We start from the raw sequence: 72,089 nt of genomic DNA, 5'->3' as shown, positions 1-72,089 counted from the left end.
CATTGAAAGAGCGGACCTATGCCGGCCAACTCCATTGTGTTCTGTGTCCTCCATCTTGAGTGGCTATGTCCCGACATGGCCCCCTTTCCAGGAAAACCCCAGAAACCTCAGACCATGCCTCCTCCCCTTGAGTAACCTCCCTCTCACCTGTTCAAACTTCCCAATCAAAACATGCCCAGCAACCTGCCTAACAGGACTCCAACCCTTCCCCAGCCAATCGGCTGAGGCCATGAACCTTCCCCAGCCAATCGGCTAAGGCCAGAGCCATTACCTCACCAACTGCCCCCAGACCCCTATAAAACCTTTGTGCTTTTGAAACTCACTGGCTCTGTCTGGCATCTCACTGCTGAGTCGTGTAGGTAGGGGATTGAGCTCGAGCTAGCTCGAATAAAGGCTCTTTGCTTTTGCATCGGACTCGGCTCCCTGGTGGTCTTTGGGGATTGCGAATTCTGGGCATAACAACATGATAACTACAGTCAACCTTATTGTATGGTATATTTTAAAGCTGTTAAGAGAGTAAACCCTAAGAGTTCTTACCACAAGAAGAAAACCACATTTTTTTTCTTTTCATTTAAAAAAATATACATTTGCTTTCAGTAAGGAGAGAGATTTGATATACAACAATTATTTGTTCATAACAATTTGGTAACACCTTTGGGTCAAAATTATGAATGCTTCCTACATGTGAAAGTAACTGAAGATCCTTGATCAAATTTAAATTTATGAGGAATGGAAAGGTTGTTGGGTTTTTTTTTGTTTGTTTGTTTGTTTGTTTGTTTTTGCTTTTTTGTTTTGTTTTGTTTTGTTTTGTTTTTTGGTTATTTTTGTTTTGTGTGTGTGCATGTGTGTGAAGGAAGTAGGTATATTCAAAGTCATTGCATTACTTTGTTATGGGGGTGTTGTAACTGAGTACCAAAAACTGAGTATCCTGAATAACAAAAATTTATCTTCTTACTATTATGGAGTCTTGAAGTCTGAGATATAGGCATTGTCAGGGTTGATGTCAGGTGAGGGAGAATCTGTTTTACTTCTCTCTTCTAGTTTTTTTGTGGCTTGCTGGCAATCTGTGGTATTCCTTGGCTTGTTAGTGTCTACCTCATCTTCCCATGGCATTTCCCTTTGTGTGTATCTCTGTTTCTAAATTTCCCCTTTTTATAAAAACACGAGTCTTTTTTTTTAATTTATCTGTTCACCTTTGAAGGAGAGAGAGAGAGAGCATAAACATGAAGGGGAGGGGAAGAGAGAGAAAGAGAATCCCAAGCAGGTTCTGTATTGTCACTGCAGAACCTAATGTGCAGCATGATCACAAGAACCATGAGGTCATGATCTGACCTGAAATCAAGAGTCAGATGCTTAACTGACTAAGCCACCCAGGAGCCCCAAGAATACCAGTCTTATTGGTGTTTTATAAGAGCCTATTTTATTCCAGTATGACCTCATCTTAACTAATTACCTCTGCAATGATCTTATTTCCAGATAAGGTCACATTTGGAGGTACTGGGGGTTAGGATATGAATTTTAGGTGGACACAATTCAACCTATAGCAGGCATGAATAAACAACAGGCAAAATTTTGATTTTGTTTTTCATTTTAAACCTAGGCCTGGGATACCTGGGTGGCTCAGTCAGTTTATCGTCCGACTTTTGATTTTGGCTCAGGTCATGATCCCAGGTTTGTGGGATTGAGCCTCATGTCCAGTTCCATGTTGTTGAACGCTGAGTGTGGAGTGTGCTTTGGGATCCTCTCTCTCTCTCCCTTTGCCTCTGTCCCCCGTTTTATTTCTCTCTCGAATAAAAATATAAAATAAAATAATAAAATAAAATAAAATAAAATAAAATAAAATGTAAAATAAATAAAATGTAAAATAAATAAAATAAAACAAGCCAAGGCCTATGGTATCTTTAGAAGTGAATTCCTTTGAAAGTAGTACAGTTCCCATCTTTCTTTACTTCTAGTTAGCCCTATATGCCAGTAACCACACCCATAGTGTCTTCTGAACATAATTCTCAAGCCTGATTTATGTCTTTGATTTCATCTCTAAGAATCTCTTTTAACTTAATGAAGTCTACCGTGAGATCCAGCTTAGTGGAAAGGCCACTCTCTTCATCTGATCTTTGCAGTAACACTTAGTTTTAATAGACTCTGTGGTTCAAAGACTTTAAACTTTCATTTCATACTTTCTGGGGATAGAAACTGGCAGCTTTTTAAATCTTTCAGGGCCCCAACTGTCTCAATTCTATTTATTTTGCTTGCAAACCAGCTAATCCTTTTTCTGAGTTTATTTATTTCTGATGACATGTTATTAAAATCAGCTAGTCATAACCAACATACACTACTATTATGATACTTTTCACACATTTTACCTTAAGCTGGTAGACATGTAATCTATCTTCTTCCAAGTTATTGCACACTAGAGTTTTTCCAAACGTTTGGCTAACAAGGCTCTCCTGTGCATCAGTTTCTTTTGACCTTTACTTTCCATTTAGTAGCCAATGTTCTTATTTGGTAGTACTGAACTCTGAGTTATGTCATATTTGTCAAGATAGGCTAAATGCTATAACAAAAATCAATCTGGCATTAAGACTTGCTTTGACCAATGAATGTCATGGAAATTACTTTGTATGAGTGCATACCCCAGACTTTGAGTTCTTGAGTTCCATTTCTCACTTTCCAGAGCTCTGAGATCATCAGGCTGCAAAGAAACCCTGTCAATTCTGCCAGCCAATGAGAGGCCACATTGAGGAAAACTGAGGCACCCCAACAGATAGCAAGCAGCAAGACTTTAGACATGTGAGGCCTGGACAGCATGAAACTCCCACCACTGCCTGTGTGCCAGCTGAGTGAAGCTGCATTAATGAGCCCCAGTGGGACAAGCAGAACCAAGCTGAAAATCCACAAAATTTGAAAAATATAATTGCTGTTTTTAAACACTAAGTCTGGGACAGTTTTCTATTTATGATAGAACACTAGACTATATTTGAACTTGATAAATTGAGATTAAGTGTTGTAAACTCTAGGCAACCCCTAAAGGAGAGTAAGAATATGTAACTGCCAAGCGGAGAAGACAGTCTCAGTACACCAAATTAACACGTAGTATACCTCACAAACTGTCCTCTTCCCCCCAATGAAACCTTTTTTTAAACAATATTTATGTAAATTTAATTTTTAAGATTTTAAATATCATTGGCCTGCTACAACCAATAAACTCTTTAATTGAATTGTGCTTCTTTCACTACTGTGAAGATTCATTCCAAATTCTAAAGTGAGTTACTATCAGAAAAATCAGGAAATGATGGAATTTGCACAATTCCCTGCTAGCCTTTATTTTTAGGAGACATATTGTATTTGATGAATAACCTATAGGCTTTCTGGGGTTTTGATTTTTTCAACATCTACTTTGTATTAGTTATAACTATAGAAGATCATAAGAGTGGGATGATAAAACTTGGAATCTCAGGAAATATAAGGAAAATGTATGAATAGACTTTCAAATTAATATGCTGCTCCCTGGAGCTAATGGATGATGAGGTAAAATAGAGAAGTTTAAAGATATTTCCTATTCATACATTTTTTATAGAGAAAAGAAAAAATGACAACCCCATTATGCTGATAATTGACTATGAAGAAGTAGAAAAAAAACTTTAAAATTGATCCACCAGGCCCTCTTTCCATTTTCATTGGATTGCCTAAAATTTCATCTCATCTTGTTTAAGGGAAGGGTTGGAAAAGTGATATAATTATGTGTAGTGAACCTTTCTTTACTGGCATCTTCCGGGGCATAAAATATTAACTTTTCCCCCACTGGTTTTTGTTTTTGTTTTTGACAGCCTTTGCGAGGTAATAAGACTTTAGAGCTCTCTGAATTTGGTAATTTTTAGGGAGGTGGGAAAGTATCTTTGTGTGATTTTGAAGAAAGTAGTTACAGAAGAATATTTGGATTTGACAGGTAAGGAAATTACACTAAAGTACCCTGACTTTAGTTGGATTTTTTTTTTTTATAAACATGGGCATATACCGTATACCCAAATGCTTTCCATATCCCTCTTCTTTGGCTTATTCACAAGAATATTGAAGGTAAAATATTTTAAAAATCTTGACTAATAATCACTATGATGTTTATTATAGAAAATAGCCCAACATAAAGATGAACTTCCTGGTTTCAAACTACAGATACACAGTAAAGTGAACTGGAAATGTGTACAACCGCATATACAAAAATGTAATGCAAATACTCTTTACGTATGATTTGGACAACAGTTTCCTTAATTAGTTATATTTTGTGTTTAGATATAATAAAATGTTTGCACTATTGATACAGTAAAAATGGAAAAATATTTAACAGACTTCCAGGACAAAGTAACTGCTACTATCATCAATTCATTTGAATTTCAGGAAAATATATAATCTTAGATTAGGAAATGTAGTTTAAAGTTTTTTTTTAATTTTTTAAAGATTTTTTTAATGTTTACTTATTTTTGAGAGAGAGAGAGAGAGAGCATACACACACACATACACACACACACACAAACACACGCATGCACACAAGTGGGGAAGGGGAAGAGAGAGAGAGAGAAAGAGAGAGAAAGAGACAGAATCCAAAGCTGGCTCCAGGCTCTGAGCTATCAGCACAGAGCCCGACAATGGGCTCAAAGCCACAAACCATGAGATCGTGACCTGAGCCGAAGTCTGACACTCAACTGACTGAGCCATCCAGGCACCCATAGAAATGTAATTTAAATCATCTCTTCTGATCCCTATATTTCAAAAGTATGCAATCCTAGTTGGAGAGATTAAGTGACCTACTCCAGACCAGAAGGTCTTTCTTTTTCCACCAAATATGTACTCTCATTTTCAGGAATGACTGGAGGCAGAAAAAGCAATGTGTTGGAAGTTTGGAAAACAACACATAGATCAAGCTTCCATGTGACAGATTTCCTAACAGCTGTGATGTTTGCTAAGGAAATTCTGCTGGGAGCCCCAGATACTGAATTCAAAGTAAGTCACACAACCCATTCAAACAACAATCTAAATATGAATAATTTGCTCTGGAGAATAAGGCCTAGAAGAGAAATTCACTCTAGCCTGCAATTCTCAATAGTACATTGATGCATATTCCATTCATGAGGGAAATTTGATTTATTGACTTATGTACCTTGATATTATGTTATTCTTTCAGCAGATAGCACTTATTCCCGAGAGAATTCAAAAATAAAAATCATTAAGAACGCGCTAATTAATTACTGTTGGAATTAAAGAGCTTCATTATCCCTAATTTATGTTCATTTGACCTAAGTTCCCGGTTTTTTACAGGTACATTGAAAATTAAAACTTAGAGATTTCCAGCTCTTGATTACATTAAAATAAAAACTCACTTAATTTGCGATATTTTGTTTAAATGGTAAATCTTGACTTGATTTGAATAAATAACCTCATTTATTATTAGAGCCTATTTTCTTCTACCTTTTATTTTGTGAGTTTGATGGGTCCTTCTTTTTATTGTTTATCGAAATGCTAAAGGAATTTTCAAGCTGGCATCCCACAAACATTTTCTGTCTCAAACATTCCCATCTAAAACGTGTGGCTTACCCATCAGGCATGCCAAAATCTTTTCTTTGCATTTTCTCTTTGAACATTTCTCTTATTGTTTTTAAGAAAAGAGAAACTAGGGGCGCCTGGGTGGCTCAGTCGGTTGAGCGTCCGACTTCGGCTCAGGTCACGATCTCACAGTCCGTGAGTTCGAGCCCCGCATCGGGCTCTGGGTGATGGCTCAGAGCCTGGAGCCTGCTTCCGATTCTGTGTCTCCTTCTCTCTCTGCCCCTCCCCCATTCGTGCTCTGTCTCTCTCTGTCTCAAAAATAAATAAAAAATGTTAAAAAAAAATTTAAAAAAAAAAGAAAAGAGAAACTATATTATTCATCTCTACCAACTTGGTATTATTTGAAATACATTCATTTCTTTAGCAAGTGTTTACTGAGCAACCAATAGCTAGCCACAGGCATACATATGAACAGATAGGTGTTGTGATATCTAACATGATCTGACCTTAGATTCGTTCTCAGGAATCATTTTTTACCACTCCTTCTCACTTACTTCAGACACACTTGTCTTATTTCTTAATCTCTCCAAGCATCAAATTCATCTGCTCAGAGAGACCTTCTCTGAGGACTCTGGAATCATATCCACCTCCATCATTCTCTGTCCCCTTACCCTGCAGTTTGTATCACTGACTTACATTTATGTACTTATTTCCCCTTCCTTTCTACAATGTAAAGTCCACAAAGGAGAAAAGTTCCCTGTTATGTCTATTTCTACATAAGCAATAATTAGAATGATGACAGGCATAGAAATGAAAACATTTGATAAATTGCTGTTGCATAAATGTAAGGGTCAATGGGTCAGGAAAAACCTTATATTTAATTAAAGTAAGGAAAACAAGGAGTTAGGCGAGGAGGCAAAGAGGGAAGATAAATTATAAAGAGTAGAGGCAACAAAACTATTCCTTAACTTTTGCACACAAAAATGATCCTCACCAAATGTCTCCAATTTGTAAATATTTGTAAATGACAATGCCAGAAACAGAAAAAGGGCATTATCTTCCTCAACTACTAACCAAATTTCACAGATAACAATATTTGAATAATTTTAATATAGATATATATACATATATAATATAGATATAGATACCTGTATAATATTAAATAATATAATATAGATATATAATATCTATTATTATAGATATTATCAATAACATATTATTAATATATAAACATTAATATTATTCATTAATATTAATATAGTAATAAATAATAGTGATATAAATATTAATATATAATCAATATATTTATAATATATAAATATTAATATATTAAGATAGACTTATTGAGATAATTCTCTCAAGAACATAATTATCACAACACTTTAATGAAACACATATATCCATATTATACATTTCTAAGGTCATTAGTAACATGAGACTATTTTATGCAAAGTATGAACTGAAAATTCATGGAGCAACATAGGTCCATAATTGCTTATCCTCATTGCAAAATTCAAAAAGTTATGCACATCTAAATCTTATTAGTTTTCTTTGTTTGTTTAGATGATACCAAAACTCATTTGGGGAACTGACATGTACATATGTGAGGCTGTTGTGTGAACATTCATATTTTTTACTTCAAAAATTTTAATGTGTTCAATTGTGTGGTGTTGCAAAGGGAATGCTACATAATGTATAGTTAAAAACATTTATTTCTTCCTAAATTTGGATAAAATTCTGAATTTTGGTTTCAAGGGTGTCAAATAAAAGTTGTGGACCAGTAGAAGCATAAAATAAAAATGAAAATCTCCAAATTTTGACTTTCCCAATACAATTAAAAAGAAAACTAAATTGTTTTCTGTAGTATGACACATTAAGATCATATAAAATAGAGGGTAAAAGCACTACAGCAGAAAGATGAAATTGAAAGCTAATAGGACATAAATTTTAAAATGTGTATTAAGAGGAATGGCTAGTAAATGTATAAAACATTTAACTGTACCAATAATTAGAATTAAAATGATTCTGTATTTTACCATTAATTTATCAAATTAACACAGATTTTCAATTTTACTTTTTATTAATTTTTTAGATTTATTTATTTATTTTGAGAGACAGAAACAGCATGAGAGCAGGAGAAGGGCAGAGAGGGGGAGAGAGAGAACTTCAAGCAGGCTCCATACTGTTAGCACAGAGCTCCACATGGGGCTTGAACTCACGAAACCATGAGATCATGACCTGAGCTGAAACTGAGAGTTAAACGCTTAACTGACTGAGCTACTCACATGTCCCTAGATTTTCAATTTTAAACATAGGCAGTAGGCAACCTTAAATTGGTACTAAAAGGGTAGATTCGTACAGCATTTCTGGAAAATGTTTTGGGAATATATATATCAAGAGCCTTAAAAATGTTCATCTCCCCTCTTTATTTGAAGCGGTAACACACTTTCAAAATGAACTAAGATATTCATCAACAACTCAGTTGAAGACTTAGGCACAAAGGAAGACTCTTCAATGTTGTATATAACAAAAAAAATAAAAAATGACATATGCATATAATAAGGAATTTGTTAAATGTGCTATAGTATAATCATATATAATATATATTAAAATTTATATTAATTTAAAAATACAAGTGACAAAACTTCATATATAGAAATAATTGTGAAATAGGGGCACCTGGGTGGCTGGATCGGTTGAGCTTCTGACTCTTGATTTTGGGTCAGGTCATGAACCCAAGATCATGGAACATTGAGCCCTGCATTGTGCTCCATGCTAAGTGTAGAGCCTGCTTGAGATTCTCTCTCCCCCTCTCTCTGCCCCTCCCTGTTTGCTTGCATGAGTTCACATACACACACACTCTCTCTCACTCAAAGTAAATTAATTTTTTAAAATTAGGTTGCATTGTGTATTGAAAATTAAATTACATTAGCAATTTTATATAGTCCACTTTAATATATAGATAAAAAAAAAAGACTACAAGAAGATACACCAAAAATGCTATTAGTGGTGATCTCTACAGGTAGAATTTGGAGTATATTCACTTATCATTCGTGTTTTCAGTAGTTTCAAGTTAATGAAGTAAGCACACTATTACTGTTTCTTTTTTTAAAATTTTTTTTTCAACGTTTATTTATTTTTGGGACAGAGAGAGACAGAGCATGAACGGGGGAGGGGCAGAGAGAGAGGGAGACACAGAATCGGAAACAGGCTCCAGGCTCTGAGCCATCAGCCCAGAGCCCGACGCGGGGCTCGAACTCGCGGACTGCAAGATCGTGACCTGGCTGAAGTTGGACGCTTAACCGACTGCGCCACCCAGGCGCCCCACACTATTACTGTTTCAAGCCAAATGTTATCTCAAGAAAAGATTTTTTTTAAGTCTGACATTTAACTATACTTAATAAGCTTGTAGACAAGATTGTGTTTAACAAGTAGCTTATTTCCTCTTAAATATTTTCCACATAATTAGAATAATTAATAGACAAATGACATTATTTTGTTTATTGTTTCATAAGCTTCTGGGAGACACTCATAAGTGAGACCAGTTTCATTAAATTGCTTGTCATTCATCTTTCATACCAAAGAGTCAGCATTTAAAAAATATATATGTAAAAGATGATTTTAAGAAAAAACTACATTGACTTAAGTGAATTAAAAATTGACTTATTAATTGCCATTTAAATTAATCCTTAGGAGTTTTTAGTTACTGCTTTATAATCAGTTTAACTCAAAGTGATCTTAGACATTATGTCTAACAGCCTTAAAGATATAGCAATAATACATTATTTATAAGTAGCAATATAATTAATAATAATTAATATGTGCATAATACTACCTTCCATACATCTTTAGTGCTTACTCTGTGTCAGGTGTTGTTCTAAGAACTAAAAATTCAAAGGTTAACAAGACAGGTCCTTGCATCTCTCGAACAGAAATACAGAGGAGACCACAGAATGGTCATATAGACCATTAATAAGATAATTGTAATTATATAATGAGGGTTCTAAAGAAAATGAACAAAAATTGAGATAGAGAATAATGGCAGCTACTTTAGATAAGGTGTGAACAAAGGACTTCTCTGAAATGACATTTAAGACAGTTAATTTATGGGGCACCTGGGTGGCTAGGTTGGACTCTTGATTTAGGCTTAGGTCATGATTTCAATGTCAGGAGACCAAGCCCTGCATAGGGCATGTGCTGGGTGTGGGGCCTGCTTAGGATTCTCTCTTCTTCTCTCTCTCTCCCTCTACCCCATCTCAAAAAAAAAAAAAAAAAAGGCGGGGGGGGGGGAGGGAGGGAGAGTTAATTTGACACCCAGAATCAAGAAGCAGTTTTCAACATGGTGTGTTACTTAGCAACTAAATTGGGGTTACAGTTTTAGCTTCTTGATTCAAATTAATTTCTATTTTAAAATAAAATTATTTAAATTTTCCGTTATCGTAACTTAGAGTGGACAATATCAGAGAATATCCGATGAAAAGGCTGTCATCAATTCATTAATACAAAAGTACCAAAATTCAGGGAAAGAAAATGTAACTAATTCTAGTTAATCTCTCTCGTAAGTAGAGAACTGGAGAAGTCTGCGGAGTGCTGTTCGTAGTGCAGTTGCTAAGGTGTTTCAGACTCAGGGCTGAAAGTTTGATGCTTGTCTGATGAAATGAAAATTCCTTTGGTAATATTAGCACATTTATTCTATATTTCAATTTAGGCTACTTTTTATTTTTTGGATTTCAAATAATGTTACTAGGCCCTTAATATCAGAAATTCTCTTGATATAAAGTTCAAAAAGCTAAACATTTGGTGCCATTATCTTGAAACTAGAAATGTATGAGTTTCATTTGGATTTTCTGTAGGCATTTTCTTTCCTTTTCTTTCTTTTTTTTTTTAACAAGAGCGCAACAAAGAAATTGTGAAAGGAAAGATTATGAAAGGAATATTTCTATTGTCATGTATTTCCCTTTATTGCTCTTCTTTTAGCAATACCTCTCCCTGTACCTCCTTTGCCTTCCCTTTTTTTAAACCAATTATATTAAAGGCAATTCAATAGGATGGCTTTAAGCTAGGCAGGTTAGGTTAAAAAAAAAAAAAGTATTATCTTCCTGTAGTAGCTGTGCACTCTGTATGGTTGTATTTTCACCATAAATTCTCAAGGATGATCTTCCATAATGCCCATCATGACCATTAACACACTAGGTGTAGAGTAATTGAGAGAAATCGGAAAGATAACAAAAGATTGGCTGAAACACAAAACCTTCATTTCATCCTATCAGGAAAAATAGTACCCTCAGGAAATTCAAAGCCATACACCAAGGCAGAGTTGTCTACATTTGTAGCACACCTCCTTATTGTCTCAGTGGGCAGATCAGTTATTTTAATTTTTTTCAAAGGAGAGAAGAAACACAGACTGGAGAATAAGTTTTGGAATATGAATAACAGCACCAAAATAAAGCCATACATATTTAAGATGACTTATATTAGTAATGCTTGCTCATATACATTGTATATAACACTAATGCAAGACTGATTTTTTTTCCTCATGAGTCCTACACTCCCAGAGTGGGAATATTGCCTCATTAAATTATTTGAAGTTTGTCAAATCCCATATAGAATGCCATCATAACCAAAAGTAGTATCTCTGTGCTGGGAAGAAGTGAAGGGTTGCATTACTGTGATTCATTCTTAGAAGTCGGTAATGCACAGAGATGCATCATGCATACATCTGTTAGAAAGGTGGAATTACTCCACACAGAATAAAGAACCTTTTTGAAGAGGAGCGTAATGTAATGCACACCGAACTTTATAGCTAGGTGGCTAGAGTTAAAACTTGGCTGACGTTCCCATTACCAACTTTGTTTTTCTGGAACTTGTAACTCAGCTCTAACCAATAAACCCAGCAAAAAAAAAAAAAAAATCTGTATCTAGGAAACTTCAGAAAAGGTACAAATTTAAATACATTCAGATAAACAAAAGACCGGTTCTCAAATAGAAATTAATCCATAGTTTAATTGTTTGCTTAGGAGACAGTAGGTCAAATAAAAACTGATGGCTTTGATTCCAAAGCTGAATAGATTAATGACTCCAACTCTGCTTATGGTTTCTTTCTAGTTAGTTTACCAGCATACCAAGAAACAGAGTAAAGGATGTAGCTAGGAAAAACAGACATGAGTTGTCGCAGCTTCCCAAAACCTCCGTATGGCAGTACATTTAAGTTTGGTAGTCAATGCAATCTGAGCAGTGAAATACCTTTCAAGCCAGAGGAATTCAGGGCTGAGAAGTCAGGTGAAAGATGGAAGTTGGGACTGAAACCTTCATCTTCTAACACAGCACTCTCCAATACAGTAGGCTCTAGCCACAAGCCACATGTGGCTAATTAACATTCAAATAGATTAAAACTAAATTAAATTAAAGATTTATCTCCTCTATTTGACTAATTGCATTTCAAGTGCTCAATAGTTATAATTGGTTAGTGGACCACTTGGCAATAGATAGGACATTCTCATCATTGCAGAAAGTTCTATGGAGCAGTACTGGTCTAACATAAGGCAGTTCTTGCTATGCCACAGTGATGTGCTCCTGTGTTCTGTTTCTTACTGGGCCATTTGGTCTTCAGTGGGTCTGTCCAGTGCCTACCATAGAGGTTTGTAAAGATATAATACTGATGAGTATATCAACTCTGAGCATATTGTTTAATTTTTTTGTGTGGGCAGCACATCCCTTTCTTCTCTTTGTGAATTGGATGACAGAGTCATTCTACTAATGATCCAGAACAATAGCATCAGTGAGACTTGAGAGAGTGGTAAACATTAGGAAGAGCCAGCAGGGGGAGTGAGAAAAAGATGATTCAAAAACATGCAGAAAAAAGTTCTGAATATCTCAGGGGTTCAAAAAGATAGATATAGATCATTTATTTTACATGACGTAGCTTAATTTCTGATATAAAAAGGCCATATATTATGGGTATTACACTTTATTTGGCATTAGCCTTCTGATTCTATGGATTTCGCAAAAATAAATTCTGCCCATTATCCAGAATCTTACATTTTTAAGAACATCTGAATTATGTTTATGAGCTGTAGCATAGAAAATGCATTATAGAGGACATTAAGTATGTAGATTGTGATAGAGCAAATAATAGCTCCTCCACAAATGTTCATGCCCTAATCCCTGAATCCTGTGAATATGTTGTAACAAATGACAAAAAGTGATTTTGCAGATACAATTAATGTTACAGACCAAAAAGAGGTTTTATACTGAATTATATGAGTGGGTCCAGTCTAACCAAGTAAGCCCTTAAAAGCAGAGAAATTTCTGCAGCTAGAGGTAGAAGTAATCCAACAGAAAAGATAAGCAGGAGGATGAGACAGAGGGAAGGTCAGAGAGAACAAAAGTGTGAGAAGGACATGATGGATCATTATTAGCTTTGAAGATAGAAAAAGAGGGCCATAAATCGAGAATGGAAGGTGACATTTAGAAGCTGAAAACAACCCATGGCCAACATCCAGCAAGGAAATAGGCATCTGGGTCCTATAAGCATAGGGAACTGAATTTTGTCAACAATCTGAATAAGTCTGGAAGTGGATTCTCCCATAGAGTTCAGATAAGTGCCCAAACTGGTCAATATCTTATTTTTAGCTTCATGGGACCATAAGCTATGTACCTAAACAGACGTAGTGGATTTCAGTTCCATAGAATTGTGATACAATAAATGCATGTTGTTTTAGGCTGCTGAGCTTAATTTCTCAAAGCAACAAATGAAAATTAATACATGTTGTATGAAAGCATGGAGTCCACCAATCTTGTTTCTCGTGAGCCCCCTAAGCATGACAATCTTCCCAGTTCATTAAGAATGAAGACTGGAGAAAAGTGTAGAATTCTCCTGTTTTTTAGTTGTCCACCTTCTCATTTGTAAATCCTTCACCTTCTATAACCACTTTCTATTCTCACCAAACTTGAAGGATTTGATTCTTATATTTCATCTCTTTTTCAAACGTAACCATGTTCACAATGAGCAAGTTGATTTTTCCTAATATTTTACAGGATGATGAGAGTTTTCTACCATACCCAATTTTAATCATCCCCCACCCACCAGTCTTTCTCCAGCCATATCGCCAACCTCATTCTCTTTCTTTGACCTCCAGGACACACTACTCATCCTCCCTGGATCCAGGATTTCCTACTCTTATATCTGTCCACACATACCTCTGTCTCTTCTTTCTAAATTGGAGCTATTCGTCTGTTTCACTTTTTATTTTTAGAATAGCATATTGTAAGAGATACTGAAGGACTAGACACTGAAGAACTGAGAATTTTTCTTCGTGGCCTATGTCCTTGTTCTCCATAGATTTTTCTTCCCACCCCCTCTTAAACATGAGTTAACCTCTAACTATTTTTCTCCACATTGATAAAATGGAGATTGCATCCAAATTGGCTATAAATCCATAAGCACATTTCCTCTATTCTTGAATCTTTCATAAGTCCCCTCCTGGTAAAGCCCTGTAAATGCTTTTTCCTTTAAATACCATATGATTTCACCCCTATGTGGAATTTAAGATACAAAACAGATGAGCATAGGGGAAGGGAAAGAAAAGCAAAATAAAATAAAAACAGAGAGGGAGGCAAACCATAAGAGACTCTCAACTATAGAGAATAAACTGAGGGCTGCTGGAGGGGAGGTTGGTGGGGGGATGCGCTAAATGGGTGATGGACTTTAAAGAGGACACTTAGTTGTGATGGGCACCGGGTAAGTGTATGTAAGTGATGAATCACTAAATTCTACTTCTGGAACGAAAGTCATACTGTATGTTAACTAACTTGAATTTAAATAAAATCCTGGAAGAAAAAAAATAACAATAATAAAATAATAAAAAGAAAATTAACAAACAAAGCCATTCAGTCCTTCTTCTCCATGTTAGAAACACTCTTTTGAAGCTTTAACATGCCTGGCATTAGTTTCATCAGAGTTTTAAGTTCTACATAGATGAGTATGAAGCAGGTCTCAAGATGTCTCATGCCTGAACACTTTAGATAAGTCCTGGGACTGGAAGTGAAAAGTATAGGGAACAAGTATGAGGTTATGCATTGTATGATGATGTCTGCATGAAGTTCATCAAGGCCTATAGAGATTGTATTGCCAGTAATGGTTATTATAGAAAAGTGGCCATGGACTTTGAAGATGGTGAATCCAATAGAAGTTGATATGATGTTTATATGTTTGCTACAGGTTTATATACAGAGTAATTTCTTATTAAAGTTTCATGTCTGTGTTTCAGAGAACAGGATTTCTATGCTGTAACTACTTTCGTTATCTGCCCACTCATATAATTTATAATTCTAAATTTTGTTTAGGTTCTGAAAAGAAACCTGTGGAAAATAACACAATTCTTAGTTCACATAATAAATTGATTAGAATAAGGCTCAGGTCAGATTTGTACAATATTTCAGTATAGCCATCTGAATAATTTTAATTATGTGGGATGTTTGTTGCATAATCAAATTAGTTATGACAATTAATATTAAGAATCATGGACCAACTTGAGAGGGTATGTAATAGTCTCTTCTGATTTAATGGCCAGATATAGATCTGACACTTATCATAATGATTTTTATATCATGTCCTCTACCTCTTGACTCTGTCCTACTGCATTTGAATTGATAATGCCATTACCTATTCTAAGTTATCTATGTGTGAACATATAACTTATCATTCAAACTGGGACTTTTTTTTTGAGAATAAAAGGAGGCACTCTTTATAATTAGCCTAAGCCAATAGACATAAATCAGTATGATACCAGGTACCCCAGAATACATGGACACCTGACTGCTTACACATTCATTCAGAATCATGAACAAAACCTTCTATTTGACAGGCTTAATAGGCAAAAGTTCTGAGATTAATTTAACAACTAAAAATGAGCAATATCATTAATTTACATTAAAAAATAAATTCCTTGCCAACATAAGAAAGTGGCAGAAAGTGCAGTGATCAAAAGTGATCAAAGTGCAACTATACTGTCAAAAGCTCTTCTTATAGTCAAAATATTATTGAAGGGTAGAGGAACAGGTTGTTAGTGGTAGTCCAACAAAGAAATTGGAATTAGGTGACATTCCTTATCAGGCAATGATATTTAATTTAATGAAACATACAATGGGGACTATAGGTATAGCAATAAGCAGGTCTGGCAGACTTAGTATATTTCCAAAAAAGGCAGATGTGTATATGGAAAATAATTAAGCATATATGTTGATCATAAACTTAGGATAAGCTCTCATTTAAATAATGTGAAAAAATGCAGTCTTGGCATTAATAAGAGACTAAAGAAAAGGTAAGTGACACCCATTCTTTATCAAATCACAGTTTTGACATTTTTTACTAAAAATACTAACACAGATGTGATAGAGGGCTTCCATTTTCCCCTTTGCCCCCTACCTTTGCCTGATTTTCTTTCTTTATTATGATCTACCTCTCCTGTCCCAGAAATTTGACTAGCTGGAAAAACCACAAGTCTTGTGAAAATAGTTCTAAGAAAATACTGATATGGTGGTTGTTGTGACAGTATGTTCACTTCTCTTGGACTCACTGTCATCAAGGACCATGCCCACTGATTATATAGGAACCAACCAACACAGGCAGCATGATCTCTGTGGGCCCTGAGGAACTTCATGCAGACACTACTACCCACTGCCTAACCTCATGCCTGTTCCTCACAAACTAAATCCACAAAGTTGGCACGCTCAACATCACCTATCCCATAAAAACCCTGAACTTACTTCAGTCAGCTGGTTTTTAAGCACTCGCTGATGTACATCACCTGAATAAATCATTTAGCTTTGATTTGAATCACCTAAATAGTTTTCTATGCTTTAAAAGGTAATGCTGACAAATTAGTCTGTGCCTGAAGTGAAGTAGATGAGATGGTAGAATAAATGACATATTGAGAAATGGCAGAAGAAACTCTAATGAAAATGTTAATCTTTAGATGAGAAGATTTGTTGAAAAAGAGTGTTGATTTGTTCTACATTACAGATTAAAAACAAAACAAAAAGGAAACACTATAAAGATAAGTGCTCAATTTTAAAGCTCAGATTAGATTTAGAAATTCATTTTGCAAAGCAGTGAACTTCTCAGTTTTGAGAATGTTCAGAAAGAGGTTGGATGACCATCTTTCAAAAAGATTATTGAATTGCAGACTTCCACCTGCAATTAGGAGAGTGCCCTTCTCACCACAGTTGGCAGCATTTAGTCAATTATCATTGACAGCTTAATAGATGAATAAAGCTTTGTCTGGTGAAGGAGCTTAGGAGCAATGACATCCCAGTAGTAATGAGCACATCTAACACCAAATTTTGGTTTTAAAATTTCCGACTTCAGACTAAGATGGAAACGTAGAAGGCTCCCAAATTTCCCTCCTCCTTGGACACACCAAAAACACAGCAGCACGTGAAGCAATTCCCTCTGAGAGAAATCCAGAAACTAGTTTGACTCCCACATCTCAGATAACTGAGAAAATACCCACATCAAAACACATCTCTCCATAAACTCCACCCCCAGCACTGCTCCCCACAACTCACAGCTTCTCCTGCAGAGCAAAAGGCTTGGACCTCATCTGACACCCCAGCTTTTCAAGCTGCTACCTGAGCAATGGAGCTTCAAACCACCTACCTCTGATAGCCACCAAAGGCTCATGTTCACAAGTCCCACAGGACTATAGCAAAAGAAGCAGTTGTTGATGGCTAAGAAAGCACTTACCCCTGCTATTCTCCAGGACTCAGCACAGTGGGAACAGTTAAAAACATCTATCTCTTAACCCTTCCTTGGAAGGGGTTTCATTGTCTACTTTACTAACTGCTGCCTTAGGGTACAGGCATTTAGCATGCATTTAGGTACTGACCCTCCTCAGAGCTTAAAAGAGCAGGTGGGCATTTCCTCCACCTTTTCCCTCCAGCTCACTCCAACAATAAAACCAAGTTGCCAGCATCTCCCTGAAAGAAACTTGTCCAAATATCTAGTGCCTCAACTTCTATAGCTGCCACCCAAGGCATAGGCCCCCAAATTAGTTAGTTGGTATGGCCAATGGGGCTCGAATTCATGATCCCTTGGAATGATAGCAAACAAAAAAAACAGTTTATAAATGGGTATGGAAAAACACCCCCCACAACTATGGACCCAGGCTCAGTGCAGAGGGAGAAGGCAAAAATGCCCATCTCCCAGTATGCCCCGGAAGGTGTTTGACTTCATAATTTCTCAGCTGCTGTCTGAGGATCCAGCTTCCCATCAGTCTGCATCTAGGTGCTGATAGCGATCCTTCCCTTTGGGACACTTGTAGGTTTTATGATGCACTATACTAAGAGAAATGGAGAAAAGCATCAGACAAAACCCAACATTGATACCTGGTAAAAACTCTTAATAAAATGAATATAGAATGAATGCACCTAAACATAATAAAGTCCACATATGACGAGTTCACGGCTAATATACTTAACCATGAAAAACTGAAAGCTTTTCTGCTAAGATCAAGAATAAGATAAGGATGCCCACTCTTAACAGGTTTTTCCACATAGAAAGGGAAATAAAAGATTCAAACTGGAAAGGAAGAGGTAAAATTGCCTCTGTTTAGATAATATAAACTTATATAGAGAAAACCCTGAAGACTCCACCAAAACAAACAAAAGAACAAATAAAAAAAACCTGTTAGAACTAATAAATAAATTCAGGGGTACCTGGCTGGCTCAGTCAGAAGAGCATGTGACTCTTGATCTCAGGATTGTGAGTTCAAGCCCCATGTTGGGTGTAGAGATTACTTAAAAAAATAAAAATTTAAAAATCTTAAAAAAAAAAGAACTACTAAATAAATTCAGTACAGTTGCAGGATTCAAAATTAATACAAAAATCAGTTGTATTTATATATACTAATAATGAACTATCAGAAAAAATATAATTTTATTGACAATAGAATCAAAAAGAATAAAGTAATAAATTTAACCAAGAAGATAAAAAATCTGTTCACTGTAAAATATAAAACATTGACAAAAGAAATTGAAGACACAGATGGAAATATCTGTTGTACAAATGGATTGGAAGAATTAATATTGTTAAAATACCCATACTATTCAAAGTGTTCCACAATCAATGCAATCTCTATCAAAATCCCAATGACACTTCTCATATAAACAGGAAAAAAAATCCTAAAATTTGTATGGGACCAATAAAGACCTCAAATAGCCAAAGAAATCTTGAGTAAGAAAAACATAGTTGGAGGCTCCTGATTTCAAGCTGTATCACAAAACTATAATAATCAAAGTAGTATGACATTGGTATAAAGACATACACATAAATCAATGGTACAGAATAGGGAGCCTAGAAATAAATCCATGCATATATGATTAATTAATTTTCAACAAAGGAACCAAGAATATACAATGCGGAATATATAGTCTCTTTAATAAGTATTGTTGGGAAAGCTGGATATTCTCTTGTAAAATAATGAAACTAGACCCTTATAGTGTGCCATACACAAAAGTCAACTCATAAAGGATTAAAGACCCAAAACCATAACACTTCTAGATGAAAACATAGGGGGTAAACTCCCTGACATTGGTTTTGGCTTTTTAGATCAACAAAAATTACTTTTTAGATTTGACACCAAAATAAAGTCAACAAAAGTAAAAAATAAATAACTGGGACTATATAAAACTAAAAAGCTTCGTTTCAGCAGAGGAAACCATAAAAAACTGAAAACACAACATACAAAATGGGAGAAAATATTTATAAACCACATAGCTATAAGGGGTTAAATTTCAAAATATATAAGGAACTCATACAACTCAATAGCCAAAAAACAAATAACCCAATCAAGAAACAAGCAAAAGACATGAATAGATATTTTCTAAAGACAACATCCAAATGGCCAACAGGCACATTAAAAGGCCCGCAACATCACTAATTATCATGAAAATACAAATCAAAACCACAATAAGATATCACCTCACACCTATTAGGATGGCTTAATCAAAATGACAAGAAATAACAAATGCTGGTGAGGATGTGGAGAAAAAGGGACCCTGTACACTGTTGGTGGGCATGTAAGCTGATATGGCTACTATAAAAACAGTGTGGAGGTTCCTCAAAAATTAAAAATTGGACCACCATGTGACTCAGCAATCCCACTTCTGGGCATATATCCCAAAGAAACAAAAGCAGGGTAACAAAGAGAGATACATATTCCCATTTTCATTGCAGCATTATTCACAATAGCCAAGGTCTGAAATGGAAACAACCTAACTGTCCATTGAGGATGAATAAAGAGGGGCAACTGGGTGGCTCAGTTAGTTAAGCATCTGACTTCAGCTCAGGTCATGATCTCACGGTTCTTGAGTTTAAGTGCCATGTCAGGCTCTGTGCTGACAGGTCAGAGCATGGAGCCTGCTTCAGATTCTGTGTCTCTCTGTCTCATTCCCCCTCCCTCACTCGTACTCTATCTCTCTCTCTCTCTAAAAAAAAAATAAAAAAAGAAATAAATTAAAAAAAACCTTAGAAGATGAATAAAGAAAATGTGAAAAGAAAAATGTAAAAAAAATATAAAATAATAATTCAGCCTTAAAAAAAAAGAAAAAGGAAATGTTACAATTTGTAAAAACATGGATGAAGCTGGAGGACATCATGCCAAGTGAAAGAAGCCTAACAGGGTAGGACAAATTCCATGTGATATCACTTACACATGGAATTAAAAAAAAAAATCGTTGAATAGAATGGTCATTACCAGGGGCTTAGTGTAATGGGAAGTAGGTAGAGTTTGATAAAAGTTTACACTTTCAGTTAGAAGATTAATAAAGTCTTAGGATCTAATATATAACATGATGACTATAGTTGATAATACTGTATTATATAATTTGAATTTGCTAAGAGATTAGAATTTGTGTTCTCACCAAACACAAACAAACAAATAAAAAAGATAAATATGTGAGGGGATGGTTATATTAATTAACTCAATGGTAGAAATCCAGTCCCAAAAATCTACAATCTATACTTATATCAAATCATCACATTGTACACTTTAACTATACTGTAATTTGGGGGAAGCTGGGTGCCTTAGTCAGTTAAGCATCCGACTCTTGATTTTGGCTCAGGCCATGATTTCATGGTTCATGAGTTTGAGCCACATATCGGGCTCTACGCTAACAGCACTGAGACTGCTTGGGATTCTCCCCCTCCTTCTCTCTCTGCCCCTCCTCCGCTCATGCTCTCTCTCTATTTTTCAAAAATAAATAAATAAATCAACACACATTTAAATATACTGCAATTTTATTTGTCAATGATGCCTCAGTAAAGCTGAACAAATATTATTGAATTGCTAAATTAGGTAAGAATCTCTTAATAAGTATCTATACCCAAATTTCTCAGTCTTTCATGAGATGATCTCAGGACATATTTTCAATAACAGCTTCTTATGTATGTACTTTGAGAATTTTAACATATTTTTTTGCATATGTATTAAACATTTATTTATATGTTTATAATTTGGGGCAGAATTATTCTGTTCAGGAATTTGTTTTCATTTGCTGCATGTATTTCAAAACGAGACATACTTCCAACTATATTCATTCTCAGGAATGATTTATTAATAAACATTACTTAAGAGGAAAAGATAAGTGACAGTGTAATACATGATTTTGTAAAACATTTTTATATTCTCCTTTACAAAAAAATTAGAAAAAAATATTTTGGAGCTCTATAATATTAAAAATTATATAAAGTATTTTTCTCAGGGGACAAGCAAGTTAGAGTTCATTTACTGTAATTCTGGGATACATATTGCCTTTTATTTTCAGGCTAGGTGAGTAAGATGGTGGTTCTTCTGACGTGGACATTTTACTGAGCAGAATCAACTCAGCAGATGAAACACATGTACCAAGAATATATCATTATACCAGTTTAGATTCCATACACATGGTTTCAATTAATTCTCACCTCAGTAGAAACTATCTTTGAGTACTTAATTTTACTACATCCTCTATTATTATTTTCAATTATGGGCTTAAAAATATGCATACTTTGAAATTAGGCTTTGTCCTCCAGAATGTACAAATTTAATTCCAAAATTAAAAATTCTTTAGTTTTCAATTTTTAAAAAATGTTTATATGTTTATTTTTGAGAGAGATAATGTGAGCAAGTGAGGGCAGAGAGAAGGAGACATAAATCTGAAGCAGGCTTTGCCCTGTCAGCACAGAACCCATTACGGGGCTTGAACTCTCAAAGTGCATGACCATGACCTGAGCCGAAGTCCAACACTTAACTGACTGTCACCCACATGCCCCACTGAAATTAAAAAATTCTATCCCTTTGCTTGCACTGTTTTCCTCACCCAGAATGACTGTTCCATCCTCTGTTTTCCTCCTTCTTCTTTAATGTATTTATTGCCCCTTGAAACCATTGTAAGCCATCTAAATTATGTGATCTAAAAATCACATAATTTAACATATTTTTTGCCTGTTTAATGACATTTCTTATGCTTGTAGGTCATCTCTAGGATTTAATGTTCTCTTTGTTTTTATACTATTATTTCTGCTACTGAATTGCAGATTTGTTTTTGTTTGTTTGTTTGCCAGTGCTAATAGCTTCGATTTACAATTTATTCCCCCATAAATTTATTCCCCCAAGTATCTGCCTTGTGCATGTAGGTCCTCAGTAATTATTTGTTAATTAACTGATTTTCACCATTTTTAAGTAAACAGACAAAAAACAGGCAGGAATTTGAATACAGGTAATTCATCAAGTTCATGTCTGGAGTAGGGATTTGTTGATTGGGAAATTTGCCACAGTCCAGGCCAAAAATGTCAGCTTGCCTGGATAGAAACCAAATCTTGTCTGGGGCCCAGTTTTAACTAGAATCCAATTCTTGGATTCACTTTGACTAAACTGACAAAAAGCAGGCATGTATGAACCAGAATTCAAGTTATTAATCTGTACTGAGAAATAAATATTAGATGGGCCAGATATTTGAGTCTATTTCTTATGGTGTCTTCTCCCCACCATGCCCCACCCCCCCACCCCCCAGAATATTGAGTTCTAACTGCTATAGTGTCCTTTTTTGTAAGCTACCATTGCTGAATAAGGCTCCATATTACTGATGCAGTCTATGTTCAGCTAATACTGTCTTTTCGGTTTTAAGCTACTAGAATTATAAGAAAACTCAAAGCTTTAGAAATATCTTTTTTTTGGACAAAATAAATAAAAAAGAAAAGGAAAAGGAAAATAAAATGAAATCCATGTTCTAATTTGAAAATACATCCAGATTGTAATAAAATAAAATTTTGGAGATTCTCTCAATTCTTGTTGCTCTGGTAGTAATATATGTTTCATATATATCTATATTTAATAACAGACTACATATGTCTTCTTTGATGTGCCAAGGTTTAACTTCTATAAAACAATCCTATTTTCTTTAAGCTTTGGGGGCATCTGATTGTGGAGCCTCATTGGCCGCCTAACTAACTGATAACACTATAAACATAATTGTACATAGTTTTAAATGATAAATTATTATCATCTATTGTCACCAGTAGTCCTTAGTTTATATTAAAAAATAAATATATATAAATATACAAATAATATATATTATTATACATATTAAATAATAAATTATTATCATTTGTTGTTGCCAGTAGTCCTTATTCTATGTTAGTTTCATAATTTTAATAAAATATTTTTTATTCTCCATGTAATAAAAAGATTTCATATTGAAAGTATGCACAGCACCCCTTCATGTCCAGCCAGTATGTTGTTATTAGTTCTGTTATTCTCCACTCATTTAACAAAAGAAGAGTATTACTTTACATCACTATCACTGTCCAACTGTCCCATTTGAATACTGCATGGATAATCTAATTTACTGTGTTTAGTTTAATAGGTATTTTTTATTAATATCCCCTTACAATTCAATAGAGATAGATTTTGGGCTATAACTACTGCATACTGTGTTAAGGACAGCAGTGAGTTTAGAATCAATTTATTTTAATTTAAATAATCTCTCTCCAATAATAATATTGTTATGTATAAAACCTCAGTGAATGACCCTTCATCCCGGATTGCAAAATATAAGAAAAATACTCTACCTTGCATCATATTTTAACAAACCTTATTAAATAACACTATGAACATTAATTTTTCACACTCTGTGAAATGGTATCAGAAAATACAATTCAAGTTTTCAACAAAATTTGAAGAGTTAGATCAATTGAAAAGTTTGAACTCTATCACTCTGTTTCCCCTTGGCAGTTGTCATTTGCCATTAAATAATGTATTTACTTTTCCACATCCTTGTACTTTTAGTGCTCATGCTTCTGCAAAAGAAGGAAATTTCTATAGTCCATTTTTTTAGTTGCATCTTCAAAATCATATTTTAAAAATCCCTTGCTTTCTCAGAATTAAGGAGCAGACTGACCTCTTATTTATCCAGTAGAGTTTTTAGTTTTATCATTCTAAATTACGTTATCTAGTCTCTATTCTTTGCTCTGTAATAAAGAAGTACAGGTGGATTTAATATATCGCAAATTTACCAATGCTTCTGCTCAACCTTTTTGCTTTCTGTTAAACATCATAAAATACTGTGAAAATAATAAAAATCTCAAAAATGTTTCAGCTGTTACATAATGAAACTATTTTCTCCATCTATGCTTAATGCTCGTTAAGTAAATAAAATTGATTTATTTTTAAAAGGGAAAAGGTATATATTTTTCTGTGATTTTCTAACTATGTAATTACAGTTAAACCATGTAAGCTCCTGGAGAATTATAAATTTGGAATAATTTATATTTACCTTCACAGAAAATTGTTGAAGTATTTTGCAAAATCTAAAAGTATATACATATTCAAAGTAAAATTTTTTGCTATGTTTTTCTCTTTTCTTGTTCTGACAGAGTTGATCCCACTTCTTGCTCTATTAGGAACTTTTGCAATCTTTATATTTGCTTTTCATATGTAAGAATTTTGCAGTGACATATTGCTAAATTATGTTTCCTGACAGTGCAAAGAAACTCTGGTGTTTGATCTTTATCAAGTACGTGCTGAGGATCAGTCTAGATTTAAGGCAGTGCTGCAACAGATAAACAAATGTCCCTTTTATCAATGACTTTATTAACAGAACTGTCCTACACGTTTGACTCTAAAACATTTGAATTCCTCTTTAATCAGCAAAACAAAATATCAGTAGCTTAGTCACCTGTCATATAATTCAGTATCGGATTGACTTTGAATCATTACTTGCCAAAGGCTTGACTGAGTCACCTGGATTTTGCTCTGGCACACATGTTAACTAAACATTTCTTTAGGCTCTGTTCTGACTAAAAACAGTGAGCAATGTGAAGGGACCGTTTTATTTCAGTTCAATGAGAAGCGCTTTTATCATCCCCACTTTCTAAAATATATATGCAAGTCAGATTAAAACCTGGGTCACTCCCGGGAAGAAGAAAGTAGTATTTGAACTAGAAAGAATTCAAAGGAACTCTTTGGAGGAGAGGTAGTCTGTGCTTTACAATTATCTGATTAACTTTCAAAACATCCCTTTGAGTTAGATGTTGGTATGCCCATTTTACAACTGAGGAAGTTAAGACTCCAAGATACTAAAGCACTTACATACAATATGTGGGCTGTGATAGGCAGAATGGTCCCCAGTGATGCCCATGCCCTAATCCTCAGAACTTGTGAATGTTATGTTACCTGGTAAAGAGGACTTTGCAGATGTAATTAAGGTCACTGACCTTAAAACATGGAGATTATCCTGAATTATCCCAGTGTGCACAATCTAATCATATGAACCCCTAAAAGCAAAAAATTAAAGAAATGAAAAAATTAAAAAATTCTCTGGCTAGAGGCAGGAGAAAAGAAACAGAAAGAGAAGTCAGACATATTTAAAGCATATATCATTATATCATGGCACTCATAAAGGCTTTATTAATGGCATTTAGGGTGTTCTGTACTATACTGCAATTATTAGTTTCCATTCTATCTTTCTTCCTAAAATGAAAATGACTGATGTAAGAAAGAAAACCTTGTTTAAAACTTTGCCATCTTTAGTGTTAGCTAAATTTCCAATTCAATAGATGCAATTATTGTTCAAAAAATATTCGGGGAGCCTGGGTGGCTCAGTCAGTTAAGCAGCCGACTTCAGCTCAGGTCATGATCTCACAGTTCATGGGTTGGAGCCCCGCATCATGCTCATTGCTGACAGCTCAGAGCCTGGAGCCTGCTTCAGATTCTGTGCCCCCCCACCTTGCCTGCTCATGCTTTGTCTCTCTCTCTCTCTCTCTCTCTCTCTCTCTCAAAAATAAACATTAAAAAATTAAAAAAAAATCTACTCTCACTTTTGCCAAGAGTCATTATAACAAATATCCATTTGGACATGTTAACCATGTTTTTGCAATATCTTATTCTAAAATATTATTATCAATTAATAGTTACGTATATAGAGAGAATTATATATTTTAAAGGTACATATACCCACACCATACTTTAATAAGAAAGAGGGAGATTGATTGATTGAATGAGGTCATGAGCATAAAGCTTCTGGATCAGAGAAACAGTTTATTATTTACAGAGTGTTGTCTTGTGTCAGTTCCCCATGTTCCAAATCCCCACAGAGTTACATGAATGAAGATCCTATCTCACCCACACACGTAGTTGGTTTACTTACATTAGAACACCCCAAAATTATGAGACTAAGAGCTTATATAGGTGCGTTGACACATCTTCCCCCTTTCCCCAGAAACCCACATAAGGACTTAATCATTCTGCATTGTAAAAAAAATCCTCTGCAGGGAGGGGCGGGGAGAAAGTCTTTATCCTTATTCATTCTACTGGAATGGAAGCAAATGTCTCTGGGTAGACATCTTTAAACTTCTAGCTTCCCAGGTCTTTGCTATTCAGTCATTTTTCTTGATTAGAAGTCTTCAACCATGTACACCATGAAATATTCATAGAAAATTCTCTTTCAATACACAGTCATTCTGAAAATTAGTAAACATGCACAATTATTGCTTGCAAAACTAATCAGATCACCATATCCTTTCTACACCCCCCCCCCACACACACACACCAAATGTTTTTCTAGTTCAAATATGCTTCTAAATCTCCACATCCAAGTTTAATATTTGCTCTGGATTTTCAGCATACTAATTTTATACATCAGCACCTCACTATAATGTGATAACTGACTTAAAAATTTAATCACATAAATTGGGTTTGCATTACTGTTAGATTTAGGGGAAAATTTCAAAACTCAATTGCTGGGGGTTCTGAGGGATCTCCTGCACTATTCAAAAACACTCTAGGTCCATCTACAGTTTGGTTCTTCCCGGAAGTGGTATCTATCCGAGTTAAACACTGGCATGGATGATTATGGGTCCTGTGACTAGCTGGAAATTCTAGGAAGTGATTCCAAAAATCTCCAGGTGATGGATACTGTTGTATCGTCATTATCTGACTCTGGAAGACTAGGAGCAAATAGGGTTAATGAAAGCAGTAACATCTCCAGAATTTTTGAGACACTAAATTTTGTTGCCCATGAAAATCTTCCTTCTATTTCCAGAACTTTCATTTCTAAAATATGCTAAGAACTTCAACCTACCTTTATCAGTAAAGTTGTCCAGAGAAACAGAATTTATACCTGTGTGTGTGTGTGTGCGCATATATACATACACATATGTATATAGGGGCTTTATACATCTATGTATGTATATAATTATATATACATATATGCATATATTAATATACTTAAAACATATATACATACATATATATGTGTATAAACACATGTAAAAATGGAGGGAAACCAAAGAATTGGATTGCATGATTGTGGGCACTGGCTAGTCAGAAATCTATAGACTAGGATGGGAAGCTAGAAACATTTTTGCAGGAACTGTTACCATTCTCTTGAGACAGAATTTCTTCTTCCTTCTAGAAACCTTGATTTTATTTCTTAAGACCTTCAGCTGATTGGATGAGGTCCATCCATATTATCAAAGGTAACCTCCTTTACCTAGAGTCAACTGATTGTAGATTTTAACCATATTTACAATATACCTTCATAGCAACATCTAAATTACTGTTTGATTGAATAACAGTATTATAGCCTAGAGAAGTTTACATCTGGACGTTACAATCACACATTTGTGAATGCAGGCTGGGTATAGGCCTAATTGAAAGCCAATTCATTTTATAACTGAATTCCCTATACTGTGATATTATACATATTTTTTATAGACTTATGGTTGGTACTGTTAAAAACAGTGGTAATAATCTGATTCCAAATGGGGGTGGCTACATTTGCAGTTTATCCTGTTGTGGCCCAGTATGTCCTGCCCCTTTATGTGTGTTTATACACTTAGGTTCATGGGATATCATCAAAAGAATCTACCTCTGTCAATAAGAAACATGAGAGTGTGAGTTTGAACTCCATTAAAAAGTGGATGAAAAAAAAAGTTTCTCCCTTCCAGAAATGTACACCTAAGAACAATACAGATGAATGAGATTTTAAATATCAATTACCTTTCAATATAGTCTTTCATTGTAAAAAACTTTACAACACTCTTCTCTCCCACCCTCAATATGAGGTTATATTAAGAATGTTGACGCAATATATTTTTCTCCAAAAATGTTGATGGTTTCCTGTCATCATCCGAGATTCCCAGTGGTGTTTAACTCAGTAAATGACTAACACCCCCCACCCCTCCACCACCAACTTCATTGATGACATCTCCATAGTGGGTGCCCTTTCACTCTTCCTTGAGCTCTGAGAATCCTCTGTCAAATGACAAATGGAAGGAACATACACTTGGCTGTTGTGTGTCATGTAAATGACAACAAATATCTTACTACCTGTTTTCCTGATTGCCTTTTCTGTTGTAGAATACAGCACTTGGGAACACAATAAAAAATCGGTCTAACCTATAATTAGAATGTGATTTAAATGTTTAAAATTATCATGTGTTTTAAATATTTGAAATTACTAATCCATTGGCAAGTCTCTACAGGGGATCTAATCCCCTAATTTGCAATCTACTCATAGATGAATTTGGTAAAAGAAGATGGATAGTCACAGAAGACAGAGGGAGTAGAATCTAGGTCTGGAAAATCCAGCTGATTCCCTCCATGCTTTGTTCTGCATAACTTCTTGTTTCAAATTCAGAATACCTGGAATATGTGCCCATTTTTTAATGTAGATATATAAGTTTAATACCATCTTTCCTTCAGAAAGTGTGGTGAGTTAGCAAATTATTGCCTTGGGTCATGCTTCCCAGAAGTACCTCCTGAGACAAAGATTCCTGTGTAAGTGATTTATGCAGGAAGTATTTCTACAAGAAACCACAAAGGAATGTGGGACAGGACAGGCTAATGGAAAAAGAGTAGTATATCAATCAATATTTGCAGTAAAACAAACCACATCAAATTTTACTAATTTAAAATGAAAGTCATGTTTTGGCTCATGGTTTGGGGGGTTTAGAAATTTGGGCTTGGCTCAGCTGAGTGGTTGCTTTGTTAGGCTCCATCAACTGACAGGTTAGTTCTGATATGATTGGACTAAAATGGTTTTACTCACATGTCTGACAGCTGGGCCTGGCTCTTGGGTGGGGTGCTTTGGCCCTGTGTCCCCAGCAGCCTAACCCAGCTTTACTCATACAGCAGTATTTGTCAGGTCTTCATGAAGAACAAGAGAGTGCAATCCACAAAGCAGAAGCACCTTTCACACTCCTGTCTGCATCAGATCTGCTAATATCCCATTGGACAAAGCAAGTTACATAATCAAACCAGAGTAAACATATGTAGAGTTTATCCAAGGGCTTCGATAGAGGGAGGAACAAATCACTGTGCTTCATTATCGCAACAATCTCCTACAGGTAAAATCACAAAGAGCCACATGGCTAAATGGAAACCTTAAACTGTAAGGCATAAATCAGAATTGTCCTGTTCTGACACAAGGGGATTGGGCTTTCAAGTTTTTATATTGGTTAAGTAATGGCCCACAAGAGGATTTCCAGGTCCCGCTATCTCCCAGTACTGGCAAAGTGAGCCCTGTGGTGCTGGCTTTTGGAGGTGAGAGCACACATGAGATGCAGAGAGGGCCATTAGAGGGACAAAGGGGACAGGGGGCCAAGATAGCAAAAAAGCATTTCAGGAATCTGGATAGACTGAGCAATAACATTGTCTGCTACAGTATCCCCTGCCCTTGCTCAGATTCAATGATGTTGATTAATTAGGTCACAAATTAGTTGTCATGGAGTCTTCAAGAAGGTGGTTTTCTGAGAGAAGCATACACTGGAAAGATTAGTGGGATGAGTCTCACAAATGGTCCTTAATATCACTTATGTTCATCATCTCTTTGCTCTAGAACCTAGTCTACATCACCCTTTCCCTCAAGGTCTAAATGACTTGTCTGGTAGCATGATCTAGACTTTCATAGTTCTAAGGGATCTGAGCTCCTGATTACCTTTTTTTTTTTTTTTTTAGTCAGGCTATGGTTGCTGTAATTACTTACTTATAGTTAAAACTGGGCAGGCTAGTATACATTGAGATCTCTGAATTCTGAAAATATCTCTTCCTTTCCCTTTATGTGGCATCAAACCTATCTCCTCACAAGGATCAATGTCAATTATTCCTGCCAGTATAGCAAATCTTTTCTTTGCACACTGATTTCTAAAGTTTGGAGCACAATATAATAAAATGGCCGCTGGAGTTTTTGGCTTGGTAGGATTTTTATAACATGTCCTGAAGAAAACATCCTTCCTCTGGGACTTGGGATCTCTAGACTTAAGAGACCTATATATGAAAATCAGAAGCATAAATTCCCCATGTAGATCAATGGAAGTGATGGTGAGTAGTTATCACTCCTTCTTGTACTCCTTGGTTTCCAGCCCATGTAGCCCATGTGTCAATGACATAGGTCCTAAGGTGGTTGGTTTGGGGTATTTGCCACATTTGAAAAGGTAGGATCTCATTCATCCACAGATTTATCTTCAGGCTGGTGACTTAGCTACACCTATATGAGCCCATTTTAGCACTCTAAAAGGATACATCTTCTGTATATGGTAATACCATTGAATCCAATGGTATGGTGCCCATTGTGGATCTTCTCTTGTCTTAAATTAGCACCCTTTATTCAATCAATGATCTCTTGTTAAATCACACAATTTGTGAGCCCACAGACACTGATATGGCCAAGGCTGTGTGAGTGAAACTATTCCTAAGTTTCTTTAGGAAAACCTTGGTCCATGAAGCATTGCCAAGATCCTTATAGGAAAGTTTTTCCATTGGCCACTTTGAACTGGTTGGAGATTATAGTAATTAAATCTACTGTACTTTTGTCTTTAAATATTGCCACCCAGTTTCTGCATTTCTAGCATCCTATCATCTTTTTTGACACTAAGGATCCCAGTTGTAAACAGCATCTCTTACCATCAGCACCAGACTGAAAAATAACAGCTACCAGTGGGCTTCTCTATGATGCATTCTTTTATCACTGTTGAAAATAGTGTCCTCTGGCTCTCTCAAGGACCATGATCATCAGAGGAGGAAGTAGTGGTGATTTGGGGTCTTATACAACATATTCTATCAAGCTCACTTCTGTGTGCCTTTATGTGTGACATTCTGCCAAGGAAAACTTGACATCTCCACTATAAACAATATAAACAATCTTTTTTTTTTCTAAGATTCACAGAGGCATCCCAGAAACATATGCAGACCTGGTCCAGGTGTCTTTTCCTCGGTGTTAAATCCTGAGGCATGAATAAGTGTTCCCATATCAAAAAAACCTCCATTATTTAGCTTCACAGTCTGCTCCTACAAGACTAGGTCCTGGAAGATCTATACCAGGTATGATTCCATAGCTCCTACTAGTACATAATAGCTTTATCCTGAAGCTCTTTTGGTGACTGATCCCTTTTGGCTTTTAGTAGGGACAAGAACTCTTCTACTGAGTTAGACTAAGACTTGTTGAGAAGGGCACTGTTATCTCCTAGCAAGGGGGAGTCATGCCAATTCTCTAGACCTGGAATGTTGAGAGGAACTCTACAGACCCATTACTTTGAAGCACATCCCTCTAAATGTCCCCCTCCCAAATGTCAGAAAACTTAAGACACAAAGTCATTCTTTTCTGAGGTTCTTCCTTCTTATAATTAGTCCTTGACTTGGTCAACAGAATAATCTGTTCTTGGGCTGTGGGAAATGAGGATCTCCTTCTATAAAGGTGTTTTGACTTTCATACTGTGTTTTAAATTGCTACTTGAATGGCCTGATGTTGCCATTTTCTTTTTTTCAATTTATCAGTTGAATTCAGCAAATGTCAATTTGTCATAAATATTATTCATAATTACTATTTTGTATAATTACCACTTACCCCCCTCCATATAATCTCAACTGCTAGAGATATATGAGACAGAACATCCATTTCTACCTCTATCCCATCCAACTTCACCACAACTGAAAGTCTTAACAGCACTGCCCCTGTTGTCATGTAGCCTGTGAGTGATCCCACTTTAGAACTTTTCTTTAGGATCCACTTTCTAGGACCACAACTGGCATTTATACAAGTTAAGTTTCCCAGAAGCTGACTCAAGACAAATATTCATGTACACATGAAACATTAAGAAATGTTTTCAGACTCTGGAGTGTAAGTATAACTCAGAGCTTACCCATGTTGAATCAAGGATGCTGGACTTCACTACTCCAGAATTTATTGCCTGACAAGAAGAACAGATAGTTTTGGTTCTTTAGTGTGTGAATAAAATTATTCTAGGGCCTCAAAGGTAGTTATCACAAAAGAGCTTTCAGTTGGTGACTGCTGAAAGGAAAAGAATCAAAACCTAGATGAGGAGGGCAGTGGTGGTGAGTTTGGTGGTGGGCCAGAGGTGTACCATATGATGAAAATGGATTCTCACTCCCCAATAACATCTTATAGAATGGAAGTTCATCTCCCAGATTCCAAGTGGGAATTTATAATGCACTTGTTTATTTTTTAAATAAAATTGACCTAGTATTGCAATCATGCAGTTACATGACAGTTGCATAATCTCTTTGAAAAATTTTGTAAACTATTAAGTACTATAGAAATGCAAGTTTTTAAATACTAATTAATATTTTAATTCTGTTGGGTGACAAAGTTACTTTACATGATTTTTTTAAGTTGGTTCTAAAGGAAAAATGTGTTGCTAATTCCCAACAAATATTTTGCAAAATAATATTAGTTCAACCCATTCTGTTATACTCCTTTATTGTCAATAGAGAATATGTTCTAGTAACCTTCAGTGGTTCCAGTTAATGGATTTTATTTTTTAAGTGTATTTATTTATTTTAGAGAGAAAGAGTGAGTAGGGGAAGGGTAAAGAGAGAGGAAGAGAATCCCAAGCAGGCTCCACACTGTCAGCACACAGCCTAACACGGGGCTCCATCTCACAAACTGTGAGATCATGACCTGAACTGAAATCAAGAGTCAGACGCTTCACTGACTGAGCCACCCAGGCACTGCTGCTGGATTTTAAATGATTGGGACAATAGATTCTGAATCTTTTTCATGGTGGATTCTAATTTTTACTGGACCTTTAAAAGATGTTTCATGTGCTATTTTACAAATATCTTTACAGAATACTTTTAAGAAATTCATAACTTAGTTTGAGCATCTTAAAAACACTTGTTAGTTTTCCCCACATTTAATATTCATATTATCAAGGCAAATATATTCAAATGATATCACTTGATTGTGCTGATATTTCCAATATAAGTCATATGCTTATTTTTTGAGAGACACATAATCAGTACTACAATGAGACGGTCCATGATTGAGAGATGTTTAAAAGTAGCATAGAGAAGAGGCATAGCTTTAAAAATTAAACAGAAAATTGTTCACCCCTTTTGACCATATTTGAAAATAAAAAAAGGAATATGATGCTACAGAGTTGTTTAGAAGAGGTATTGAGTGTATCTATATAAGACACATGGCATGATAACTGACAAATATGATTACATTCAGCATATGGATGCTCTTGTTGACATAAGGCTTGTACAACCAACTCACTATCCCAGTGAGTCCATAATCCACAAAAGAAAGCCCTAGACAGTTCAAAGAATGAATGAAGCATAGGACCATACTGACATAGCTTTTAGTCTTATTGAGATAGTGATGAGAAATGATAGTTTTTTTTCATATATTGAAGTCCTCCTTTTAGCATTTTCTCAGAAGAAGAAAGAAGAAACTATGATGATCTGAGAAAATGTGCGATCACATGTGTTGATCACATGTTCCAGCATTATCTAGAATGTTACAACAATAAGCAAAAGAATGTCCTGCCATAGAATTGCTTGTGACATTTAACAAGCCTCCTATCATTCCCTTGTGTATTTTCCTTTCTCTTTCCCCACCTCTATCTCTCTCACACTCTCCAACGTCCGTATTATTTTTCTACTGCTAGGAAATAAATTACCACACTTAGTGGCTTAATTAGCAATACCTGTTTGTTAGCTCACTGTCCCTGTAGGTCAGAAGTCTAGGTGCAAATCAGCTGGGTTCTCTGAACAGAGTCTCATACCAAGGGTCACACTCCTTGTGTGTCCATGGCCAGCCTACATTCTTACCTAGAAGCTCTGGGGAAAAATCTGCTAACTTATTAAGGTTGTTAGCATTCAGCAACATTGATTATTTTGTTATTAATTCCTTGAGGCTTTAAAGCTGAGGTTCTCATCTCCTTGCTGGTTGTTGGTGGAGACCACTCTCAGCTCCTAGCAGCTGCTCACATTCCTCTCAGTGTTCAAAACTAGCATCTGACAATCCCCCTCAGGTTGAATTCCTCTCACGCTTTTAACCTCTCTTATTTTGACTCATAACAGGTTTAATGTCATGAGATTCTGTGCTGTGGGCTTGCATCCAAGAGAACTGGGAATATGGTAACTAGAACATTGTATCAGTTAAAAGGAGAGATGTACAGCCATTCAGTCCTGAATAAGAATCCTATCTATGTGATAGTGGGTAAGCCTCTATGGCTCTGTTTCTTCAGTCTTAAATGTGGAAAAATACTATCTTTCATGGTCTAGGATTACATTTATTTTACTACTAAAAATGAAAGAAAAAAATCAGCAGTTACAATATTCCATACAATCTAAGAAGCATCCCAACTTCTGAGATATTAGCATGTAAAATCACACTATGAATCAGTGAAATAAAGTAATGTCTATTCCATATGGTTAGCCTAAGGAATAATTTACATATGCCTATAAACTGCTTGATACTGTATTTGAGGATAGTATTAGACTTGGCCAACTTGTAGCTGTTATGGTTATTGTTTAGAGTCTGGTTACTACTTCCTTGCCCTAAGATCATTTCCTCAAGTAGAGAAGGAGGAAATGCCACTTTATTTTTTTCCCAATTCTTCAGCTACCATGGTACTTGTTAAGATTTGAAATGCAAGGGTTTCTACCATGAGGGAACAGTGACCAGCCATGAAAGAAAAGGCAGTGACCTTGGAATGTTGCACTGTAACTTTCACACTGGCTCTCCCAACATACTGCCTCTTCCTCAACACAAAGCTGTGTGACTTCTTTATGCTGAGCTATAGAGAGCCATCTTCATAGTTCTGCAGTACCCTAGCCTTCTGCCTCACTAAGGGTGGGTATTTTGAGTCAGGGCCATTGCGTTAGAGGATTCATCCCCTTCATGTGATACAAATGATGCAGCAGCTTTATTATCTAGTAACAACAGGGCAGGGCATGAATTAGAAGCATAATTATGTAATTTTAAAGCATTTTTTAAAATTGAAGTACAGTTGAAACACAATGTTACATATAACTATGTAATCTTTAGCAATTTCTTGGATGAGCTTGAATTAGTATATTAAGCCTCATTTTATTTTGTTTTTTCAAACTATTTTTCTTGTTTATTTATTTGTTTATTTGAATTTTTATTTAAATTCTAGTTAGTTAATATGTAGTGTAATATTGGTTTTAGGAGTAGAATTTAGTGATTCATCGCTTATATATAACACTGAGTGCTCATCACAATAGATGCCCTCCTTAATACCCATCGCCCATTTACCCCATCTCCTGCCCACCTCCCCTCAAGCAACCCTCTGCTTGTTCTCTATAGTTAAGAGTCTCATGTTTTCTTCCCTTTCTTTTTTTCCCCTTTCCCCAATGTTCATCTATTTCCTTTCTTAAATTCCACATATGAATGAAATCGTATGGTATTTGTGTTTCTTTGACTGACTTATTTCACTTAGCATAATACACTGTATCTGCATCCATATCATTGTAAGATTTCATTCTTTTTTATGGCTGAATTATATATATATATATATATATATATATATATGTATATATATATATATATAGAGAGAGAGAGAGAGAGAGAGAGAATGGTGATATATATATATATATATATATATATATACACACATTTCTTTATCCATTCATCAGTCAATGCATATTTGGGCTCTTACCATAATTTGGTTATTGTTGATAATGCTGACATAAACATTGGGAGCATGTGCCCTTTCAAATCATTCTTATATCCTTTGTGTAAATACCTAGTAGAGCAATTGCACTAGAATAGTTCTATTTTTAGCTTTATGAGGAAACTCCATGCTGTTTTCCAGAATGGCTGTACCACTTTGAATTCCCACCAGTGGGGTAAGAGGGGTCCCCTTTCTCCACATCCTCATCAATATCTGTTGTTTCTCATGCACTGTGAAATCATGACCTGAGCCAAAGTGGGACACTCAACAAACTGAGCCACCCAGGCACCCCAAACTTTATTTTTAAAAATGCTATAGAGCTGGAGGTTCTTGGGTGGTTCAGTTGGCTAAGCATCTGACTATTGATTTTGGCTCAGGTCTTGATCTCGCAGTCATGCAATTAAGCCTTGCTTCGGGCTCCACGCTAAGCATAGAGCCTGCTTAAGATTCTCTCTCTCCTTCTACCCCTCTCCTCTGCTGGTGCTCGCTCTCTCTCTCTCTCTTTCTCTCAAAATAAATAAATAAAACATTTAAAAAATGCTATAGAACTGGAGGTCTATGTTACTAAAATCATTGGATGAAGACTTGTAAACATTAGATCCATAGCTAGATCAATGGCTAATTTCTCCTAAGTGTGTATAAGTGTATGTGTGTGCATAATACACAGGTTAAATAACAAATTAAAATAAAATAAAGTTAATCTGGTTTATTTCTTCTGTGACTTTACAATTTAAAAATGAATACCTTTAATTTATACTCCATTCCTATGATTCTTATCACATCACATAGGGACATTATAAAGATAGAATATAAGAGCATATTGAACAGAAAAATGAAAGAATTATTTTCGGTTTTCTTTGTATAACTAAAATTCCTACAGTATATAATTTTCCTTTCTGCCTAAAAATGAAAGTCATGAGTCTCAAAATATATACCCTGAAATATATTTGTTTTTTAATCCCCTATGAGATGCTTAGGACAGTTCTACTTTTCTTCTTAGCAAAATGATCCAATTATTTTTTAGAAGTGGGTTCAAACAGTCACAGGAAAATGGGAATGTTAGCCATTATCTATATCACATTTGGGTGTAGAGGATTTCATGTACAAATCTGTGACTCATCTTATTCAATGGAAGATGATTAAACTATAATATTATGGTCTTTTCCATCTTATTGAGCACAATCACTGATTCCAGACTTCACAAAAGAAAGAAAACCTAATTTCCTGGATGTGTGCCTCTGTGTTGGGCCATCCTGACACTTCTCTGGCAGTATGTGCTTGAGCCCTTTGGATTTATGACTAAGACAAACTTTGGGGATGCTTTTAAAGATGCTTTTTACCATTCCCCTATGCCACCACGGCCCCCCACTTCTTCTAAAATATTGCATTTTCTTATTTTTTATCAGGAAGTTTAATGCTGAATCCAACATTAAAGTGCTGTTTGTAATTTTTCACAAATGTGGGGTATTATATCATTTTTTTCTACCGCTTTTCAGCTGAATTCAGAACTACAAAGTAAATTGCACATAACTTTGCATTGAATCAAAGGACAGATTTCTTCCTGTTGTTAATTCTGCTTTGATTCCTTTTCCACCAAGAAAGGTAGCCCACTAAATTTGCTTTTGACAAGCTTTGGAAACAACTTCATAACTAGTCAGGTTGTATCAAAACAAAGAAAGCATTCTGCATAAATGTGCTCTTTTAAATGAATTTGATCACAGAAAACAAAGTTGACAGGAAAACTTCCCAGCAATTATCTCCAGGTCATCAATAACTATTAGAGATCTTAGCTGTAGAGCATATTCCTTTAGCTCTACTAGAAGTTGCTGTTTGCACGTAGACTACTGCTGATAGGTTATTTCTTCTTTAGTTTATGACTTTTACTTTTGCTATTAAAATTTTGTAAACTATGAAAATACATCACTCAATAGTATGATTTCAAATAATTTTAAAAACAATAGGTATACTGAATTAAAGTTTATGTCATATCTTACCTCTTGCACTTTGTATACTTTGAATGCTGCATATTATTGACAGTGAGAGTTAACAAAATGTGCTGTATTTCTTTAAAGCCTCACCATTTATCTGCCTATGTTTAGGTGGCTGAAGGTGAATAACCCTTATTGAGAAACCATTGCATTTATTTAGACTGATTTGGGTTATTAAACAAGTACCTGGTTTTAGTTGAAAATATTCTATTGTTTCCATAAAACCTGCTCTTAGATATGATAAGAGGTAAATGATTGATTGGCTTCTTTAAGAAAAGCATGTTTTATATCCAAGGGCTTTGAGGAAATCTTGGTGATTACATTTATTGAAAAAAATTAAATGTGTAAAACAGTTAATCTGTCATGTTAAGTTTGCATTTAATGGAACAAAGAAGTTTTTTGTATTTCAAAAATGTCAATACATTCAAATAATGTTGAACATAATCTAGATATGTTATTTTGATAACCATTCCTTTATAAGTAACAACATTTCTACATCAGAGCTGTTGGAATAATCCCTTAAACCTCTACTTTTCCTGTTCTCTACCTAGAAAAAATCAGAAATATAATCCCAAATCATAAATTTTTAAATCATAAATCTTGAAACTTAAATAGAAATTTAGGTCTCAAAAGGATGTTATAAAAGAGAAAAAATGAAAATATATTTAATAAATTAATCACTACCATTAAACAAAAACTATTAAGTCATCTAGACCATATTGCTTTAAAAAAAAAGTTAGCCACTTTTGAAAAAGAGCAAAGAAGTGCCCAGATCCCAGATTTGAGATGACAAGACCATCAGCCTTTAAAACGTTTCTAGCCATGACACAAATCACTCAGTTTATACATATTTTCTGGCAAAGTAGGCTTAATGCCACCCTTTATCCACCGTTCCAAAAATGTTAGAATATAAAGTGAAAACAGTGCCCTTTTAGGGAGAGTCACACCTCTATATCTAAAAAAATATAGGGCCACCTGGGTGGCTCAGTCAGTTAAGCCTCTGGCTTTGGCTCAGGTCATGATCTCACTGTAGTGAGTTTGAGCCCCACATTGGGCTCTGTGCTGACAGCTCAGAGCCTAGAGCCTGCTTTGTATTCTGTGTCTCCCTCTCTCTCTGCCTTTCCCCCTCTGGCACTCTGTGTGTGTGTCTCTCTCTCTCAAAAATAAGTTAACACTAAAAATTTTTTTAAAAATCTTAAAAAAATTAAAAAACACAAAAAGCATTATATCATTTAGGAAACCTGTGCTTTATGATTAGAAATAAATTACTGACATATGTTGCATCGTATCATACTGCAAGCTCCATAAAGTTACGTTTTTGTTTCCTTTGGTTTGGTTTTTGTTTGTTTTTGTTTGTTTTATGTTTTGTTGACAGCTGCTTCTCCAGCATCTAGAACAGTGCCTGGCACTAATGCTCTGTAAATATCAGATAACACCATGTGTGAGATGTTATAAAGCATTGCATTTCAACAAGTTTGAGGACCATGGTTCCAAGCTAGGTCAGAAACTAAGTTATGACCATTTCTTCTATGAACGTGGGAAGAAGATTTCCTGGCAAAACAACTATGAGAACATTAGTGACTGCCTCTTCCTTTGCCAAATTATCTTTGAAAAGATCAGGGTACTTCCCAATGGGGCACTGTTGTCAGAAAGTGAATATTTTTATGTCTCTGCATAGATGGGGTGTTCAGAACATTTTACTGGGACCTAGGTCACAGCACAAGCTTTGGACATTCCTAAAGAGATAGTGAAAGACTATCTGGAAAAGGTATCTGGAGTAGACCCAGATCCATAAACAAGTTGTTCTAGGGATTATAAGCTTTGAGGAGCTCCTCTTGTCTTCCTTCTAAAGGCATTTATTTACATTCCAAAAGGTAATATACCAGGATTCCTTTCCCTTGTCTTCCAGAGGACAATTTGTTTATAACAGGAAGCAAAGGCTTCTGTTCCCTGCTCAGAAGTGGTGGTAGAGCAAGCAGCTATATCTTTATAATCTCTCAGATTCACTTTCACGGTTCCCTTCCTGTGGTATGACTCACATATGTGCAACGCTGTCCATCTGGCGCTCATCACATCACCCCAGAGCTGGGAAGTTTAGGGCAAGGGAAAATGATGTGGTTCTCACCCTAAGTAAGAATTAATTTTTCCCCGTCTCAGAAATCGTGTCTAATTTCAGGATAATGTGAATAAATATAGAATTACAAAACATAATCAGCTACTGCATTAGTACAGACAATATAGCTGCATTTGACATTCACATGCCAAAATCCTTAGGGCATTTTAATAGGTCCCTTCACAGTGGACTTCAGCCAGTGGAAAGTTGGGTGGAGGGAACCTGACCCTCACACTTCACGCTGATCCATCCTCTTACCTTCCTGTGTTCCCTCTCCCACACATATGAGGAGGAGCAGAAGGCCGGGTAAGCAAGTGGAAGAGAGCCACTTACACCCCCTACCTGGCCCAAACAGAAGCTGTAGGTAGAGAGCAAGAGGAAGCCCCACATTTGCATCCCTTCCCTCTTCAGTCTTGATGTATTTCATGGATCAGTAGAAAGCTCCAGGATTTGCAACCCACACAGGTGTTAGCCCAAGCAGAGATGTGGACTGAGTAGAAATGGTACTTCTTTTGGTAATTTATTAACACATTCAGCAAATAAATTGTATTTATTTTTTGTATATTTTCATGTTTTGACAGCTTAAAGACTGCCCCTCCCAGGGCTAACCAATTCTTCAAGATGGCAAAGAGCCCAGCCAGGAGAATGTCTGATATGCAAACTAACCAATCCAGGCATACATCCTCCATGTGGCCGCACACTCCGGGAGGCAATATTCCCCACTTTATTCATCCAAGGCCCATGTGCCAGAAAACTACTGACCACTTCTATGGCTCAAAGCCCACTGAAATTATTCACACTAGCCAGCCCTAAACTATTCACCCTACTCTGCGGGTGGCCCAGTCGTTTGAGCATTCAACTCTTGATTTCAGTTCAGGTCCCAGGGTCGTGAGATTGGGCACATATCAGGCTCTGTGGCTGAATGTGGAGTCTGCTTAAGATTCTCTCTCTCTCTCTCTCTCTCTCTCTCTCCCCCTCAAATAAAATAAAATAAATACATAAATAAACAAACTCTGATGAGTAATGCTTCTAAATTCTCAGTGATTAAAAAAAATCAGATAAGTAACTTTACCATAGATGGTTGGATATTGTCCCTGCAATTGCTGCCATGGTCATATGTTTGCTAATTCCTGGAGTGGCCACTTTATACATTCACAGCTTCGCTAAAGGGGGAAAGAAAAAAAGGGTTGCCCGTTATTTGCATTAGTAGAGTTTCATAGATGTTTCCATTGGCATTATTCAGTTTGTTTGTTTAGACTATTTTGTTTCCTTATAATGCTTATATCTAAACATAATATCTAAAAATAATTTTTAATCAAAATTTCCAAACATTCAGAAATCAGTTAGGTTTTGCTGTATACTTAATTATTCAGAAATGAGTGAAATTATTTATGAAATAGAAATACACACAATTCTTATTAAATAAGAATAACTGTAGTTTGTGAGAAAATCTATCTTTGTGATCGCAAGATAACAGGAAAAGTTGATCTGAAAAGAATTAGATGAGACTAAGCATATTTACAAGAATGAATTTATGTATCTCTCAGATTGACATCTATAAATTATATTTTGACCACCATTAGATGCAATAAACTTATTCTTCCTAGAAAACCACCTTGATATATATATATATAATAATATAATATAATTATATATATTATATAATATATATAATATAATATAATTATATGTAGATTATATAATATAATATATATTATATTATATTATTATATATATAATTCTAAAATGGATGAGCAATATATCTAAATTTAATTCTTTTAATTTGAATAAACAAATGATTTCACATAACAGGGGTAGGCAAACTGCCACCTACAGACCAAATCTGGCCTACTGCCTATTTTGGAAATAAAGTTTTATTAAACCATAGACAGGTTCATTCATTTGCATATTGGTTATCACTTTGTTTTGTACTATAACATCAACAGTGACCATATGGCATGCCCAGTGGAAAATACTTATTATCTGCCTTTTTGCTAAAAGTTTGCTAAACTAGGTTGTAGAATAGCATATTCATTTTACAGGAATCACTTAGGAATTTATCTTTAAGACATTCTCAAATGTTTAAAACGCTATTTAAAAAAACAATTTGTTTTTATTGTAAAAAAATTCGATTGGTTTGATAATACTTCAAGAATGAGAATTGTTGCTCTTTCAAAAACAGGTATTGACCAAGAATTTTACTTTGTGTAAGCATATTATATGCCATAAACATTGTACAAGAGCTTATATTTCAAAAGTTTAAAAAAGGGTTTGAGGGGGTCATTCTATTAAATATCAGTGTAAAACTTTTTAGCTAAACTCTAAGGGTTCAGATATTCATACATGCATACAACTTAAAGCACACACAGATATACATCATGGTCTTCATATAGCTTTTGTGTATACCTGTGTGTGTGTGTGTGTGTGTGTGTGTGTGTGTGTGTGTATTGAAGGGTTATGTACATCTGTGTGGAAAAGTACTCATTCTGTCTCTATGTACCATTATGTTAATATGAATTAGGTATCTGTGACTATAATCTCCTTATGAACTCTTGTTCATATTTTTTAAGTCATGTAATAGTAACAAAAATAATGAGGAGCCTCAAGCCATATTTAGGATAAGTTAAATGTGAAAATGTGGTTGTCTTCCCAGCATTCCTTTCACTGTGTTCATCAGTCACACTAATAATCTAATTTTCACACTCTAGTGAGAGAAACCCATCCCCCCTCCATTGCTACAGTCATGCCTATACCAGATGCCTATACCAACCACATGCATTTTCCTGAATAAAATGATATTTTCAAAAATGAGCATTTGAGTCCATTTGCATCAATAAGATATGTGGGCAGTTTTCTGGAGAAATAATGGATATAAAATTTCTTCTCTCTCCTGAAATAGCTACAAGGAGCTAACATTTTCTTGTGTGATATACAGATGGGAAGCTGGGAACCACTGTAGATACTCAGAGGAATATCTAGGATTAGTAGGAAGCTGACAGTATGGAATGTAGTGAGGGGTGAAATGGAATTCTTGCTAAAATAAATAGATTTCACTTGCTAACGTGAGTAGATTTCTACTTCATTAAAAATAAGTAGATACCTTCATTAAGCAAGACCTGAAAAATTCTTTCTCTTCATCTCGAAGTTAAAGGAGCCAGCAAATATACTTTCTGTTTGACAGTTTGATTTTGGTTTGTTGTTACTTCTGTATCAAAGACTCAGCATATTCAGACATATTTCAATCCTCCAGCATAATTCAGGACTCATTAGCTAATCCACTCATTTTTTTAAAGAGATCTTCACAAACAATATATCAAAACCGTTTTAACTATGATTTTCATGGCTCTTGTCTTACACTGTAACAAAGTAGTACCTACATGGTGCCTAATGATGCCTTATTATGATGAATAAGAAATATTTCAATAACTATGTTATAGTTTTGGCTCATAAACTCCCTGAACTTTGATAATAAACTTAAAATAAATCTCGTCTTCTACAGGTACATTGGCCAAAATGTTATGGTATGAAATAGAAACAATAGATGTACTAAAACTTAAGCATTTAACATTTCTTAATTGTATGCTTGTAACAAATCAACATGTCACTGAAGGAAATTCTTTGGAAAGTATATAAGATTCTATTAATCTACAGACTCTGATCAGAACAGTTGGTCTGTAGGCTATCACCTCTAGCTCAGACTGACAGAGGGTCTGATTTTGCTCCCTCCTGAACCTTGTGGAAAATGAGAGGAAAACAACACCCCAATATATAAAAGAAAAGATAGATTAAACAGAAATGATTAAATACATCAAGAATATAACGTATTTAAGCTGTAGAGAGGCAATATTGACAATTTCAAGTGGCTGCCCTGGTCTTCCCCAAAACACCCCCGGCTTCTCCATCACTGCTTTCTGCAACCCTGACATCAGTAACTTACTCTCAGAGGTCATCACGCCCTTCTGCTTCCTAAAGTGTTAAATACTTTTGAGTTAAGGGCTCTCCAACCCTCGGAGTATTTGCATTTTAATAAGGAACTACTGACGATTGAAAAACCTTTAGGACTGGAAGGAAAACAATTCTCATATTGCAAGGTGAGGCACTTGCAATTTAATTCATGGTAAAACAAAATTCACGATGTGGTTAGGTGCATAATTTAACCTTGTGCAATGCTAATCCTGTTTGAGTAAAAGGTAAATGAGAGACTTGATAATATTTCAAAGTTGCTTTCATTTCAGTCTCTGTAAATGTCTTAGATCAAGTATGGGGGAAATTTTCTTTCCCAAACCGTTTTATTAAACTTACTCCAGCCAAGTTTTCTGTACTAAATTATATATTCGTAAACACAGGAACTAACAATCATGTATCCATATAGAGTAAATCATGCTCTCATTTTCTCTCTGATGTCTGGTGCATAGACTGTTTGGTGCCCTGTCAGTAATCTGTCCAAATACCACAATAAGTAAACTGGCAATACGCACCTTGGTGCAGACTTGTCTTTCAAATAGAGATTACTAATTGTCTGGAAGGAGCAATACCTGCTATTATCTTCCCTGAAAAATATTTCAAGCACTAAATAATTCAAATATAAATGCCTTCCTTATGCTTGGTCTAGTCTTTAAAAATGACATGCTTTTATAAGTTCCACTGAAGTTTAGGGGGATGAAACAGATGACAAGTAATAAAGGGCAACGAAAAACAACGTAGAAGGAAAAACAGAATTCCAAGTGAGTTTATTGTAAATTAAAGAATTGTACTTTTTTTGAGTTTATTTATTTTGAAAGGGAGAGCATGCGCACATGCATGCCCATGCATGCAAGAGAGAAAGAGAGAGAGAGAGAGAGAAAGGGCGTGCACATGTGAGCAAGGAACGGGCAGGAGGGAGAGAGAGAATCCCAAGCAGGCTGGATCTCAGCCAGGCTCAAAATAATGAGCTGTGAGATCATGACCTGAGGCTAAATCTAGAGTTGGAGACTTAATCTAGAGTCGGACACTTAACCGACTGAGCCACCCACGCACCCCAGGAATTGTACTTTTAAACGGAATGAAGATGAATATAGAATAATCATATTTGTGTGAGATATTATTTAATTTTGTTGCTTAAACAATTAAAAATGATGTTTAATGTACATTAACGAAGGTGATCCAATTATTGTTTAGACAATAGATTTCGTGAAAATAATATCATATGACATCCAGATGTGATAATTCCCTTGGGAAAAAAAAAATCACCTGATATTTATATGGTCTAAGTCCAGGATTGCTAAAGATAAAGAACAGTTAAGGATTATGTTGTTTGGAGATGTTTAAATTTAAAAAAATCATTTGGATGAAAAAAAAAAAGTGAAATTTTCCTTAGAAACTAACCAGGACCCACCAGGAAATCATGGTGGAACAGCTCTGGTAGGATGGGCCTTATCCAAGGACAAGTTATAAGATGGTTTAGAAAACTATGAGATATGTTCAGTACTTTTCCAATGAAGTGTGATGAGCCTTTTCTCATGGAAAGCCATAAAAATAACTGTTGATTTTTCACTTTCCTACCTAAGACAATGAAACATCAGGAAATATCTGTATATAAGTTTTAAAACTGCTGTAAAGCAAAAGCACAAAATGAAAAGAGGATTTGTAGTCATTTCCAAACTTAACCCATTTTACATACTTACTACAAAAATTACAGAAACTTAATTTTCTTACCACATTGTATGAGTTCTGGTCACCAGTTAAATCAGACTTTGTTTTTAAATTTTTTTAATGTTTATTTACTTTTTAGAGAGAGACAGAGACAGAGTGTGAGCAAAGGAGGGTCATAGAGAGAGGGAGACACAGAATCTGAAGCAGGCTCCAGGCTCGGAGCTGTCTGCACACAGCCCGATGCGGGGCTCAAACTCACAAACTGCAAAATCATGACCTGAGCTGAAGTCAGAGGCTTAACTGACTGAGCCACCCAGCCACCCCTAAATCAGACATATTTAAATGTAGTTTCTTATTAATAAGAAATTCCAAACAGTAAAAATAAGTTATTTCAAATAATTTTCATATTAAAATCTTTTTACTTTGAAAACAATTTTGATTATGTAAATAAACTTATAATTTGATTTTATTGTTTTAAAATTCTAAAGATAATTACAATGAACAATAAAATGACTACCATTTTTGTCCTAGACATTTATAAGCAAATTATATCATCTTAACCTTTAGAGTTTTTTTCTTATGGAAGGAAGCTAATATCATTTTCATCTACAATTGATTGATCCTTGAATAATGGAGGGGTTTGTGGTACTGACCTCTCATGTGGTTGAAAATCCATGTATAATTGTCAACTCCCCTCAAAATAATTAGTAATACCTTACTCTTGACCAGAAGCCTTACTGATAACATAAACAGTCCATTCACATGTATTTTGTATGTTATATGTATTATATACTGTATTCTTATAGTAAAGTTAAGCTAGAGAAAAAGAAAGTGTTATTCAGAAATTCATAAAAGAGAGGAAATACATTTACAATACCGTCTTGTCTTTATTTTTAAAAATCCACACATAAGTGGACCCACACAGTTCAAACCTGTGTTTTTCAAGTGCCAACTGTACATCTCTTTTAAGTATTTCTTTTTTATGACTCTTATAGCCAATAGCATTTGCCAATTTTTCTAGAGGAACAGTATTGGGTATTATAGGACATCTATTACTTTACTAAGTGAACTGTGAGAAAAAGGAATTCATCAGAGGACATTTGATTTAAAATCCTGGGTTCAATCACATTACTGACCTGATGGCAGTGTCCTGAACCAATCCATTATTTAATTAAGATTCTATGCTGGCCAGGTCTTCTGTCAGTGTCTGTGCTACCCTCGGGTTCTTGAAAAACAGGCAGATTGAGAAAAGGAACTTTGTATTAGTTTAACTATGGCACTTATCTAACTGGATTTTAATTGTTTCGTTGTTTCGCAGAGTTCTGTATAAAACTTGTCTAGTGGGCAACCAATTATTTCATCTTATTGTCCATTACATCTGTTCTAATCCTATTAAGACTGACACATAGTAAGCGTCCAATAAATCTTTGTTAAATAAATGAAGCATTTTCCCCCATCATAGTAAAATCTTTAAAAAAAAAAAAAGAAGGGTAGGGGCACCTGGATGGCTCAGTCGGTTAAATGTCCAACTCTTGATCTTGGCTCAGGTTATAATTTCATGGTTAGTGGGTTCAAGCCCCGCATCAGGCCTTATGCTGACAGCTAGGAGCCTGCTTGGGATTGTCTGTCTCCCCCTCTTTCCGTTCTTCCCTGCTTGCTCTCTCTCTCTTTCTCAAAATAAATAAAAAATAACTTAAAAAAAAAGAGAGAAGGGTAATCTATCTATGTAAACAGGCATTTTCAACCACATGCATGTCAGGAGTGACAGAGTGACAGAGACAGAGGTCAGGAGTGACAGAGCACCATGGAAATGTTAAGTAAATAGGCCACAAAAATATTACATGCATGAAGGTCACTCTAATGGCATCTGTTAAAAAAAAAGATGTATTTTTAGAGTTAAATTTTAAATTTAGGATCGGGGAGATGCGTACAAGCAGCTTCAACATTGTTGATAATATTTAATTCTTACTTTGGATGGTGGGTACATGGTTGTTTACTCTGTTATTATTTTGCATATTACATACATTAAGATTAAATTATTTTTGCATATGCATAACAGTGCAGATAATTTTTTAAAGGCAAATATAAAATATTCTAATCTTTTATGCCTAAAAAGATTAATGATACCAAATAGATAAGCAATATATACCCCATTGAGACCAGAAATTTTTCTGATCAGAGAGAAAGTCACTGTCAGAAGGTGGCAGTGTAGCACTTTCTTTTCCAAATGAAATAGTTTTTAAAATACCAAATGTCATCCTTCCCAGATACAGGCCTTAGAGCCATGTTCGGTCCTGCAACTTACTTCTCATTGCTGGGGATGTCTCATTACAAGATTAACTGTTTAAAATGCAATGCTAATGTGAAAGTTCTAATTGGGAAATCCTATGCATGTGAAATTAATCTTAAGTAGTTTTATCTAGAATGTTTCCTTTTATGATGTTGGGCATTTCCAAATGTTGCATACTACTTCTATCTGTAGAAAATAAATTGTATATAGGATAATAATGCACTTTAATATTTTAGATATACAGGTTTCCCTTGTCATCCAAAAGTAGAGCACTCTTATCAAACCTTTCATAGCCAAAATGTTGTAAAGCAAAGAAGCAATTACAATTAATTTATACGGAAAGTTTTTGAGCAGTCCCAGACCCAAAGAGTAACGTCTTTCAGGTTTCTCTGATATGTTAGCACCATCTTGTTAATGGATGCACAAAATAAATCAAGATAAAGCACAGATACTCACAGACATAGTTCAAAGCTATGACAACTTGATGTGAGATGCTGAGTGTAGTTCCCAGGGAGAGACCTTGGTGGTTCCACTCTCCCTGCTTGGCTCACTGCAAACCAAGTGCTGAACTGAACTGTACTTTGATTTTTTCTCCCCAACCCCCCCCCCCCAACCCCGTAAAAGCAAAAATTCCAAACTGGTGTAGCAGGAACTTTGGAACTTTCAAAAAGCAAGGGATACCTTTATATTAAAATGTTGTTCAAGTTTCTTTGTAATCATCTAATGCATAACTAGTATAAACAAAATCCACATTCTTTTTTTTTTTTTTTAATTTTTTTTTCAACGTTTATTTATTTTTGGGACAGAGAGAGACAGAGCATGAACGGGGGAGGGACAGAGAGAGAGGGAGACACAGAATCGGAAACAGGGTCCAGGCTCTGAGCCATCAGCCCAGAGCCCGACGCGGGGCTCGAACTCCCGGACCGCGAGATCGTGACCTGGCTGAAGTCGGACGCTTAACCGACTGCGCCACCCAGGCGCCCCAACAAAATCCACATTCTTAACCATTTGTTTAGAAGTAACAATATTGGCAAACATTAAAGTATTATTGATTATGGAAAACAAATCTACATGGAAGAGAATGAAAAGTAAAATTTGCCCTCTATAAGGTAAGGAGTGGTAACATTTATCAGAAAAAAAAAAAAACCTTATGCTTTTATTTAGGACTCAGCACTGCACATTAATAGAAAACAATCAGGAAAAAGTAAGACTTTAAAATGGAGTAATATCATGTCATAATATTTATTAAAATGATTAGCTTTGCTGAAGATGTATGAGGGCCCATAGACATGAATGGGAATTGCAATTTCTAATTTTTTATTAAGGTCTAATTTTTTTATTAAGTCATCTTTTTAGTGTATTTAATTATTGTGTACTTAAGATGGTTTTAGCCATCCTGGTCTCAAAGATGTATATTTTAAAATTAAAATTATATAATAATTATTTTATTGACATTAAGAATATAAATTTTATATAATCACAATAATTTAATTACATTCATATGTGTGTTTGTTAAAATTGTAATCACAGAGGATTTTCACTTAAATTGCTTTCAAGGTAAGTCAACATTTTAAAAAAATACAAATTGTATAGAGCAAAAAAACTAGACTTGCAAAATATTTATTCATACTGGTCAAATTTTACATGTCTTTGTATAATAGATGAAAATGGAGGACTACTACTTTTGTTTAACTTTATTTAGCATTATAGTTCTATTAATAGGCCATTTTTATGAAGGTGGTCAAGGATAACATATAGTCCATGTCCTTTTAGAGTAATGTTTATGAACAAAACATGTAATTATGCACTAGTCTTAGTGCTGCTTACATGACATATAGGATAAACAGGAACAACAGAAACATGAATCAGGAGAGGCATATACGTGAATTATGGATCTTCAATTTCAATATTTGTAAGGTCCCTCTTACTAATGCAAAACAATGCAAAATGCTTATGGGTTATAATTATTCCCCTGAGGGTCAGAGACCAAAGATTATAAAATTTATTCCTAGATATAATGATATCCTTCAAAACGGAACCAACCAGAACCTTTGCTTTCATCTCTGCTCTACTAAGGTCTCTTGTCTGAAGTTGAAGTCTTCATTTTTTCTCTCATAGCAGGACACGCTGCATCAAATGTGGTGACATGGATATGCAAGGTGTAGCCCAGCATCTTGTTACACATGACAAACAAGACAGCAAAGTCTATCTTCCAAGAGGTTCTATAAATTGGCCCATGGGATTTTGAGATCTGATACAGCCTTGTCTACTCTAAACCAGAAAACATGCAAACAGCTCCTTCTAACTTCTCTGTTATAAATGCCCCCTGCAAGCCTGCTAGGAATCATTCAAGAATCCCATAAGTTATTAATTTTTTTACTTACACTGATTTGTAAGACCATTTTTCCAGGGGTGCCTGGGTGGCTCAGTTGGTTGAATGTCTGACTCTTGATTTTGGCTCATGTCATGATCCCAGGGTCATGGAATTTAGCCCTGTCTCAGGCTCTCTCTCTCTCTCTCTCTCTCTCTCTCTCCTTCTCTCCCTTGCTTGTAATCTCTCTCTCTCTAAAAAAAAGAACCCCATAAATTATTTTTTTTTACTCATTGATTTGTAAGACCATTTTTCCAGAAGCATATGTATCCACATCACAGAACAATAAATAGTTTAAAGGTATATACAATGCTCATTTTCAGCAGTGAGTTTTAATTTGCTCTTTTCCTTGACATTTTGGAGTACTGGTCTAAGGAAAATAAGAGAAATATTCTCTTAGCAAACACAAGCAATTCCAGAGAAAGATTTCATCCCTTGGTGATGAAAATATTACATTCATATCTTAATGACATCAGTTCATAGGCTTTTTGACTCAGAGTTCTCCAGAGGCAATCATAGATCCATAAAGTGTCCCCCAAGGCTAGATTTTGTCAACTGTTCCAATTGCCGGGTTTGAGGAAGCCCAGAATCAGACCCACCTGTCTGATAGCACTGCTACACATCACTGAGGAGCATAAATCCATTCAGTTAAGTATGCTCAAAATTCAGAGTGTAACTGTATGTTAAGGATGATATTGATAATAAAGTTTCCTCGTACAGTTTGAAGTTTTTCTCCAGTATTATGTATGGATATAATGCTGAGAAATCTTAAGAAACCTTTTTAGTAATTTTACATCATATTTGTGTTGCAATTTGGCTCATCTCTATGTCGTCAGATCCTCTTCCACACTTTATTTTCTTCAGATGATCTTGAACGGTGAATCTACCATTCCCATAGTAAGTCAGAATTTGGCTGTAGTGAAATTTTTAGGAGCATTTTCATTTGGAGGTGAAGTTTGGTTTCTAACAGCCAGAAGGATGATGTTTTTCACCAATAGTATTACTAGAATGACTCATGAATGGCTTCCATCTAAAAAGATATTGCATTTATTAATGGTTGTTTTAAATAACTTCTCTTTCAAAAAAGTATATCCTTTCTTGTCACTTATTTCACAGACATCTGAAGATGAAATTCAATCTTTAATAAGTAAACTTGCATTATCAATTCACACACATACTTTTTCTTCTATCTCAAGTATTAATTTTCATATGATTATATGTATTCTAGAATCTGGCTTCTAAGAGAATAAAAGTAAAGTAAGATCTATGTCTCCTTTGAAAATCTTTTGGATTTGTGATAAATTTGTGAAAATACTCCTTAACCTTCATGAATTTTCAATATTGATTTACAATTATGAAATATTTTCACACTATCTTGAAATACATTTGAATTACCTGAGAATTTCCAAATGGTAGCTTTGATGACATTATTGCCAAGATCAATTTATAATCATAGGATATTTTAATCCAGTTAAAAGATTATGGAATGATATAGATTTCATTTGTATTTATATAAAGCTTCAGTCTTATACTATATCAAGAGTAGTCGAATGATTCTCATCTCAAGAAGAGTCCTAAGTTCCAAACTATGGCTAATGATCACTATGGTGGACTGAATAATGTTCTCCCAAAGAGATCCATGTCCCAATTTCCAGAATCTGTGAATGTCACATAACATAGCATCATGTAAGTGTAGCTATCAATAGTGAGATGAAGGAAATACTTTAAAGTAAAATATTTGTAAGATATTATCATTTCCAAGGGGATTCTCCAAAGTTTTGTGGTTTGTTTGTATGGTTTTGATTTGTTTTGATTTTGGTTTTATTCTCCTAAACTCTTATTGTTTATAATATAGACATATAAATGATGTAGGAGCATCACAATATAAAATTAAGCCAGTTTGAATATCACTTCTTATTCTTTTGGCCATTCCTAGTGTGAACTTTTGTAGTTATAAATGCTAAACAACATTATGGGGACTATAGCCTCAGTTATTTAGCAATTCAGCCTGAGGGTCCTGCTATTCTCTGTGAGAATGCCCTTCAACTCCTATCATAGCAAAAGCAACAGAAATGTAAAACCTACAAATAAAAAGAAAAATTCAATTTTCACCTTTGGGGGAGTATTCATGCTCTGGAATTTACTCATACCATAAAGATGAATTCCAAATCTATAGATACTCCCAAAATGTTTATATATAGCTTTCTCTTCTTAATTATCTTTGGGATAACACTACTATCATGTTTTGTTGTTTATTGAAATCAAGAATTAAAGAAACACATACACAACTTATTCATTCAATCCCAAATTCTACCTATGTCTTCTAAATATTTTATTGCTCTCACATTCTCTTTTTTTGTTAATGGCATCTTATATTTTCACATTTATCTTCACTGTCCACTCAAATCCATCGGGTCTCTGGATGTGCAACATTCATTATTTTCCTGCCTTTAGCAAAATGCTTTTAATATCTCCTCTCTCACTTTATTTGTGCCCTAGGTAATTTTATCAAGCCTCATATCTTCAGAAAAATTCTATATGCTGATGACACCCACATTTTATTTCAAGACCCTAATGTAAAGATGAACTCATGCATTCAACTACCTACTCGTCATTTCCATTTTGATTTTTAATAAATATATGAAAGTTAATAAGATAAAACAGAACATTTGGTTTTCCTTTCAGATCTGCTCCTCTGTCCCTTTACCATCTTATTAAATGTCACAACTATTCACCTGATTGGTGAGGCCAAAATCCTAATATTTATAATTGATTCATCCTTTTAATCATACTCTACGTCCTTTATACCAGCAAGTCCTATTGGGTTAACCTAATAACCTTGTTACTTCTCAACACCTTCCCCCTCTGGTTCAAACCACTATAGTCTCTCACTTAGACTACAGTAATAACCACCCTTCCAGTACTCCCTCTTCTACACTGCTCCCATACAATGATTTGTCAACATACCAGTCAGCATATTTTATACATTTAAATCATATCATATCATCACACCCCTATTTACAACTCTTCAATGAATTCTGATCACTTGAAATCAACTTCAAAAGTCTAACATGGCTAATGGGACTATATGGTCTGGCTCCCATGTATTTCCCCAACTTTTCCTCCTCACTCTTTCATTTAGTTCTTCTTTCCTTCTCCCTAGTCCTCATTTCCACTTCAAGGCATTTGTTATTGCTAATTCTTCTGCCAGGAACCCTGTTCCTGCTGATATTTACATGACAATTCCCACTCCCACATTTAGTTCTCTGATTAATGGAAGTGTCCTCAGAGAAACCTTCCCTTACCACTCAATCTAAATTATCTACTGCACCTTTAGCTCACTTAGGGTGCATTTATATAATTTGGCTTCCCTATGAGAATGTAAACACTACAAGAGCAGAGATTTTACATATTTCACCTCTGCATTTCAGCACCAGGGGCAATTCATAGAACCTGAAAAGTCACACAGTTAGTTTTATTTGGTAAAAGATTAGGAAAATTTATATTGATAACTAAGTAATTATAAAATTTGTGTAATATTCCTAATAATATTTACATCTTTTCTATTTTTATTCTCAGTTTCTTTCTGACTCAGAAATACGTCCTTGGAATGGAGTCATATGACAGAAGGGAGTGCTATGAACAAAAATACTTATTTACCACGCTGGAATTATGTCCCATTTTGAATACATGCATTGATATAAGAATTAGTACCTTGAGAGTACATTCATTCATAGGTGGGTTGATAAAATTGTGGGTCTGTAATTGCAAAGTTGATAGGCAGACGTAATTCACTATGAGGGTCCAGACTGAGTAGCAAATTATCTCCTAAATATTATGGACTTCAACTGAACTGAAAGAAAATAGATGAAGATAGTTGTTACAGTCTGATTGAAAAAAGGATGGATGTCAATATTGGTATATATATTTATGCTGTTATAAGCTTAGTGGCTATCTTTAAGTTTAGTCTCAATAAGATAAACCACTGATCATAGAAAAATATCTACTTTTATCCATCAATATAAAAAATTCTGGTAGCTATGTCTCTAACATAGAAATGAAACATTACTTTAGAGAAAACAGTTAAATTAGAGGATTGTGTTAGAGTTTGCACTATTTCATTTTTTTTGACATAGCTCTAATCAGCCAAACTTCAAATTCTCAGCTATTTTATATTGATATTTTCAGTCACTTAATTAAAATAGCAAGTGCAGAAAATTGCATTTAATGTCTCAAATCAATGAATGTTAAATGTTCCCAAAGTGCAAATATTCATAAGTTCAAAGCCTATATTTATGAATAATAACAAATCAACTTTATACAAAGAAGTTGGACACAAAAATTTTCTTGATTATTGAAAACAGACATGGTGTATCTATATTGTGAATATCTTTTTTTTATTGTGAATATCTAATAGTGAACTATTATTTAGTAGTTAGCTGCCCTACAATGCATGTTAAAAATATAAAAGGTTAACTCAGAGAAGCATGTTTTACATAAATGATTAATAGGTTATTAGGGCAAATTTTCATTTTATTTTATCTTTTTTCATCAGAAGCATTTTGTAAAGTTTATTTATTTATTTTGAGAGAGAGTGAAGGAGGGGGAGGAGCAGAGAGAGAGGGAGACAGAGAGAATCTCAAGCAGGCTCCCTTGGATTCTGATGTGGGGCTCAATCTCATGAACCATGAGATCATGACCTGAGCTGAAATCAAGAGTTGGGCGCTTAACCAACTGAGCTACCCAGGCGCCCCTCATCATAAGTATTTTGAAGTTGAGTCCAGAATACATTACCATTTGATTGTCATGACTTGCTCTTATATGACTTATACCTCTGTTCTCTCATTTAGGTATATTTTCTTCCTGGGTTAACTGAATATATCCAATTTTAACATAATTTAAGAATTTAGATAAAAAATCTATGTAGCCATGTATACTTTATTGGGCATCAGAGTGGGAGAGGCATGGAGAGACAAAACAAATATTTTGCAATAAGGAGGGAAAAAGGAATCTGATAAGTTTCAAAATAAGTCACAAATAGATATAGGAACATAACTGTCTCACAAGACATGTTTTAAGTGAAATCAGCATCCATTTCAGCTGCACTATACAAAAAGCAGTATATTGTATTGGTTAAGAGACCAGGGTTTAAAGCCACTACACTCCTGGTTTAAATTCTGACTATACCAAAAAAGTATCCTGGGCAAATTGATTCTTTGTTCTTCAGTTTCCTTTTCTATAAAACGTGACTAGTAACCATAACTACTTCATGCAGTTGTCATTGTTTTAATTTTGTATGTTACTATGAAAATGTCTTACAAAGTGCTTGATATGTAGTATGTTCTTAGCAGTTATCTGTATATATTCCCTTCAGTATGTATAGAGTAAGTTCTTTGATTTAAAAAAAAAGTTTGGAAATTTTGCATGAACATGTTTTGTCCTTATCCATCCATATTCTCTGTTTTTTTTATATTCTTTTTTTTTTTAATTTTTTTTTTCAATGTTTATTTATTTTTGGGACAGAGAGAGACAGAGCATGAACAGGGGAGGGGCAGAGAGAGAGGGAGACACAGAATCGGAAACAGGCTCCAGGCTCTGAGCCATCAGCCCAGAGCCTGACGCGGGGCTCGAACTCACGGACCGCGAGATCGTGACCTGGCTGAAGTCGGACGCTTAACCGACTGCGCCACCCAGGCGCCCCTGTTTTTTTTTTATATTCTTAACAATTATTCTAAAACTATAGCTGCAAGAGTCCCAGATTGGATTCCCAATGTTGGTACCCACTTGTATACTGTTTATTTACACTGAAATCTTTCTTGAAGGATCTTGGTTGTTTTCATAAGGAAGAGGATCTAACAGCAAAAATCACCATGCCGTATTTCCTAAACATTGAAGTGAACTGGGCCAATTGACTGGGCCAGTGTTTGCACAGGATCCTCTCCAAAGACATCCAGACTAAAAGCCTAAGCATATGAAATTCAAGGAACATTTACGCATACTAAATGCATTGAATCAAGGAAAATGTGGGAGAAAAAAAGGCCCTATTCAATATATATATTATTTTTTCCAACAATATGAAACAAAGTACAATTTAGCACTTGATTAAATTCAGTTGAAGGTAAAATATATAATCTAGAGTTCATAGTCTAACATCATTTAGTTATTATGTGCTTTAATCCTCCTTAAAAATAGTATATTCTAGATACCAGTTTCTTCCCAAGTTTCAGATTGATTTTTTTCCAGTTACTTTTCTGTTCATTTTTTCAATATACTTACTAAATGCATGTTTTCTGGAACCTAACTGTGTACTCTGGATTGTATCTCAAAGAGAAAATCCAGGTATCCATTTACATTTTCCCTTGTATATGTAGTTATACTAACGTATAAAAGACTCCAGTAGTTTTACATGACTCAGCATTGCTGCACTGTTATTTTGTATTGAGTCAAATTAATCACACTTGAACAACTTTTAAAAACTATGGCTCAAGAGGTGTCAAACTATTAAATATTTTTCTATTATAAGGACAGAGAATTGTTCACTGCAGAGAATAAAGTACCACTTTTGCATATATTACACAAACATTTTATGCTTCATGAAACCACAATAAATTTTCTTGCTGATTACTCGTGTAATCTAAGGATCTCCTGCTGTTTTATAGAGAGTCTTATTAATTTCACTCAAGTAGTAAAATTAGCACCTGTAGAGAACTCTTTAAGATTTTTTAACTTTTATCACATTAGTAATAACCTACTTCATTTATCATAGGACAGTTGCTTTACTCTGTCTCTCTATCTATTTAGCTTTGGTGTTCTCTGCATTTAATTTTTTTTTTTGAAAAAAGAAGGCAGAATTGGATATGGAATAATATGGTAAGAAATCTTAGCCTTCAGTTCAATCAGATTTAAATAAATCAGGCTCTGAAGTTAGCTAAGCATCCCAGACTTAAAGAAAGAAAGAAAGAAAGAAAGAAAGAAAGAAAGAAAGAAAGAAAGAAAAGAAAGAGAGGAAGAAAGAGAGAAATGTACCTGTCCTTTGATGGATAGCATTATTGGATACAACTTAACACAATTATGGAATGATTTACTGAATAGTACTCTCATGGCCTGAGCAAGTTAATAAACTTTCTTTTTGTCGCTGTGAGAAGCACTACTAAACATTTTTCACTGTCTCCTTCAGAAGTATTTCATACCCAATGAATTTATATTTATTTGTTAGGCTGCATCCATATTTGAAGTGAACCAAAATATTCTCTGAGACTTCCCTGCATTCCAACACAGGAAAGCCACAGCAAAATCATGAAGATTGGTTCAGTGGTGCAGCCTGAGTCAGTTGGGTAACTGAAGGAAGGTTCAGGAATAAATGAATTTGGGTAGAGAATGGTTTGCAAGGTAGGAAAGAAAGTATGCTCTTACTAAATTCCTACTGCCAGACCATATGCTGGATGAATTCCGTAAGGCTTCTCTTTCATCCTCCTCCTGAATATCATGGAGTCTAAGGAACATGGCTTAGTTAGTTCAGCTTGTCTTCTGTGAGGGCAGAATTCACACAGTAGTCTGAACACAAAGTAGCCTGAAGCCTGAACTCAAGCTTTTCTTGTATAACAGCATATTGTTTCTGGAGAAGGTGGAAATCGCCTCAGACAAAACTAATAAGAACTTACATTTTATGTGATCTCCCAAATAAAGAGTTGGTTTACTTCTTTCTTTGTTCCTCTTTTCTTTCTTGTTTTCTCTAGCGTCCTGTCTTTTTACCTTGCTTTGACTTTTTATTTGATCTCAGTCATGCTCCCTCATTTTTTTTATGCTGAAGCGAAGTGGTATGCACATGGAATATGCTTGAAGTTTTAAAACCGTTTTAAATATACAGTTTTAACTTTAAATATAAAGTTTTAAATATACACTGAAGCATGGAATCTGGAGTCAGAATGTCTGGGTTTAAAACCCAGCTTTAGTTTTTATTACCTTCATGAACGTGGGCATAGTATAGCACCTTGTTCACCAATACATTACTAAAAAATGAGGACAATAACAGTTATTACTTAATATAACTATGTTAGCATTAATGAGTTAATATATTCCAAAGTTTAGTATAGATTTCTTCCATTTATTAAGGGTAATATAATATATACCATTTCATAAGACAACTTATTTTTTGTATTTAAAAAAAAAATTAATGTCTATTTGTTTTTGAGAGAGAGAGAGACAGAGCATGAGCAGTGGAGGGGCAGAGAGAGAGAGAGGGAGACATAGAATCTAAAGCAGGCTCCAAGCCCTGAGTTGTCAGCACAGAGACTGATGTGGGGTTCAAACTCATGTGGGGTGAGATCATGACCTGAGCCGAAGTGGGATGCTTAACCAACTAAACCACCCAGCAGCCCCAAGACAGCCTATTTTTATTGCTTTTCCTACAAGATGATCCCCCATCATCCTTCCTGTATTTAATAGCACCATAGATGTCCTAGATCAACTTCCTTGAGTAATACTTTCTGGGAATTGACCTCCATCCTTCTTTTCTATCATTCCAAATTTGTTCCTTGAAACATTACATATTATGTTTACTTTATTTCCTTTATTGGTTTGGCACTGCAGTTCATTCTCATTTAGGGAACTTCTATCCTAACAGGTCCTGTATGCCATTTTAATACTTTTCCTTCTTGTTCTTTGTTTTCTAGTCATTTCTTTGCTAATGTTAGAAGCTTCTCCTTCTTCAGTTCTTCACTTGCCTATAAGACATCAAAGTGCATAAATTCAGTAGACAATTGGTTATAGATTTCTGGTGCTTTGAACAGAAGTCTTTCTGAAAATGTAGCTTTAGGAGATACAGGCATACAATTGGTAATCAAAGCCATGAGGGTGGATAGAGTAAACATGGTGGCAAAATAAGAGCCTTAGAGTGAACAAAAGTAGCCAAATGTGTAAAAGTCTGAGAAGTCAGAGTGGTAGTTCAGATACACACTTTCATATGCTGATGAGAGGTTAAGCGATATGAGAGGGAAGAAAATCCATTACCTTTAGTGACACATTATCTATAAGTATCTTGATATCTGCTATTGACTGTCTCCTGGTTACAGTCAGCTCCCACAGAGAAGGTGGGGGGAGTTGGGATTTAGAGTATAGCTAAAGCAACTGGCCAAAGACAGGGGGAATGACATCTCCTTCACTGCGACTAGAGAAATGAAGTAACAGATGAACACACACTATGGTGATTGTATGGCTTCTATTTACTCTGAGAAGTAGAAGAAAATTGAAAAGGGAAAACTTGGAGAGAGTGGAGGAGTTTGAAATTCTGATTGAGAAAGTGAGATTATGACTGGGGTGACAGGGAAACCAAGTAGCAACTGAGGGTCAGCTCACGTTAATAGTTGTGACAGAGGGGGCTCCTGGATGGCACAGTCAGTTTAGCTTCCAGCTCTTGATCTCGGCTCAGGTCATGATCTCACAGTTCGTGAGACTGAGCCCTGCACTGAGCCTGAAGCTGTTTGGGATTCTCTGTCTCTCTCTGTCTCTCTGTCTCTCTCTCTCTCTGTCTCTCTGTCTCTCTCCCTCTCTTTCTGCCCCTCCCCTTCTCAAAATAAATAAACTTACTGTGATAGAGGATTGGGATAGTTCTGATCTTTTTGGACAGTAATGTTCTATAGCAGTAATCATCAGCCCAATGGCTGACCAAGAGAAAGTGAAAAGTTTCTTCGTTCAGTGATGAATGATGCTAGGTTCATGTAGTTAAAAGTTAATGGGGAAAACGATGATGGTATTATGTAAATAAGGTCAATTTAAATTTTTCAATCTTACCTTTTCCTTTTCTAATTACTTTCATTGAAATGGAATTGTTCCCCATGTTTTTTGGATTTATATTTCATTTCAACTAAAGGCTGCATTAGTAATTTTTGTAGAAGAGTTTTCTAGCTACGATTGCTATTTAATAAAATACCCTACAACTTAATGGCATAAAATAACTCTTTTATAATGCACATGGATTATGTAGGTTAAGAATTCAACCAGAGAACTATAAAAGAGAAATTGCACTCGACACTTGTTATATGTGGCAAGGAATATTTTATTCAAGACTATCACAATGGGAGTCAAGACTATTGGAATAGGGGAGAGAGATTAAACCCAACTCCACTGAAACAAAAGAGCAGGGAGATTTTTAAATACTGAGGTGAACAAATGGAAGAGTACTGGAGGACATTGGAGGAAGGGAGGTCAATGTGATTAGGTCATTGTATTTGCTAATCTATTGAGTTAGGCTCCTACCCTCCCACAAAGAATCAGAGATAGAAGTAATATCTCTTTTAATAATTGCATTTTGGCTCCTAGGGCCTTGATAGAGACAATCTTATAGAAGATTTCATTCTCAAAGAACCAGGAAAAGAATCTACAATTGCAAGCTTTCTAAAGTAAATCCTCCAAGAAAAGGAAGGTCAGGGACCTATAGTTAGAAAGAAGCTTATCTTAAGTTTAGTCAAGATGTGGGGAACTTTCAGGCCTTCTTAGTCAGCAAGGAGGTAAGCTTATTTCATTTACAGAAATAACATGGACATAAGTATTCAGACATAAGTATGCATTGATAACTGCTTTTGGGAAAGCAGAAAACTAGGTGAAAAACTATGAGCAACAGTCAGTAGGCAGAGATCTCACTTCTCCTTGAGATATGTATAATCCATATCATAATAGAAATCATCTGCCAAAACCCTGAAAATAATAAAGTACCACATATTCTTTTTTAGTTGTGCATATTTTGTATATTATTCATCATACCGTAGGAGAATCCAACTCTCAGATCAAAACAAGCCTTGCTTTATCAGAAGTTATATGTACAGGTTTACATTTGGTGTGTGCCCCACAAGTATACTAACAATTCAGACTTTGTATATTTTGATAAAACTTTTCACAAATTTGTAAAACATTCTAACTTTACAAAGAACAACTTTAGATTACAGATATGTCCGTTAAACCATTCTCAAAAATCTACACATGGGAGTGTAAATTGGTACTACTTAAAAATCAATTTTACGGTCAGTTTTTGAGTCTGGTTAGATTTAGCCCCACATTTTCCAATCTCCTCTGCAGTTATAATGTAAAGAGTGAATTAGTGCACAGCACGAATGACCTGAAAAGATCTTATTCCCTAGGTTCTGCGGTGTGATGGTGGGACGGATGCTCATAATTGCTGTTGATGAAAGTCAGCAATGCACAAACCAGAAGTTTGATGGAAAGATCTCCTAATAGAAACTTAAAATTTCTGTACATAATTAATATTTTTGTTGTTGTTCAATTTGTTGCATTTGCAGTTTTGCTTCGGTCCAGATAACCTAATGAGCTGCATGTTTTGCTACACTTGGCAAAAATAGAGTTCAGATATCATACTTCAAGAGCTCAAAGGAAGAAAAAATAAAAACTTTACCTCTGATTAAAATATACTTGGGGGGGGCCTGGGTGGCGCAGTCGGTTAAGCGTCGGACTTCAGCCAGGTCACGATCTCGCGGTCCGTGAGTTCGAGCCCCACGTCAGGCTCTGGGCAGGCTCTGGGCTGATGGCTCGGAGCCTGGAGCCTGTTTCCAATTCTGTGTCTCCCTCTCTCTGCCCCTCTCCCATTCATGCTCTGTCTCTCTCTGTCCCAAAAATAAAATAAAAACGTTGAAAAAAAATTAAAAAAAAAATTAAAAAAAATATACTTGGGTAGAAGCTTTCTACCAAAAATCTCAAGGATGTGAGATACCATGGAATTGTGACAATGTAAGATAAGATAAATACTGGTAATGTTTCATGGACCCAAATTACCTTTCTTATTATTTTGCAAAGTGACAAGTTTTAATTCCAGATTAAGTCTGCACATCAGGTAGCCTGTCTTTATTAGTTTGTAAAATGAAAAGTTGCATAGGACAGAAACTATATCTATATATGTGCAATAATCTCAGGGAATTGGCATTTCAATTATTTTGACCATTATCACAAATGTCAGAATGGTCTGATTTCCACATACATAATAAAAATATCCAGATATCAATATAATTATACATATATATATGTATTATCTTTCTACCTTCACATAATATATATATAAATACAATATTTTATATAGGTGCTACAAAAATTTATATCATGTTATCTCTCTAGTGACATATAGCATAACTTTATATTGCACTTATGACAAGTGAAGTGAAGGGAAAAAAAGTATGAAACTCATTTGAATATAATACAGCCAAATTGAGCTATAGGACATAGTGTTGGAGATAAATTAGCCTAATAACAGACTAGTTTTCCATTTCCATTGCATACACATGCATAAACTGACTCACTAAAAGCAAAGTGTGTATACACAAGATGAAGTAAATATTCACTGGATTAAAAAGAAAACACAAAGAAAACCTAATATATCAAAATAGCTCATTGATATGTGAATCCTGAATAATCTTTAATACTAAAAAATTCTCTAAATTCTCAATGTTAACTTAATGTCATGTGTAGATTTATTTATTTTTAAATTTTTTAATGTTTATTTTTGAGAGAGAGAGATAGAGCATGAGCAGGGTAGGGTCAGAGAGAGACGGAAACACAAAATCCAAAGCAGGCTCCAGGCTCTGAGCTGTCAGCACAGGGCTGAAAGCAGGGTTTGAACTCGTGAACCAGATCATGACCTGAGCAGAAGCTGGATGCTTAACCAACTGAGCCACCCAAGTGCCCCTATTTTTTTGTTTTTTAAAGTTTTATTTATTTTGAGACAGAGAGAAAGTAAGCTGAGAAGGGGCAGAGAAAGAAAGAGAGAGAGAATCCCAAACAGCCTCCATGCCAACAGAACCGGCTCAGAGCTTGATGTGGGGTCAGATCTCAGGAACCATGAGATCATGACCGAGGTGAAATCAAGAATTGGACACTTAACTGACTGAGCCACCCAGGCGCCCCTGTCATGTGTAGATTTAGTGTTAGATGTAGTGATAGCCAAGTGACGTCTTTTAAGTCATCTTAATTCCTTGTTGCTGTTCTTTCTCCTCTTTCTCCTCCCTACTATCTTCTCTGGTCTCCTCTCCCTCCTTTTTATCTTCCTCCTCCTTTGTTCTCTTTTTCTTCTTTTTATTCAAAAAATGAATATTATGTCTATATATGATGAGAAAACCTGATCATCTTAACAATGGTAAAATCAAGTACAAGTAAAATTTTGCTCGGGGCACCTGGGTGGTTCAGTCAGTTAAGTGTCTGACTTCGACTCAGGTCATGATCTCACAGTTAGTGAGTTCAAGCCCCGCATCAGGCTCCTTGCTCACAGCTCGGAGCCTGGAGCCTGCTTTGGATTCTGTGTCTCCCTCTCTCTCTGCTCCTCCCCTGCTTGCACTCTGTCTCTGTCTCTGTCTCTGTCTCTCAAAAATAAATAAACATTAATTTTTTTTTTTTGCTTAAACTTGCATGAGAAATTATAAACACATTTCACTTTAATTATTTCAACATAGAATATATGGATATTCAGGAGCACTAAACTGGTTTTAAAATAAAATTAACTTTAACTCAACTTCAGATAAAGCATGCTTATCCAATGGTTATTTGTAATAAATAGTTTTAAATAAACTAATCAATAAACATTCAAAAGATACCTTTAGAAGCAACTAACATGCATTTTTCCTGGCCAGAAGTAACTTAAACTTCCTATTCCCAAACAGCAATATTTCATGATGCATTTACAGATTTTAATCAAAACTAAAATCATAAAAGTTCCTATACTCCTAAACACTGTACTGGGTGTTATAGTGAATCCGGCAAAGGTTTGAGTTGATGCTAACTTGTTAATCAACTAGAAGAATGACAGTGCAGAAAGCTGAGGGAGCTCAATACAAGGCATTTCTTATCAAGTATACTGAGTGGTAATTTAGTAGCTGCAAAGAATTAATGCATTTCTTTTTTTTTTTTTTTTAATCTTGCAATAGTAATTTCAACCTACCATGTAATGTGTCTTTAGGTTCCATCTACATATGATATATCACAGGTAGATTTGAGTTAATAAAATTTCCCCATAAAACATACAAGCAAATATGTTTACCTAAACTATCCATAAAAATAGATGGAAAGGATATCATTCTTGGGGCATCTGGGTGTCTCAGTGGGTTAAGTGCTCAACATTTGATTTCGGCTGAGATCATGATCTCACAGTTCATGAGATCCAGCCTTGGTTAGGCTCTGCTCTGACACTGCTGGGCCTGCTTGGGATTCTCTCTCTCCCTCTCTCTCTGCCCTTCCCTTGCTTATGCTCTCTCAAAATAAATAAATAAACTTAAAAAAAAAACATATTGCTCTTTTGTGTAGAATTTTGCATCTCTTTTCTGTATCAGAAGGTATTTAGAAACATGGTAGTGATGTCTGAATTACTAGACGTATTTAAGAAAATAAAAAATATTTTCAGGATACCAAATTACTCAGAATATAAAATACACCCATACAGACAAGAAATAAATTACATAATAAATAACTAGTAATTTTTTAATTTCATCATCATTTAAATTTTTGAATCCGTTTTTCTTGCATTTTTTCTATTTTAATTACTCTTTATTACATATTGGGCTTCATGAATTAGGGGATTTAAGCTTTTGGAGAGAAAGTATGGGTTGTCTTTACTTTTAATATAATAGGCCATTTATGCCTCAATTGAAATAGTAAACATAATTGAATAAATTTATGTGCCTGAATCTTTGGGCAAGCAAACTTATTCCACAAAGTAAATTACCCCCCTAATTTATAGAACAATATGGATAGAGAGTGAATTAAAGGCTCTATAAAATGGCTTACTTATGGTACTGTTTGCTGTTAGGATAAAAGCTTCTATTTGTCCAAGGAGAGATTTAGGTCATCTGTTTTGTACACCACCTAGCATGCTAGTAATAAGCAATCATCCAAGAAATCAATTTTCACTTTTGGTGCTCTGTAAAGAAAATGGTGGTCTGTTTGGATTATATTATGGTGTCTAATAAGGAAAAACAAAAGGTTTCCTCCAGTGGTATTTCTTTCTTAAATTTTACTAATTAAGATCTTCTTCAGTAGGGAAAATGTCATTAACACATTCAGTTGGGATGTTAAGCTAAATGAAGTTACTGCAAATAACAGTTTATTTGTTGGATCAAACATACAAAGCAAGCATTAAATAATTAAAGTTATTAAGCATTTTCTTTTGTTCTTTTGGATATTGGCATAGATAAAATATATTATTCCTTAGAAAGATTTGAGGCAGAAGTCGGAATTATCAACATCATGGTCCTTAAGGCATTACCCTCTTCTAATGAACTCCTTCATGGATTTTCTTAACATCATTTTAAAGTAGTAAAACATGCATAACACAAGATCCTAAAAGCTAAAACCCATTTGTAACTACACTGATACTCAGTACTTCCTCTGTTCGTACATAATTAAATATGACACTGTTTATTGTGTTCATGTAACACAATGATATATTGAAACAAATTCTATTTCCTAAATTAGTGTTATTTATAATTATTTTTCTAAATTAAGAATCTTTTTTTAAGTTTATTTATTGATTTTGAGAGCAAACGAGTATGCACACACAAGTGGGGGAGGGGTAGACAGAAGGAGAGACAGACTCCCAAGCAGTTTCTGCGCCATTAGCGCAGAGCCCGATGCAGGGTTAGAACTCGTGAACTGTGAGTTCATGACCTGAGCTGAGATCAAGAGTCAGACACTTAACTGATGGTGCCACCCTATATTAAGATTCTTAATCTTATCTTAAATGCGAATCTTATTTGCATCACATTTCTAGATCACTGAAAATATATGAACATGTGAACATAAGAAAATATGAACAAATGATTTTACTGGTAAATATCAATGCCCTGTTTGTAATCATATTAGCTACAATGTTGGACTAAAAACACATGCCCTTTGATCTCACTTTTCCTAAGGTACCTCGACACCACTAGCACTAACTGTATTTTAAGTGATGGAGAGAAAAAACAATACAAAACTCTGTCGACTTTTTCACTCCAATACCATTATTCTTATTCTTCCATATATTACTGGTAACTCACTCTATGTTTAATAGAGAAGTGTTGGTAAGCTGACCTTCACCAAAATATTCCACAATTTGCTTAGATTGCTAATTGGGAGGATTCATTTTCTTGCTTGAAAAAAGGGATGATCAGAAGTAAATTCATAATTTACTGAGTTGTTTGAGGATTAAAGGAGTCACTTTTTTTTAAAGCCTTAGATAAATTATAGGGTCTTGACAGTGTCAAGGATTAATATTTCAACAAATGTTAGAAATAAAAGTTGGGTTTTGCTTTTAATGGCCAGTGACACAAGAATGTAACGTCTTCTCTTCTCTGACAAATGCATACTCCTAGTGGGGTTCTTGAGGGAGATATAGGCAAAAAAATAATAATAATAACAAAAATTAAAAAAACAAATGGGAAATGAGATGCTGTATTACTATCTTTGAGGTGTCATTATTTTTGTTGGAAGAATTCAGTGTGAGGCTTCATAAAGCTGGGTGGGGCCAGCATAGTCGAGCATAGTCTCTAACCATTAAAGGTCAGGCATAGTCTCTAACCATTAAAGCTACAATCTAAAAATGAAGATAAAATAAAGATGCTTTCAAAAAAAGTTCATTTATTTTTGAGAGAGAGTGTGCATATGTGCACATGCACATGTGCAGCGGGGGGAGGGGCTAGAGAAAGGGAGTCAGAGGATCTGAAGCAGGCTCTGAGCTGACAGCAGAGAGCTCCATGTGGGGCTCAAACTCACAAATGAAACCATGAGATCATGATCTGAGCCGAAATCAAGAGTCAGATGATTAACTGAGCCACCCAGATGCCCCAATATAGATACTTTTAAACTTATTTTGCCTACCAAGCATTACTTTTTTCCCTTTATTGATATTAAGATTAATTGCACTAACATTCCCATTTTTCCAGCAATTCCACCATCCAACTTTTACATTGTGACTTTGCAGCTCCTCCCATCAAAAGGCAAAGTGTATTTCTCCAATCTTGAATCTAGGCTGGCCTGGCCAATAGAATGCAATAGATCTGACAAACCAGTTCTAAACCTAGATATCAAGAGTCTCGTGTGTGTCCCACTCTCAAACTTTAAACACCAGCTTCTGCCATGAGAACTAATTCAGACTGCTGGAAGATAAGATACAACATCGAGCAGAGCCATGTCCTAACACCCAAGGCCATTTTACATGACTCAGACCCACTCAGTCTAACAGATAAGTGCAGACATAAGAATAAGCATAGTTAAGGTCAGCTGAATCCAGCTTATATTAGTATAATCGTCCTAAATATCCATAGCCTTGTAAATAATGACAAACACTTGCTTTTTATGATACTAAGTGTTCAAATGCTTTATTACACAGAGATAATTAAATGATACAATTGGATGCTTCACTAATCATTTATTTGTACTACTTACCATATAGGATATGGCCAAGGCTGCTCTGTATGGCCTCTAGAACTGGTGAACATCACATCTAGGCATGGTCAACCACAGTAGCCCAACACCCAATCTAAGTGTTTTAGGAATGGATGAAAGTTATACCAGCGTTTCACTAGAGACCTTTTACCACATTTTTTAGAAAAATCTTTCTCTTTTTGATGGATTAGTCAATCAAACTGAGAGTGACAATCTAGGAAACAAAGAGGAAATGTATCAGTGACAGACCCCTTAGAACATCACTGCAACTTTGGACTTGCTGTATCTGAAGCCACTACTTTTTGGTTATGTAAGCTAATAAATTATTTGGTTAATTTTTTTTAACAGAAGCAAGTATTATTTATGTTTCCATTCCTACAAAATTTCTGAGGATTTTATCACTGTCTAGCTAGTCACATAGGAGAAGAAACTGCAAGAGACTGCCAGAGAGGTACTGTGGTCAACCAGTCCCTAAAGGTAGATAAGAGAAAGTGAAAGACAGAACAGAGGGCAGACACATTGTCTTTTTTAATACATAGTTCCCCCTTTCCAAGTGAACATGTCCCAAGCCTTTTCTCTGAATTTAAACTGTCATATTGTACATCCCACTTTTTTTGAAGGAGGAGTTGAGATTATAAGTAGGAGGACAAGATAAAAATCTGTTATGACAAAATTAAACAAAGACTGAAAGTATTGCCCCCCCCCACAACACACACTCCTATTACTAGGCATGGAAGCTGAAATGATCAAATTGCATAAATCTTTCATTGGCAAACAGACAAAGTATGTCTCAAGATTCTATTTTCAAATATAGTACATTCTGGAATGGAAGGAGAATAATGTCATACTGATAATTTTCTAGAATGGTTACAATTATAACTACACTATTCTGTCTTCCCAGGTGCCTTCATTTGTTTGGGTGTGTATGCACTCAGGAAGGTAGCATCTTCTATTTAAAGCCACTAGACAAATCAGGAAATTTTGTCAATTGTCAAGCAGCAGGCTCACTATAAATGACCCTCTCTATTTTAATGTTATTTGACAAATTTGTCTATATAAAGTATCTTTAAAAATATGATGTTCAACTTTTCTGCACTCCCAAATGGAATACACAGTAACTTATTTGAATTTTGGGGCAAAAAGATCAGTTAAAAGTAGAAGACAGGAAATATGAAATGCAAAAAAAATAATTTTCCAAGTGTCTTTGGATAAAATAGCTATTATAAACTCAGGTATATGACAGTTGACAAGTTTAGCACGAATCAGAAAAGTATGTTGTGATGATGATAAACCTTTTATGTTCAGAAAGGAAAAGCACCAACAGTAAAATTAGCCCTGGAGAAATATGATGTGAAGTTGACTCACCACTGTCAGCATTTGCTTTAGTGTGAATCCAGAATCTTGGAATTTACTCAGTATAAACAAAAGCTAGAAAGGTTGGCTATTTGTCCAGCAATATCTTCAATAAAACAAAGAGCGAATAGTGCACACTCTTGAATTTAGCCGTGAGGATAGTTGGTCTCTATGACTCTATCGCAGATGTAGGTGCCTAAATCTGTCTATATTTAGCACGTAGTGCCACTATACATTATGTACACAAGAGAGTGAAAACCAAGAATAGGGTTACATTAATTCACGACTGTTATGAAATAAACAATTAGATCAATATCAACTGAAATCTTCTTAAATAGGGCTCATTTCACTTTCTCTACCTTCCTTTAACACTCTGGATATGTAGTACCCATCCATTTTTAGGAATGAATGTAAGTAAATAAAATACCTGAAACTGTGTTAAATGAAGGTCCACTCACTAATTATATGGTTGTTAGTTTTTCATTTGATACTCTTCACTGTAAGCTTTTTTTCTAATTTTACTTTCATTTTCAAGTCTAATTTTAAAAATACATCATCAAGAAAAGAGAGAGACTTGTCTTTCTTAAAGGCTAGGGGAAGGGCATGGTTTTAAATGAAAATTAAACTGGTATTTAGCATAGTTCCATTTTCAGTTCAGCATTCGTTATTCCCAGATACATACACTTGTCAGATCCCTGCAGTGAACAACAGAACACACTATAGTGTTGGAATTGTAATGGGCAAGAAAAAATAAAGTGTATGGAAGAACAAATACAACAACGGGGGGAAAAAACAGACGAGGGGAAGAAGGGAGAAAAGTTGTGTTGATAATCCAGACACTCTGGCCATGGAAATAAATAATGGGATCATTATTTATTGGATTAAAATTTCACTGAAACAGTACTTGGAGTTTCTTCAGTATATGCTCTTTCCACTGTTTCTGAGGTGGTATCTGTTTCCCATGTTAAATTTAGAAATGTGTGATTATAATAATATAATGTTGCTTAAATTTTTAATACACTTTAATATTTTTAAAATATCTGTTTCTGGGGCCCCTCGGTGGCTCAGTGGGTTAAACATGCAACCCTTGATCTCAGCTCAGGTCATGATCTGGTGGTTTGCAAGTTCAAGCCCTGCATTGAGCTCTGGGTTTATGGCGCGGAGCCTGCTTTGGATTCTGTCTCTCCTTCTCTCTGCCCCTCCCCCACTTGTGCGTGCACACTGTCTTTCAAAAAAATAAATAAACATAAAAAAATAAAATATCTGTTCCCAAATTATTATATTTTTTAATTATAACATAACAAAAATTTATGCAAATGTATTTTGATAGATTTTATAGAAACACAACGATGATTCTGAGAAATGAAATGGTAGATGCAGAACAGAAACCTTCTCTCTCCTCATCAGTGCAGCATCTATTGTATCTCATGGCCTTCTTAGTAGTTGTCCAACTAAAATTCTCATAGAACTTAGTGAAATTTTAAGATATATGTACAGGGGCACCTGGGTGGCTCAGTTGGTTAAGCGTCCAACTTTGGCTCAGGTCATGATCTTGCAGTTCATGAGTTTGAGCACAGTTCGGGCTCTGTGCTGACAGCTCAAAGCCTGGACACTGCTTTGGATTCTGTGTGTGTCTCTCTCTCTGCCCCTGCCCTGCTTGTGCTCTCTTTCTCTCAAAAATAAAATAAACATTACAAAAATTTAAAAAAAGAGATATGTACAAATGAATGTTTAAGTCAAGTTACATAAAAGTTATAAAAATATTCTTAGATAAATTTTTGACTCAAAAGCCATTGACCTAATGCCTTCTTAGTTTATGAATTTTGTCCAATATCATCATAGAATTTGGGATAATAAGAATACAGATTAGTATTAAACTATAGTTAGAACATTTTTCATGAAGTTTTTATAAGCTTTAGTGATAAGCAATCAAATCCATCTATGGAAGCAGTTTTGTGTGCTGTATAGCCTGCGCATGTGTTTTCATTGACATATATATGTCTGGGGACATATAGTAAATCACAATTGTCCCTTGAATGAGGGTAACTGTTCCTAAAAGTGTATTTGGTTCGCACATCCTTATAATATGAAGACACTGATTACATATTAAAATTGGGTAGACAGAAGAATCAAAACTAAGATACATAGAAAGTTAAGCCAGAAAAATATTCTTTTTAATAATAATTTAAACACAATTTGTTAAAACTTTGGTAGAAAGTGTAAGCACAGAGGTTTTAAATTTCAGTCATTATAATTCATTCCTGATATGAATCATTTTCTAAAATTAATTTATTAATTACAGCAGTTAAGTGTAATTATTCTACTTATTCAAGATTTTTATTATTACTTTTTAACACCAAGATAAATTCAGTGGAGGGTAATTACCATAACAATAATTCAGCACACATTTTCCGATCTGCTTGGTATTACAATATGTTCTCCAGAGTACCAGCTTCCACATTAATCAGTCATTCATGAACTTACCTCCCTGTTCAGTCAGGCCTTCTAGAAGCAATTTAAAGGATAATAATTTTTTTCCAAAAGGAATTGGCAGAGGAGATGTCCTTGTCCTGATTTCTGTTTTGGTTTTAATAAAAGCATTAAATAAACTACAGGAAAAAATAGAAAAGCAGAAGAAAAAAGTTTATCAAACAATCCTGGGTGCCTAACATACACACACAAAATGCAAATCAAACATTTATTATGTTAGAAAAGAACAGACTCCGAAATCATGTGTCTTCCTGAGCAGTGTGTCCCAAGTCTAAGACAGACACCTTTATTAGACACCTTTTCCCAAAAATGTCAATGCACCACTGAGAACATCACATCCAATTAGCACTGCACTGGGCACCCTGTTGTCACATTCAGTGATCCATTAAGCAAGGACTAGAAAAGCACAACACAGTTATGTCTGG

This window comes from Prionailurus bengalensis, chromosome B1, assembly GCF_016509475.1.
Source record: "Prionailurus bengalensis isolate Pbe53 chromosome B1, Fcat_Pben_1.1_paternal_pri, whole genome shotgun sequence".
NCBI classification, from domain to species: domain Eukaryota; kingdom Metazoa; phylum Chordata; class Mammalia; order Carnivora; family Felidae; genus Prionailurus; species Prionailurus bengalensis.
This window is presented reverse-complemented; position numbering follows the sequence as displayed.